The sequence below is a fragment of the Bos javanicus genome, chromosome 16, assembly GCF_032452875.1.
Source record: "Bos javanicus breed banteng chromosome 16, ARS-OSU_banteng_1.0, whole genome shotgun sequence".
In the NCBI taxonomy this organism is placed as follows: Eukaryota; Metazoa; Chordata; class Mammalia; order Artiodactyla; family Bovidae; genus Bos; species Bos javanicus.
In genome coordinates, this window is record NC_083883.1 from 76,188,649 (window position 1) to 76,259,427 (window position 70,779).

General features: G+C 49.3%; 1 protein-coding gene and 1 long non-coding RNA gene across 2 annotated transcripts; one reads left to right on the forward strand and one right to left on the reverse strand.

Annotated features, from left to right (window-relative positions):
- Nucleotides 1-11,522: 11,522 nt before the first annotated feature.
- CD34 (CD34 molecule) lies at nucleotides 11,523-34,650 on the forward strand. The gene is made up of 8 exons (XM_061383639.1): nucleotides 11,523-11,677; nucleotides 21,587-21,772; nucleotides 22,392-22,651; nucleotides 23,658-23,738; nucleotides 31,697-31,835; nucleotides 32,069-32,121; nucleotides 32,414-32,578; nucleotides 33,232-34,650. Exons 1-8 carry the CDS (start codon nucleotides 11,599-11,601, stop codon nucleotides 33,415-33,417), a joined length of 1,149 nt encoding a protein of 382 aa, XP_061239623.1. The 5' UTR covers nucleotides 11,523-11,598; the 3' UTR covers nucleotides 33,418-34,650.
- On the reverse strand, nucleotides 31,486-33,289 carry LOC133228182 (uncharacterized). The gene is made up of 4 exons (XR_009730120.1): nucleotides 33,199-33,289; nucleotides 32,370-32,553; nucleotides 31,985-32,112; nucleotides 31,486-31,860 (listed from the first exon to the last, which is right to left on the reverse strand). It is a non-coding gene; the product is annotated as an uncharacterized LOC133228182 (long non-coding RNA).
- Nucleotides 34,651-70,779: the final 36,129 nt, after the last annotated feature.

The following is a 70,779-nucleotide window of genomic DNA, read 5'->3' on the forward strand; positions in this document are numbered from 1 at the left end:
GGTCAGCCCAGCCTGAGGTTATATAGTCCGCTCTCTTTCCTCTGGGCTCCGGCGGCCTGCAGGCCGGCAGGAAGGAGCTGAGCTATTCTTAGCCAAGGTGTGGGAGCCTGGCAGGAGCTGCAGGCACTGCCCCAAGGGTCAGAGACAGGAACTGGCCACCCACTCTGGCTGCTTCCCCTCTCGCCCTTGGCTGCCCGGCACACAAGGAGACGACCCCCACACTCCCGCGTCTGGCAGTAGCTTACGGCTCAGACACCGGCCGCCCACCCCGCTTAGTCCCCTCGGCAGCAGGCATGGCTCAGCCTGCCTCTTAGAGGGAAGCCGGTGGGTGGGTACGGTTGGAGCCGGAGTCACCTTGGCAACCATCTCTCTGAGCCCTATCACACGGCAGATGCCAGGACTGGGCCCCACGGAGGGGCAAGGATTCACTCGGGTCCACCCGGATGTTCAGAGTCTGAACACCTAACCGACGTTGGGCGCTGTCATGGGTTGTAGGAACTGTGAGATGGGGCTAAGGTTTCCAAACGCAGTCAGAAGAGGTGGGCTTATCTGTGACAACATTTTTCACAGGAAACTGAAGAAATTAGGATAAGATCACCAACTGTGCCTCTGTAGAAAGGGCTTTCTTTTGAGTTTAGGCTCCACTCACCTTGAGGTTGTAAAAATGACCTTGTTTTTCTGAAACAACGATAATAGCATGTGATAATCCTATGTTTGTCCCTAGCATTAAAACGTTTTCTTTTACTGATGTCTGGGCAAGTGGAGACTCCTCAAAGGAAAATAAAGAGGTAGTGCATTCATTCACCCAGTAAATATTGAGAGGGTCTGTTACCCATCTGCACTGTTCCCAGGCACAACAGACACATGATGTCTGCTACTGTGTCGCTTACAGTCAGAAGAGAAAGACAAGGAGCCAACAAGTAAGTGTGTGGTTGTAGACTGTGATATGCAGCATGAATGCATGTTTCAAGGTGGGGTGGGCTGTGAGAGAGAAAAGTGACTGGGGGTGGGGGTGCTTATTTCCATGGGGTGGTCAGGGAGGATGGGACGATGAGCCGGGTTACAGAAAGAGGAGCAGTCAGACAAAGAAATAGCTTGGGTCAAGAGTTAAGGTGGGAAAAGACCTTGGGAGGTTTTAGGAACCCCAAACGGCCAGAATGGTGGGGAGACAGGGCAAGGAGGTGAGACCAAGAGAGGAGACTGAGAGACAAGTAAGAGTCCAGCCCAGCCAGGTCTCCAGATCACAGTGAGGAGTTTGGATCTTATTTTAGAGCAAAGGACAATCACTGAAGAGTTTTCAACAAGAGAATGAAATGCCTCCGTTTTAATTCTTCATACAGTATCTCTGCCTGATGTCTGAATAAAGAGAAGAAGAAACACCACCACCACCAACAACAACAAAAAAATGGTTATCAGGAGACCAGACTAGAAGCTACTCGTGTTCCAAGTGAGAAATGCAGGAACAGGGGAGTTACTGACAAGCTGTGTGGCAGACTCAAGACCTCCTTGGAGAAGACTATGTTCTAGTTGTGAAGCAAACACACACACAGTGAGTCAGATTAGCTGGCAAATGACTAAAGTCATATGTTTGGACACAGAGTTTTGGAGAGAAGAGCTGAGAACACTCCAGGGCCTTGCCATTCTTTCTCCAGTTCCAGTCCTCCAGCTTCACTCTGGGGTCTTCAGACGACTGCTGTGCTAGCTCTCCCAGGTTAGGACATCCTCAGAGGAATCTCCCAAGTCCCACCCCAACCAATCCTCTCAAAGCTCCCGTGTTTGGATATGGCCATTTCTGAAGACACACATCTGGGAAGCAGCTGCCTCCCCACTCTCACAAAATCTTCTCTGTCTGATCCAGTTAAAGTCAGAGCAGAGAAGAGGTGTGGGGGACTAAGGAAACGCAGAAAATCTGTCCAAGATGGGATCTAGGTAGAGTGTCAGGGGCACCACCCCAAATCTTCGGAGCCATGCCTCTGGGGTAGCCACTGGGATTCCAACTGGTCTTTGCGCCTCCCTCTGATCCCTGCAAGACCAGATGCGTCCCACAGCTGTGTGCCATCTGCCACCCCCTACCCCGAAGGAAGCTGCAGTTTGGAGGTTAAAGATGTGAGGGGGAAGAGAGTGACTCTTCGTTGGCTCTGGAGGGTTAGTTATGGGAATAGGCATCTAGACTTCCCACGTAGTAGGCAAATGGCCCAACATCCAACTGCACAGTGGCTCCCCCCAAAACTCTCCTGGCATGAGAAAAAATTTCAAAGAAAAAAGTCAATATGCTGGGGTTTCCAAACTCTTTCCCTACTAAATATTTCACAGACCCGAGCTTAGAAACTTCACCTTTCCGGTTTATTTACTCCCATTTACTCTCTGTCCCTCTCCCTTCCTCCACACCCCAAACACTTGCACCCCGAGTTCCCAACCTGGGTCATCATGAAGTCTAACAACTTCTAGTCATACTGACATGGAATCCTCCCCAAAGGAAGAGAACCGGACGCCCGTCCAGCAGATGACGTTATCGGCCCCTCCCTGAGCTCAGAAGCCTGATGCCGCCCAGACATATGGATCTTTTTAGAGACTTAGGCAATTTAGCAATCCCGTTTCACACCCTCCAAGCCCTCCTGCTCAGACACTGTTCTGCCGGGACTGCCCCAGGAGAGGGAAGGAGTGGACCCATGGAGGCTCTTTTCTTCTTCTTCATCCTTTGTCATTGCTCCTGGCAAGAGTCTGCTCAATCAGGAAGGCGATTGTTTGTCCTCGCGTCCAGTCTTGGGCCGAAAACAGGAAGGAATTGAGAGAGAGAGAAAGAAAGGAGGGAAAGAAAGAACACAGCAGCACTATTTTGGTTAGTTTTCCAAGACACAAGGCTGGAAACCCCTCAACCACCGACACACTGGGTCTTGCTCCTCCCCTTCTGCACTGCGGCCACTTCCGGAGGAGCCATTTTCATGCCGTTGTCCACAGGAACAGAGCTGCTGAGTCCCGGCCATGCTCAGCCCGAGCACAGTGTTCTGCCTCTCTACTTCCTTCACGTTATCCATCCTGAGCCTCTGTGGCTCCATTCAGCCCTGCTCTGTGTGCTCAGAAATGGAAAATGCTTCTGCTGAGGCGAAAAGAGCTCCCTGCCTCCTTGCGGGCACACCTGCCCCTATCCTCCCCCTCAGACGGCATAGAGGAGGCTGCCATGTTTTGAAGGAAAGGGAAGTTTCTTGCTGTTATGGAAGAAAGAACAACTCTGCTCAAAGGTCTGACACCAGCACAGCCGAGGAGAGTGTTCTGGCTCTCAGAGGTCTGATTCTCACAGCCTGAGACCTCTGGTGATTCCCAGCTGGGAAGTCTGCAAAATTTGTACCCTAAAGGGTAGGGCCATCTTGGATGAAGATGGTGAACTAGGAGGAGTCCGAAAAATTCATAGGAATTGAGCTGTCCTTGACCCATTCCCCCGACCCACTGCCTCTGAGGTGGTCTCTTTTAGGCGTAGCCCTAACTCAGAAGATAAGCAGTAGGAGAGGGGTGAAGGGAGAAATGTTCCCAGAGCCAGGCCCCAACCAACCACCTTATTTTATGTGATGGTTTCAAGAAAGAAAAGACCTCCATGGAAAGTGCAACAATCAATAGTTTGGGACAGATGTTTCCTTTCCAGCCACCTTTTCCTGCCCCAAGCTAAAAATAACCACCCTCTGGGCTTTGGCTTCCATCAAATGTGTGTCATTAAAGTTGTCCGTTTGGGTTTCCAGAGACAAAGACTGATGGATTCCTGGATTTCCCAGCCTGTTGGGCCATGTGCTAGATGCAGTATTGGGTGCAAGATGACTCTAGCCCCCCGAGGTGATTCTTGGGTCCCAGACATCACTTCCCTGCTCCTACCTTTAGGTAGCACCACAGAGTTTCCAAGTGAGGAAGTGCAGTTTGCCAAGTAGCTCCACTTCTGTTACTCCAAATAAATCCTTCACGTTGGCATTTCCTTGAATCCATTACACTCCAGCCCCCAGGGTAGCCTTGACCCTTCCTGTACTCTGGCTTTACTGGAAATACAAATGTTATCTGGTCGCACTCAAGAGGGATGCTGAGATAGGCCTGCCCTGGCAGGAAGATTTATTGGAAACCTAGAAGAGACACAAGGGACATAAGCAGAGCCAACAGCAGAGGTAGAGACACACTCACATTCACAGGGCACGGATTTCTGCCCCATTCTCAGAGGGCTGCTTCCCGCGGCTTAGAAATGTTTTCTCCAAGTGCCCTCATTGCTGACATATATATTCGCTCTTAAGCCAAGCTGTTTTCGGTTATCACGTGGCTGCTCCTTCAGACAACCTAGGTCCTAACAAATCTTAAGAGGACTACAGTAAAAATCAGCACATTTATTTTCCTTTTCACGATGCAAATAGCTTTATTTGTCATTTTTTGTTTGTGAAGGTAACGCATCATTATTGTAAAAAATAAAATAAAAAAGGGCCATGCTGTACACAGAAGTGAAGAAGGCAGCATTTGCCCCTAACTCTGCCAGCCAGAGATAACCATGTGACAGCTTATAGCCTTTCACACACTGACCTTTTCTCCCTTCCCACCGCAAAATATCACCACACCGCGATGTGCTTTGTTCCCACATGCGTGTCTTATCACTAGCTCTTAATAGCTATAGTTATAGCCATGCACAGAAAAGCTATGGATTACACGCAAGTCCAGATGAAACGCCACATCCTTCTCTCTTACTGAGAAACCTGTCCCTTAGGAAGCAAAACTCAGATGGCAGATCTGAGCCAATATTGAAGGGAGGGAGAAACGAAACATTGCATTTGATGCCTCTTTTCTGAACATCATTACATTTTTGGGCTTTAAGGATATCCCAAGGGGCCTATGAAAGATGCTAACATATTATCACAGGCACCTGCCCTGGATGATGGGCCCAAGCTCACTCCCTTCTAAAGAACAGACCCCTCCCTGCCCCAACTCAAGTGCAAGAGAGGGACGTCGTCCCAACATAACATATACATGCAACTTGAACACTTTTGTAACTTAAATATTTATAATAAATTAAGACACAAATTATTTACAAGCAAGTAATAATATGGGAGAAGGCAATGACACCCCATTCCAGTACTCTTGCCTGGAAAATCCCATGGATGGAGGAGCTTGGTGGGCTGCAGTCCATGGGGTCGCTAAGAGTCAGACATGACTGAGCGACTTCACTTTCACTTTTCACTTTCATGCATTGGAGAAGAATGGCAACCCACTCCAGTGTTCTTGCCTGGAGAATCCTAGGGATAGGGGAGCCTGGTAGGCTGCCATCTATGGGGTCGCACAGAGTCGGACACGACTGAAGTGACTTAGCAGCAGCAGCAGTAATAATATGGGTGAAAATGAAGATATCTTCTAGGAAAAATATAGATAAATAACATAAAAGGAATTTTACCAAAAATCATTGAAACTTTCATAAATAAATGATTTCCTAGAAAAATAACAAAATTTACTCAAGAGGAAATGTTTTAAAACTGAGAACTCATAAGCAAATGGAAAATAGTATTTTTAAATAGTCCCAAACTAAATATCAGGCCCAAGTGATTTTGTAGGAAAAAGTTCTAAAAAATCTTTAAAAAAGGGATCATCACAATCTTATGAAAACTCTTCCTGGGACTATTTAAAAAAAAAAGAAATATTCTCCAAGTTAGTTTATAAGAACTTAATAACCCCAATACCAAAATCAGACAATATAGACCCATTTCATTTATAAATATAGAAACACAAGCCATAAATAGAAGACTGCATTAGCAAATTAAATTCTACAGTATATAAAAAAGATAATAAACCATGACAAGGTTGGGTTTAATGCAAAGTCGGTTTAATGTTAGAAAGTCTATAAATGTAATTCACTATACTCCCATATTGAAAGAGAATCTCTTCAATAGATACAGATATTTTTAAAAAATCATCACACGTTCACTATTAAAGAAATCTTTTAATAAATTAAAATAGAAGGGAATTTCTTTAGCATGATATAAAAAGCACATTTTAAAAATTAAGCAAATGTCATCCTAAGTGGGGAAACATTAGAACGTTACCCTTTAAAATCTGAAATGCGTCAAGAATGTTTAAGATCACCCATCTTTCATTCTTGTTGCAGATGTTCTCCAAGTACATTAACTTTAAAAAAAGAAAAAAGAATTCAAAGGGAGGACTGGAAAGAAAAACTAAAAATATCACTATTTGCGGTCGATATGATCATTTACATAGAAAACCCAAAAGAATCTACAAATACTTAGAAATAATAGAATTTAACAAGGTAGCTCAGTGGAGGATTAATATAAAACAATGAGCAGTCATTTCATACACCAGAAACAAAAATAATTAAATAGAAGATACTATTTACAGCAGTATTAGAGGACATCTATTACCTAGGAATAAATCTAACAAAAGATGAATTAAAACCACTACAGGGAAAAACATAAACTTTAAAGAAGACCCAAGTAATAAAGAGCTATGCCAGCTTCACTGAACAGAAGATTCTATTCTCTCCAAATTAATCTACAGGGAAATTTTGATCAAAATCCAAAAGGTTATTTTGGGGAGGAATCTGATAAGTGAATTCTGATCTTATATGGGAGAGTCCCTGATAGCTCAGTTGGTAAAGAATCCCCCTGCAATGCAGGAGACCCCAGTTCGATTCCTGGGTGAGGCAGATCTGCTGGAGGAGGGATAGGCTATCCACTCCAGTATTCTTGGGCTTCCCTTGTAGCTCAGCTGGTCAAGAATCTGCTGGCAATATGGGAGACCTGGGTTGGATCCCTGGGTTGGGAAGATCTCCTGGAGAAGGGAAAGGCTACCCACTCCAATTATCTGGCCTAGAGAATTCCTGTATGGGCCATGGGGTTGCAAAGTCAGACACACTGAGCGACTTTAACCTTCACTTTTCAAAGAGCCTAGAATAGCCAGGTCACTTTTCTGAGAAAAAAATTGAGTCTTCACTTGACCTAACCATATCAGGACTTATCCAAAGCTGCATACATCGTGACCAATGGATAGCGAGCCCAGAAAGAGGCCCACATACACATGAAGTGTAGATATGTAACAGAAATGGCATTTCAGATTAACAGGGAGAGACCACACAGCAAACAGAGCTGGGCAAGGGTTTCTCTGTATAAAAAACACATGAACCTGGATTCATGCCAAGTATTCACCCTGCATCTCTCAGTCCCAACCCCACACTTCTATAATCCTCTCTATAATGCAGAGTATAATGTATGTTTGCTCTATTATGGGAGAATATTCACTTCTACTACAGAGGACAAGGAAAGCAAACAGGATAGGTGAAAATCATCAATATTAACTATAGATGATAAGTAAGCAAGCAGTTTGTGAGACATAAGTGGAATTCAGATGACTAAAAATAGGAGCAAGTTTGTAATCTGTAAGACATAAAAACATAGAATAAATGGAATGTATTATATAAAAAAGAAGGGAACAAACAAGAGTGTTACTTATGTGTAGAAAGGAATAGAAAAATCAAGTCATAAGTCAGCAGGTGTAGAGCATGCCCCCTCAGGGCTGACATCTTTAAGCTCTCTTCCTGTTGGTAGCATCTCCCTGGGCCCTGTATGCTCTGCTGCAGAAACAGTGGTGGCTGCCCAGAACGTGTGAGTTGTATCAGTAAACCTGACGCCAGACCTGCTTGCCCTTGCGTCTCCCCATAGAACAAGTGTGTGTTACTTCCAAGCATCTTCCACCTACTGACTCCTTAACCTCAATTCTAATACTTGCAACTACACTAGCGGAGCAAAACACAAGATTCAGAGAGCTCAGTCCTTTCATGCTGTTGCACCCCATCCCAAGTGGGTTGCTGTGCTGCGCTGTGCTTAGTCGCTCAGTCACGTCTGACTCTTTGCGACTCCATGGACTGTAGCCCGCCAGGCTCCTCTATTCATGGGGATTCTCCAGGAAAGAATACTGGAGTGAGTTGCCATGTCCTCCTCCAGGGGATCGTCTCACTCAGGAATTGAACCCAGATATTCTGCAAGTCTCCCGCATTGCAGGCGGATTCTTTACCATCTGAGCCACCAGGGAAGCCCAAGAATACTGGAGTGGGTAGCCTATCCCTTCTCCAGAGGATCTTCCCAATCCAGGAATCGAACTCAGGTCTCCCACATTGTGGGCAGATTTCTTTACCAGCTGAGCTACCAGGGAATCCCCCAAGTGTGTTAACCTATCTGACTCTTTCCTATTGTTTCTAACTGTATGGTTTAAATAGACAGCCTCTAAATACATAACGTTTGTGATTTGATCACCATAATTTGGTTTGAGCCTTCTTGGTCTGGGGCCTCTATAGCCTGCCTCGAGCACACTTGGAGGTTTCCACTGCATGGAACCAATCTCCCAAAAGATGCTACATGCCACATTTCCCAGACTCCCTTGTCAGCTGGTTTCTGGTTTTGTTCTGCCAAGAGGAAGTACTGGAGAGATCGGCAGGTGGGAAGAGGAAAGAATGGGCTCACATCTGACTGCAGGTGCTCATCGCCTCCTTCTAATATTAATATCTGGACACTTCCACCACCAAGGATCCCTCCTTGCCAAACTGGGCTCCAAATCTTGAAAACTTTCAAAGACCCAAGATAAGAAAGCAATGTGGGGGGGAAAAAGTCTTGGTTCCAAAATAAGAAAATGGTAAATCAAAATGAACAAATGTTTTATTAAGTGCCTCGTATTCTTGCCTGGAGAATCCCAGGGACAGGGGAGCCTGGTGGCTGCCGTCTATGGGGTCACACAGAGTCAGACACGACTGAAGCGACTTAGAAAAACAAAAAAAAGGTAAACTCAACCAACTTAGAAGCTGCAACTCACTCTTTTGATGAGATGGTTGGATGGCATCACCAACTTGATGGACATGAGTTTGAGCAAACTCGGGGAGTTGGTGATGGACAGGAAAGCCTGGCATGCTACGGTCCACGGGGTTGCAAAGAGTCGGACACAACTGAGCGAGTGAATTGAACTGATTCAATTTTAAATCACAAGAGCAAAATGAAGAATAAACCATAAGACTCAAAAATTTTTTTACTAATTTTCCTTACTTTTTTTTATACATCAAAGAAATTGCATTTAACACAGGATGGGGGTCTATTCTAAATGGATTGATATGACATGTATGTGTTTGGGGCCTGGGGTGGTGGATGTTCATTGGTAAGGGCAGCCACGCCCCAGTGGTCTATAAAGGTCCAGCAGAGCCTCTCACTCTACAGATGACCGTTACATCCTCCGCGATGTGCGGTGTCATTAACATCCTCTTTCGGCAACAGCTCACGTGACAAAGTTGGGGAGGAGAGACATGAAGGAGCAGCCAAGAAAGGCTAGAGCTTTGAAGGCACTTACTAGCTCAACTCTGTGTGGCCTGTGGCGGAACACAAGGCTGTGGTCCCAGGGTGGATGTGTATCCAGTGGCTAGAACCTGAGTTTGTGGGTGATCAGGGTAAGGCTACGTGTGCTCGGAGTATGAGTCTCAGGGACCCTGGAAAATAGGAAGAATGGTCAGTTATCCCCTGGTGGCATGGTTCCGCTGTCATCCATAGTCCTTTAAGCCAGAGAACAGCTTCCCAGAGTAAGTGATCAGTCAGCCTCCAATGCCCCCTATTCCTATTCCCCTCCCTGAAGTCTGTCATCCACTTTGTGCCTAGCCTGTCTTTGTTCTATACCAGGGCTTCCTAAACTTTAGCATGTATAAAAAAGAGTGCCTATCAAAAGCGTAGTGTCCCAGACCTTACCCTCGATTCTCTGTGCACCATGCTTTGAGAAGCTCTGCTCCACAGGATCATTCTCTCCTCTGCCCCCAAAACGAATTAAGAAACTCAGGTGCTAGGGACAAGTTCTTTCCTGTTTCCTGTGCTCCACCTAGGGCAGACAAAGGGCATTCAAAGTAACCAGAAGAATGTACTGAGGATGAAGGAAGAGCCAAGAGAGACAAATCTGTTTTCATATGGGGTTTCCAACCTCCCATTCTGCTCACCACTTCTCACTGGGGGTAAAGCAGTCCCGTTTCCTGGAGCTGAGAGAGTTGGGGTTGGGGAGGGCAGCTCTTTTTCTCTGTCCACTTGGGAGTTCCAAGGACAAAAGCCTGATTTTAAAAATGTGTCTTGTAACGCTTTCTGTCCCCATCTGCAGGCCCTTGAGATCATGGTGTGGTCAGTGTTGTCAGATGTGAATTCCCATCTGCACTTTCCATCAGTCATAGCATACCACCACGTGCGCTACCAAGTCTGCTTCAGGAGGCTTTGCCTTCGTTCTGTGATGCAGGGCTTCATTTCCTCTGTCAAGGAAAGTCAGGCAACAAGACCACAGTGGAAGTTCTGGGTTTTGCTTTTAGACCCCGGTGCACTTCCACTCTCATAATGCCAGGGGGTCTCTGCAGAGAAGGAAATCAGAGAGGAGCTGAGGGTGCTGGGCTTTCTGCCCCTGTGGGCTCGGTGCGGCAGTCATCGTGGAAGAGACTGGACTGGATGTCTGTAATCCTGCGAGCCCACTCAGGATCTCAGAGCATGGTCTCCAAGACTGTGCCTTCTCCCCACCGCTCCCGCTCCCGGTGCCATCATCTGCTCCTCCAGGCTCCTCAATCCCTCAGTCTCCACCCCCACAATCCGGTCTGTAACTAGGCTGACCTCCCAGCTCCCAACACCCAAAACAACTCCTGAGGAGCACGGCAGCTCCAGGATCAACTAGGTAAAAGGTGGTGGAGTCAGGAGAAGTATTTTTTTCTGACAGAAGATCAGGATGGAGCCCCTAGAGTCTCAGCCCCAGGACTGGAGATGGGGCAGGGTGTGTGTGGGGGTGACTGGGGAGAAAGCATCCCAGATGCTAGTGGAGTTCTTTGTCTTTATGATGCTGGTGACAGGATCAAACTATGTGAGAAAGTAGGGCTTGTCACAGGGAGAAAAATTAAAACCCTCCAAATTAAAATGAACAAATCTTGTAAGGGGAAAAAAAAGTGGACAGTTACCGTCATTTACGTGTCCTGCTCAGGCTTTCTGCATCGTTACCACACATCGCAGTCTGCATCAGGTTTAACACGGGGTACGTTTTACCTGGCTTCTCTGTTTTTACCTGATTAGCAAAAATGCTCACACTTGTAAACTCAGGTCCTTACCAGTAGATTCCTTCTGCAAGACTGTTCTCAGCTTAAAACTTAAAAACCAAGAAAAACAAAAAGGAAAGGAAATGAGGAAAAAGAAAAAGAAAAAAAAAAAATCAGAGGAAACCTGCCCTGGATACCTGTAAGGCTGACACCAAGGGGTTAAAAGTTCAGTGGAAGTGAGCTTGAAGAAGCTGGGGTCGCTCTATTAAGTTGAACAGGGCTTCTGGGGGCCCTTACAAAACCTTTTTTGGCCTCGACAGCGGCAACCCCGGCCTCCCTCCTAACGTCCTCCGCCTTTGGGACTAAGCGGGAAGCTCACGTTAGTGGCAGCCAAGGAGAGGGGCTGGCCGTGCCAGGACCGAAGAGGGAGGGGAGGGGAAAAAGCGAGTTTCGCCCACCCCACGCTCGGGCGGAGGGGCGGGGAGCCGCGCGTCCCGGCCGGGCCAGGCAGTGTCTCGCTCTCTGCGCATCTCTCTGGGGTCGCCGCGGGAACGATGCTGGGCCGCAGGGGCGCGCGCGCGGGGCGCGGGATGGTGCGGGGCTGGACCGCGCTCTGCCTGCTGAGTCTGCTGCGTGAGTACGGGCCGCGCGCCCGGCCCGCCCGGCTGGGCGGCGGGGAGGGTCGGCGCTCTCCCGGGGGCAGAGCGCGCCGGGTCGAGGCGACCACGGAACCAGGGGGACCCCCCGCCCGGGGAACCCCCCGCCCCACCCCCCCGCGCCCACGCCCACTGCCGCAGCTCCTAGCTTGGTGGGACTGAGGCCGCTCCAGCAGAACCCAGTGGGGACCGGCCCCTCATCTGGGAGTCGGTGGGGGTGGGACGCGACGGGAAGGGGACCCCCTGAGTGTAGCCCAGTTGTAAACCGGGCGGCGCGCCCCAGGCCTCCAGGAGTCAGGCCAGGAGACTCTTTGAAATAAAGCGCTCTGGAGATGCCAAAGGTGCGCGCGGAGCGCAGAGCTGGAGCCAGAACCCGGGGAGAGGGGTGGAGAGAAGAAAAGGAAAGGAAAGGAAAGGAAAGGAAAGGAAAGGAAAAGTTTGTAGCTGATGGTTGGTTCAGAAAGCAAGCGGCAGCCGGAGCCGGTTGCTGGGAAGGGAGCGCTGGCGCCCACGTACTACCACCGGGACACGGGGAGCCAGAACTGGACCTTCAAGCAATGGGAGCGAAGCCCACCTGGGACGAGGCCCGGGTCCGAGGTCCAGAGGCCAGGGAGGTAGGCTGAGTTAGGTGACATGGGGAGTTTGCAGTGAAGAAGAGTCCGTGAGAGTGAATTTAAGATGGGAAAGCTAGGTTAAGACTCCTTCTCTGGGCATCCACACCTGCTTCCCTGGAGAGAAGGGACGGGTGAATGGAATTTGTTCTGTACTCTGCCTTCTTCGCCCCACCACAACCGCTCACCCCGGCACAAATTCAAGCTCGTTGCATTTGGGGGGTTTTCTTTCCCTGCCCTGTTCTCCAAGTTCTAACTAGTGGACAGACCTGCAGATTGGGGGGCACTCCTTTGCTTATCCAGGCAGGCCTGCATACTTCTTAAGCTCTTGCTGTCATTTCTGTTGAAAAGAAAAATATTGGTAGGCACACAATCAATATTCGTAATTGCTTTCATTTGGGGATAACATTCTCCGTCTCATCTCATGGAGCTCAGACGGATTTAAATATTATAAGTTATTCTCTTGTTAGCTCCAGGTTCTGCTTCCAGGCCTCCAATTTCCCTAGTCTTAACTGCATCCTAAAAGCCACCCACCACGGCCCCTCTGAGTGACCTGGGTCAGCCAGCCAGGCCTCTTATGCTCTCTCCCTTTGGGCCCACCCAGTTGGAGAGAGACTCCAGGCCAGGGGAAGCTCTGTTAGGCTCTGGGTTGACTTGTTTGGTGGACCCAGATGTGGTGTTTGGGGCCGGGAAAAAAGCTGTCTCTAAGATGTTGAAGCCCTAGAATGGGGCACAGCCTTGGGGGCTGTCTGCACCTCACAACGGGCTGAGTTGACCGGCAGCTCGGATTCCTATCCGATGCTCCATGCTCCTTTGGCTTCACAGCTCATGATGACCTGGTCCCGGGCCGAGTGAGGCCCACCCTTTTCTTATTTCCTCAGCTGGCCAGTCTCAGTCTCGCCTTGGCCTGCAGTGGAAGGGACGCGAAAGTGATTTAACCTCTGCAGAACCCTGGGCAGACATGCAGAGAATTTCCGCGTGTCCGCTTTGGGGATGAGCAGTGGGGCCTGGGTGCCTCCGCTCAGTCTGGCCCCACTGCTCAGGCCAGTTTGTAGCTTTATGCTTTCCCCAAGAGCTTTCTGGGGTTTGTTTTTATTTAATACCAGGAGTCATTTTCTGGTATATTGTGGGGTAGATGAAATGAGTGAGTATACCTGAAATGCTAACGAAGGGACATTGCAGAAATTCTGTGGTATGGTTACCGTGAACTTTAGGGCACCCACAGAAGGGAGGCCTGGAGTTTTCTCCTCTCCCGGAGCTTTGTTCTGGGAAGGTCAGTTTTCCGTCCCTGTGAGAAGCTGTTCCGGGCTTGAACCAGAGCGGACTTTCTCCGTTGGAGACGGGGTCACTCTGTGGGGTGACCAGAGGCAGGGTGGGGTCTGACCTGAGTGTGTGTGTGACCAGAATCACACCTCCAGCTGGGAGGAGAAACCTTGCAGGTAATTAGGGAAACCCACTTGTCAGGCCCAGGGTATCTGTTTCCTCCAAGCCCTCCAGGCCTGTCTTTCCTCTTTGTCCAGCGCGTCCCACCCCTTCACATTCCTCTTCTTCCTCTGCGTCCTTCGTGCCTGCTGACCCCACACCCATATCCTGTCTGGGGCTGTGTGTAAAAGGGGGAAAAAGAAAAGGGAAAAGAATTTTATCAGATATTTTCCGGAGGGGAGAGACTCCACCCTTGACTCGCTGCCACATGGAGACCAAGACGGAACAGCCTTGGGACCTCTGACTAATTCCGTGGTCCCCAGCGCTCCCCCTCCTAGGGCCGGCCCAGCTGGCACTGCCTTTGCAAACGCAGGTTTCCCTAGGCATTCCTGTTTGACTGATAATAGGAGCCTGGGCAACTTTTTCTCATCCCTTTGGCTCCACCTCCTGGGCCTCTGTGCTCACTAGTTCTCATCTCCTTTGGAAGAGTCTTTGTCTTCCAAAGCTCAGGGCCAGAAGGACCACACTGCAGCAAATAAACTCAGGCCTAGCGTTCTTACGAAAGCAAATCAAAAGGAGCAACAATTCCACTTCTTACCACCTTGCTGCCCGATTTCCTTTAGCTCCTTGGGCAGGAGGGCGCAGGCCTGCGCTCATGGCGGGGTGGTCACCCAGCTCCACCCTGAGGGTGCCTGGGTCTCCCTCTCCCAGTGACTTTGCTGGATGTCACTAAATGGCCCCAAGTGTGGCGAACTGAAAATCTGAAGGTATGGAAAAGGAATAAAACGCCACCCTCCAAAAGAAAATGCTCAGAGTTGCCAGGGCAGAATTTCCGTATTTTTCTGGGCTTTGACTTTCCTAATGAGAACACTCTCTTCCTTCCTCAGCTAAGAAATAAAAACACGGTGTCTACACTTTTTAGTCTCAAGGGCCCTCGACTTTGCTAAGGAGAAAGGTGCATGCATCTTGGGAGAACGTGGTAGAAATGAGGAGGGATGTATACCAGGGCATGTGTCCCAGGACATACACCCTGGAGCCTGCTAGAGTGAATCACTTCCCTTTGGACATAAAGGAAAAGGCCTCTGGCTTCATTCGGAAGTCTGCTCCTGATTTAAGAGGGAAAAAACCCACAAAGAATCCACCCCTGCTACCTTCCTGGAGAGCACCATCTCTAGGTAGCCCGCTCCATTGTTTAAGAAAATGCCTTAACGAGTCTTTGGTTGAGAAAACCTGGACCCTGGCACAAACCGTTGCTGGGCAGTGGCAGACAGGAAGTTGAAGTGCTGAGCATGATAAAATAAAGTGAAACTTTGTGTTTGATGAACCCAAGAGACAAAAGGCTGAAGGACTCCGAGCCCAGGAAAGCATAGAGACAGGAGGGAAGCGCTCGGAGCAATAGGGAAACAGTAGTGAGTGGAGGGTGGGAAAGACCTGGCTGGGAAAATTCCTGATGGTGTGGCCCGGCTGTTTAGCATGGGAATGCCTGGTATTTCAAGATTAGCTGCTGTCTCTTCTGGGTTGTGCTGTAATCTTCCTGCATGATCTTAAATCTTCAGTCAGTTTACACTGGCCTTGCAGCCCTGTTAGTGCTGCTCTGGGTAGGGGGAGTAAAGGAATGGGTATTTGGCAAGCTCATGGTACAGCAGTGTGGAAGGAGAACTCCTGCAGCCTGAGCACAGAGCTATAAAACAGAGGTTCCTGGAAATGATGAAAGTGGAGGAAGAGGTGACCGGGAGAAACGTAGGCCCACTGAGAGAGCTCCCGATATTAGGGTTCCCCAGGAAGTGGATGGGGGTCCAAGATGTGCTATTTGAATATAAAAGGGGAGTCTCAGAACCCTGGGAACACTCAGGCCACAGACTCTCGGTTTATGCTCACACCTCAACTTAGCCTCTGTAACATAGGAAGGCATCAGCCTAAAACTTTGATCCAGTCGCACATGACCCAAACCCGCCAAGACCCATAGCATGGAGGCTTCCTGAAAGCTCCCAGGAACATGGGTACCTTGTTATCTCCCAGAGTCGTTTATTCTATTAAAGAAAAATCTTATGATTATTAGCTTTTTTTTTTTTTTTTTTGGTATTGCAGTGGAATTAACCTTTCTGTAACTTCTAGTCATTTATTGTAATTCTATTCCTTGAACTCTCATAGGATTAAATCTGATCTTTCTTCAGGACAATCCTTAACAACCTTTCTAGTCTGCCCCACGAGATTACAAATTCCTTGAGGACAGGGATTTATTTAAATTCTAGTGACACTAACAGGTAACAGTTGAAAGGTGTTAATTTGTGCTCCCCACAGTGCTGAGTCTGGTCCTCTACACCTCACTGGTGCTTTGGAAAATTAAGAATGAATGAATAAGTGAAATGAATCTTGAAGAAGATTGTTTATTCTCTTTCCTCAAATTCTTCCTGTCTGGATCAAAGATCAGTGAATTTTTTTTTTTCCTGTAAAGGGCCAGATAGTAAATATCTCAGGCTCTGGAGTCCATATGTGGTCTCTGACACATATTCTGCATTGTTTTTCTTTACAGCACTCTATACCTGTAGAAGCCATTCTCAGCTCACTGGCCAAACAACACACAACCCATGGATGAGACTTGGTCCACCAGCACCAAGCACCAACCATCCATCTAGATGAAACAACACTAAGCCCTCAGCCATATGACTTAGTCTCTAGAACTTTCCTAATTCTGATTATCCTCTCAAGGGCATTCCCTTAATTAAATTAATTCCCTCTTATAGCACTGAGTGAGGTGGTTCTATCAATACAGAGAAGTGGTCAGTGTGAACACGCCTGATGCAGTTGCCATTCAATGCAAACGCCTATTGTGAACTCAGAAGGGATTGTGCTCAGCTCAGTTAAAAATAAACAAGTCTAAGAGAGGGTTCCAGCACTCAGGAAATCTGCGATGTAACTGAGGTGACAAGACCTACACTCAGGAAACAGTGTATATGATCTTCTGCCAGATAAGTCGTGCAGATACATGTCTTAACGTCTCCTAGAAGCAGGAGAAAAGGGACCTGTCCTTTGCCCTAAAGATAATCACTGTCTCTGGAGCACTTAACAGATAGGCAACTGCTTTACACCCCCTATCTCCTTTATTCCTCCAAAGAGCAAGGAGGAAGGGGCTATTTTTATCTCCATTTTACAGATAAGGTATAGAAAGGGGAAGAAGCTTCCTATGGTCATGAAGCTAGAACTTGGTAGAGGAACCTTTAACACAGTCCAATCACAGAGTCTGAGCGCTCTATCCTGGGACTCTCCTGTCTGCTCATCAGCCATCAACACAGGCGGTGGGCTCCCGGCAGAGGCCAGCTTGCTCCTTCTTCCCAGCCCTGCATCTAAGATATCCCAGATCTCCAGGAAACTGCTCTCAGGCCGGGTGCTAGAACCCGAAAGGGTGGGCAGGATGGGGCTGACTGCCTAGGAGATGAGAAAACAGAACCAGCAAAAAAGAAAAAACGGCACCACTACAACTCAGAGGGCTGTGAAAAACAAGACCAAATAATGGGGAAAAAACATCTCTTAAAGTACAGGAATTTAGTAATTTAGGTAGCAGAGCTTTCTGGATCTCTGAAGATTTGTAAACACCCTTTAAAGTTTAAAAGAATTTTCAATATATTAATTGTAGATATAAATCTTTTAAAAACCTATTACATATGTTTCTGCTTTATCGGTGTATTAGGGGAAAAAAGGGCTTTAACCTTCAGTCTTAGAAGTATCAGGAAAATAATTTGGTTATGGTGCAACTCAGTGCCATTGTTAATTCTCGTTGTTCTTCAGTCGATAAGTCATGTCCGACTCTGCGACCCCATGGACTGCAGCATGCCAGGCTTGCCTGTCCTTCACTATCTCCTGGAGTTTGCTCAGATTCATGTCCATTGAGTGTGAATACTTATGAAAGTGTGTATTTTTTATTTACTCTGACCACAAATGGTTCCAGACTAGTGTGGGTTTTAATACTCATGTCTGGTTTTAATTTATTGCTGTTTATTCATTTTCAGCTGTTGCTTTGCCTCGTTGTTTGCCTCTAGTAGTCTCTAATTTTTAGCTTTGACTAGGATAGCAGATGAAGATGTTTGTTAGAATTCTGTGTCAAACAAGAGTAATTGCCTCTGAAATAAGTACCTGTAAGTTAAATGCATGACGTTTACAACATGAATTTTATGACATCTCTTTGGCTTCTTGGAATCCTCATGTCTCTAACTGCCCGATCTCTTGTCTCCTTTTATCCCGAGTTCATGGGCTGAGATCAAGTAGGGTAGGTAGGGGCAAATAGTGTGCTTCAGGAGACACAGTTAATACAGATGGAGTGAGAGGTGAACAGCAGAAGATAGGCGTTCTTTCATGTTTAACTTGTGGCATAATGCTCTGTTGGGTTGGGGGTAAGGGCCGTTCCTCCAGTTTCTAGAGTGGGACAGGGTGGAGGCTTCATTGACCATCTCTTGGATCTGGCTGAGAGGCTGCTATGAGTTCCATACGCAGTTGGAGATGAGAAGCTCAGATAAAGAAAGATCCGCCTTGGATGGTCTTACGCCAGCGGCACGTTGGGGAAGACAGGATAAATGCAGACCTGTGGTCGTCTTGATTCTTTTCATTGCGTTCCTCCAAGACCCATCTCTTCATGGGAGCACTAGAGAGGGAGCCCTAGAGGCTGTGAAAACAAGAGCGCTCCTCACTGACAGTCTCCAGGCGCAGTGCCTAGGTCAGGATAGGCCCCCAGGGCTCTGCCAAGGTGTCGCCTTGCCCTGCACCAGCTTGTACATACCCCATTGCTCAGCCTTGCCTTCCTGCCTTCCCTCTTTGTCCTGTCTCTCAAGGGTCTCATGGGCTTCCCCACTCCGCCTATGCTTGGGGATGTGAATCTGTGGTTGGGGTTCCTCCCCATTTGCAGACAGATCCTGCAACCTGTTCATCCGTTCTTAGTAGAGGGGCAGTGCGGGGGGTGGGGGGTGGTGTGGGAGGAGGCAGCCCCAGCCAGGAGCCTGACCCCGGTGGCTCAGGACCTGGCCGGGGTGCAGGGTTGCCTCACTCCTCTGGAACAGCCACCTCTGCGCTCAGAATGGGCAGCGGGTCTCTCTTCACATCTGGAAAAGTTCAAAACTGTTTGTCTGGGTGAAGGAGGCCCCGGGGGAGGGGTTCAAAAGCATGACATAACCTCAGCCAGGCCCAGATTTTGTTGGGGAGAGGAGAGGGCTGGGCCAGGCCGGGCCAGATGGGATTCCCAAGAATCGGTGTCCTGGAGGGAAGAAGAAAAACAGGGTGGGCAGGAAGGATGTCGAGGGGGAACGCCAGTGGTGCTTTGGAATGGTAACCTTGGGGGATGGTCCTTCAGTTCGGTGTCCAAATGTTCCCACCACCTTCCCCCTGCACTGAACTTAGACCTTCGGGTCAGATTGCTGAGAGGCACTTGTTCAGTTGCTCAGTCGTGGCCGACTCTTTGCGACCCCATGGACTGCAGCACGCCAAGCTTCCCTGTCCTTCACCGTCTCCCGGAGCTTGCTCAAACTCATGTCCATTGAGTTGGGGATGGCATCCAACTGTCCCCTCCTCTATGGTCCCCTGGGAAAGATAGAAAGCAGCAGCAGAAGGGGATGACAGAGGACGAGAGGGACTGATTTAAGAACAAAACCACTAGGTCTGCTTCCCCATCTATTTTATTTTGAGAGATTCATTCCTCCCACCCCCAGTGCCAGCCAGCCAGAAGCCCAGATTTTTCTCCCCGAAGTGTGGAAGATGCATCCTGATCCTTAGCAGTTTGGACCCCCTGACCCTCTTGCTGCTTCTACTCAAGGGTCAGCTAAACCTCGGACGTCCCATGGCTCCTTGCCCTGCATTAATGACAGCGTTCCCCCTTGGCTGAAACCTCGGTGATCCAGGTTCTTATCTCTGAAATGGAAATAGTAATACCACGTGTTCTCCTCCTCTTTTGCCCCATCATTTTCAGATAGGTGCTTTGTACTCAGCAGGAGTACCAGCCTGCCTGCAGCAGGCTGGGAAGAGAGGTGGATGACGGAGAGTGAGACTTGACACCACCTTTGGGGGAAAATTCATTGCCTTGAAACCATTACCTCACTGCTGCCTTGAGGCTGTGGAAAAGAAGAGGTGTTCTTCTGCGCTGCATTTACCTGGAAACCTCTGAAAAGCACAGACTCAGATCTCAATCAGAAAAGTTAGAGACAAGCTTTAGGGTGCCCTGGGACCCCGGGGGGCCTTTCCTTGAGGATAGTATTGCTGGGTGTGAGCTCTGGATGCCAAGTCTACCTCTAATTGTTTCTAGGGCTCAAGCCAAGAATATAGTAGAGGCCCATATCCCATATATTATATGTCTGAATACTTCAAGTTATAAATCAGGCCAACTAACTGGTAAATAAAATATCTCCTGTCTTAAAAATGTACCTTCATGGCCACCTGGAAGGCCAGATTTGAATTTAAGACTCTCAGAGCCTTGGGGTTCAGTGTCACAGGGGGGCTTAGCAGGAAGAGATGGTCCTCGGCCTTTGCCCACCCTCTTCTCTTCCTCTTACCCAAGGCTCTGGTCCACACTGTAAGGGACCCTGCGTGCAGGCAAGGGACACCCCACCCACACGCTTGAGCTCTCACCTTTTCCCTGCACACTGGCCACCCTTGAGCTTGGAGAATATTCCCTGGAGCTGCAGTTCACCCTTGGAAGGATGGAGAAGAGACCCATGCAGATCCTCCAGTAAGCAAAGAGCCATTTGGGCAAGAAGTTCTAGGACTTCTGGTCCCAACACATGATCCAGAAGAGAGTGTAGCCCTCTGTTGGCCCCATGGACTCCTCACATTTTGGGAACAGGGAGGGCAGGAGAAGGAACAGTGTGTAGGCTCTTAAGCACAGGGTCCATACAGGTAGCTTTTCCTTCCTGGACCTAAGGATGGCACTGCTGGGCACCACAGGGAATGTGGGAGGGTTAAGAACCTGCAGGAAAAGTTTCAGAGAATAACTACTTTTAGAAACATTATACTATAGCATTTGTTATCTTGTTGATTTCCCCAACAATCCAAATAATAAAAGACCCTCATTTAAAAATTAATACACACACACATTAAATGATCAAATTCTTGGCAGAACCAGAACCCAGCTATCTGTCCCCACGGCATTTGATGAGAAACCAAGTCATATGCTCTCTAGTCCATCAGCTAGATTCCTAGGTCAGAGCTTCCCAAAAGGAATCTTGGGCTTGTGAGCCACAGTTCCTCAATATAAAAAAAAAAAAAAATAGGTTTTAAGGCCCTGAGGGAGAGAATGAAAGGATTTGGGTAATGGGGCAATCTACAAAGGAAAAAAGATTTTTTTAAAGGATTGCATAGAGTTGGTGTGAATCTAGTGGGTATTCCAAGTTAATAAATTGAATGGAGAGACGGATACATTCAAAAGGAAATAGAAGCGCATCTTTTCCCACATTTTAGATCTTGGCAATACTTATTCAGGTGTAATTTGAAATTTTTATATTTTACCTAGCCTATTATGAGCATTGCCTCATATTCTCATGCTGCTATAATTGTGGCATATTTTTGTTTGTAGTGATTATGGTATGCTGAGTGCATATAACATTTACCCTATTGTAATTCATTTAGTTGCTTGCAACTTTTCCCTCCTATAAATAATACTACAGATGTTTGGGCATGCAAACTTTTCTTTCTCTGTTTCCTTGGGAAAAAAATCTAGTGGGAAATTAGTCAACTGTCCAGGAGGGTGTCGTTGTTCTGCTCTGTTACCAGGGGACGTTCTAGGTGGATTCTCCCTAATGTCAAGAAACTGAATCAGGTGATGCCATGAGGCTTCAGGATGATCTGCGCTCTGATATTTCTTCTTTGTTTCCCTATAGCTTCTATGGAATTCACACAGACACCCATGGCAGCTACTACTGCCACAGTGTCAGCCAGCCCAGAAATATCTTCACCTGTCCCTACAACTACGTCCGACTGGAGAAGCATGAACTCAAGTACTTTTAGAAGCACCAGCCTCTACAGTGTCTCTCAGGACAGCAATGGGACCACAGCAGTCACCTTAGGTAAAGATTTCTCATCTCACCCCAGAAGGATGCTGCTGGCACTTGGGTAAAGCATTAGGATATTTGCAAACCACCTCTGTCCTCCATGTTCCCCCACAGATGGAAACATACAAGCTCCTTTTAATAATGGCTTGAGTATCATGCTTAGGGAACCCTGAAGTATGTTCTAGACAATTCTTCCTGTAGTGACAGCTTTCTCCAGTCAATGTCTGGGCTGCTCGTTCTGATCAGTAACTCTCCTTGTACTCCTGAGTCCAGCTTAGTGAGAAAAGAAGAATCTATGATCTTTTCTAAGTAAAGCAAACCATGTACAAATTGGGGGTCTTTGGTGTCTCTAAGGTACCAGTTTCAGCGTTCAGTTTCAGCGTCTTGGAGGGCATTTCTAACACATTCTAGATTATAGCTCTGGTTTCAACAGCTGGCTGGAAATGAGTTGCCAAGGGTTAGGACATGAAGTAACTTTTAACTCCCCAGATTCCCTTTTCTGGGTTGAAGTCCGAGCCTATGTGAATGAACTGAGATGTGTGTGTGTGTGTGTGTGTGTGTGTCTGTGTGTGTCTGTGTGTGTGTCTGTGTGTTTATGCCATTGTGCACGTGTTCACACTTGTGTATTGGTCAGTTCCAGCGTCTACAGACAGTTTCACGTCTACCTCTGAGACCCTCCCAGCCTCTGGGGCCGTGAACTCTTCTGTCCAGTCACAGACCTCTTTAGCCACCACGGTGTCTTCTACCCTCATCAGCTTTGCGACTTCAGAGGCGACTCTGCAGCCCAGCACTTTTCCTGGAAATATTTCAGATTCCCTGTACAATAGTACCAGCCCTGTGACTTCTTCCATTATTACCTCTCCATCATTTTCTCCTACCCAAAGTATCCTCAAGGTGGGTGAATTGGGCTAAAAATGACAGATTACCCCCTTACTTCATATGTATGCAAGCTCTCTCCCTTCCCCTTAACCTCTGCTTATCCAAACCAATGAATTTTGATCATATAGGAGTTCACATGAGAATTATGCAGCTTAAATATTGCTGAAAGGGGAGGAAAAGGGTAGGGTTTGGTGGCAAGACCGATCTGTCCCATGGTTATAATGTTTCTAGAGAGTAGAGAGTGAAGAGGATTCTCAGAAATCCATCCAATCCTTGGTGGTTCTTTCTTATACCCCTTGGTCTAGTCATGGACCAAGGTACCACTCGCCTTTGGGCATATTTGGAAACTATCTTGCACTTAATGGTGCTGCTTTCCCCAAAATGTTTAGGGTGAATCCTATTTCCTTTCTGCGAGAGGGTTTGGTGGTATGCCAGGTGTAGAGAGGCAGTGAGGAGCTAAGAAGACTAGGGGTGTTGAGCTCAATCTGCCTCGTTCAGTCTTGGGACTAGTGACTATCAACAGCTTTCAGCAGGAAGAGTAGAAAATATGAGGGCGTGGAGCCTGTCAGCAGGCATGGGAGACCTGGTTTCTGTTTTTAAGGGAGCCAGAATAGAAATCTGGAGAGTCCCAGGACCCAAGAGGAAAATGAGCATCACCAGAGTCTGCCTGGCCACCTCATTATCTGCTCCCCTGCAAGTGCGTAACTCGCTGGAGGGAAAACAGCTCCAAGGGGAAAGATCCTACCCTCTTCCATTTCAGCAGCATCCAAGCCAGTGTTTACCAAGATTGCAGATAGCTACTTGCCTGCAAGCCCAGGCTAGTAACTAAAGTTTTGACTATCCGATGTGTTAAGAAGTGAGGTGAAGGAAGAGTATGTCTTATAACTTTCTAGTCTCCTAACAACATGTTTAAATTTCCTTTTTTTAAAGCCTCTTTAAAAACTATGTCATAGAAATCAAACCAGAAAAGAGGTGGGGAAGAAATGATGCTGACTTATTTACTTTTTTTTTTTTAATACAGAGTGAAATAAAATGTTCCAGAGTCAAAGAAGTGAAATTGGCCCACAGCATCTGCCTGAAGCTAAATGAGACCTCCAGCTGTGTAAGTCAAACCCCTCTGCCCATTCCGCCCCCCTCCCTCTCCTCCCGAAATTACTTCTGAACCTCCTTAAGGTGAGTCTTGGAAGGACCGAGTTGGGTGGAGGCAGGGGCAGTTTAACATGGACAGGCTGCTTTGAATATTGAGCTTTAGATTTAGGGAGTGAGAGGCCCCATCTGGTGGACAAAGAAGGCAAAGGTGATTTTATTTAAATTTACCTTCCCCCCTCCTCTATTGTACTGTATAGGCTTCTCAGGTGACTCAGTGGTTAAGAATCTGCTTGCCCATGCAGGTGACATGGGTTCCATCCCTGAGTTGGGAAGATTCCCCTGGAGGAGGAAATGGCAGCCCACTCCAGTATTCTTGTCTGGAAAATCCCATGGACAGAGGAGCCTGGTAGGCTACAGTCCATAGGGTTGCAAATAGTTAGATATGACTGAGCACACACACATGCATATTACAATATATAGTCCGATTTAGGTTTGCTTTTATGTTAAGAAAGTCCTTCAGGAAATATAAACTAGTCACCTAAAAAATCAATTTATTATTATTTTCATATAGCTCTTTAATATAGAGAGAATTTTTTGCTGTAAATGCTTCATTCTCCGTATAACCAGTTCCCCTAGCATTATTTAGTCAATGACTCTCTCCTTTATTGACTGGAATTCTTCCTTTAGTTTGTATTCAGTTTTTATGTGCCCTGTGCTGCGCTTAGTTGCTCAGTCATGTCCGACTCTTTGCGACCCCATGGACTGTAGCCCGCCAGGCTCCTCTGTTCATGGGGATTCTCCAGGCAAGAATACTGCAGTGGGTTGCATACCCTTCTTCAGGGGATCTTCCCAACCCAGGGATCGAACCCAGGTCTCCCACATTGCAGGATTCTTTACTGCCTGAACCAGCAGGGAAGCCCAAGAATACTGGAGTAGGTAGCCTATCCCTTCTCCAGGGCATCTTCCCGACCCAGGAATTGGACCGGGGTCTCCTGCACTGGAGGTGGATTCTTTACCAGCTGAGCTACCAGGGAAGCCCTTACACTTTTATACATCAACACTTTCAATATCTAGCCAAGCGGATCTTTGCTATACAAAGACCTGTGTATAAGGCATTTTTCATCTGTTTTTAGAAAAATTTTAGAAACAACAAGTAAAAACCCACAAAACCATTAAAATTTTAATTGGAACCGCTCTAAAACCTCACCATTTTTTTCTGATTTTCCTCTGGTATTGTTCTGTGTCTTTTTATTTTTTTAATTTTTAAAATGTTTTTTCCCATAGGTTTTATGGATTTCTTAAGATTTATTATATAGATTTTCCACGATATAGTCCAGTTGATTGTTTCTTGTATATTAGAAAGTTCATTGAGTTTATCATATTTACCTTGGGTCTAGCCATTTTCTTTAACATGCTTATTAATTCCAGGAGATTTTTTTTAATGATTATTTTTCATTTTTAAGGTAAACCATCTTGTCATTTCTTATAATATGTTGGTTTTGTTTTTCTTTTTAGTAGTTATGCCTCTTTCAGTTTCATGTCTTATTCCATGGCAAACTGTACAGTATTGTATTAATGTTTAATGATGATAGCAGATCTCCTTGCTTTGTTTCAGTAAATCCAGTTTCCTGCCAGTAACAATTTCCTGGATGAAAAAAGGATGATAGGAAGAGTGATCTTTACTTACAGATAAAAAGCTGTTCTTACAAGTTGGGAATCCGTTTCAGGGAACCACATATATATGACATGTGACATGCATGTATGGGAAAGAGTCTGGGTAAATACTGTAGTTTGTAGAGGGTGTTATGTTACTTATTTTTGTCCATTTTGACTGTTGGTATCTTGTGATTGTCAGTTGGGTCATTCTAACTCACAGGTCTTCCAAAATAATACCTAAGAAAATTATTTAACTTACAATTTTAAAAAAACAACAGAAATTTGGAAGACATAGATTCACACAATGGGAATAGCTAAGTGCAACTTGTAAAACAGTTAAGCATGAATATACAGTGTGTACATGTTAAGATTCTGTGTGTTTCTGATGCTGATTTTCAACTCTACTCATTTAAAAAACATTTTTTTTTTTTTTGCCCAACAGTTTGCTAATTATAGCCAAGAAAAATGATCATCTTCTCTCTCTCTGTATTATCTTGGCTGAGCACTTATTTTCCTGTGCGTTGCGGTGGTCTGTGCCAGAATACTAATTCTTCGTACAAACGATTTAGAGCTAATCGCAGACGATTTATTCTAAATGTCTGTCCACTGCTCTTCAAAGTTCACGTTTAACGAGGGTCATCGTACCAGATAAGTGCCAGAAACTTACTGCTACTCCAGAAATAACTGCTTTTACTGTGCTGCAGTCTCTCTCTCTCTCTGAGGCCTTTACTGTCTAATCTACTTTGTGCCACAGCTGAAAAGATCTGCACTCTACTGTAATTCAGGGAGAATCTGCCAGTGGGGATGTGGAAAGACAGTAATTCCTCCAATATCCTAAAGAAGGCTTCTGCGCTGCCCGTGATGAATCAACTCATAGCAGCACCTATGCAGTGCTGTTTTGGGTTTTTTTTTTCCTTTTCCTTCCGCCTCTGTTGATCCCTGTCTTCCTGGGGGCTTCCTCTTCCCCAGCCCTCAGGCAGCATTGCCTCCTGTTTCCCTCAGTCAGCAATCCTTCTTCCAGAGTTTTGGGCCACAGCTCCTGTTCCCCAGATTCCTTTTCCATGAGTCCTACTGCATGCTTCTCTGATAATCAGCCTCTCCCCGACAGTGGTGCGGTGCCTCCTAATTTTCCTTAGGTTGCTTTCGTACCTTGGCCGTCAGAGAGCCTTATGGCCCTGGTTCTCAGCGAGGGGAAACTCAGGCCTAATGAGAAGCATGAAGGACGTGGGTCCCCCTAACATCACACCCTCGAGTACTTATGTAATGCTGTCATGCTCTTCCATCTAATATGCTCCCGTAACAGAAATAAGCATTGTTCTCAGCTCTCCAGACACTCATTTTACACTGGTAGACAGTAAGGATCCAGTCTGCTGGCTCTTGCTATGGGGATCACTGGGCCTGTCTTCTGTACATGCGTTCTGTAGACATTTCTATCCCAGCTACTCTCCTCTTGCTCCTGTGCTTCACCTCTAGATAGCGGTCACCTATGTCAGCCAGAGGACGGTAATCCCATACTCTTGTCAAGCAGCTGGTACTACATCCCAGGAGCCTCATTAGCAGAATGTGTCACCCACGCCTGATGTTCATTCTCTGTGCTGCAACCTCAGGTTAATTTACTTCTTGGTGGTTGTGATTTCCCACATGGTTTTCAGAATGTAAGCTTACTTTATTCTCTTATGCGTGTGTGAGTTGCTCAGTCCTGTCCGACTCTTTGCGGCCCCATGGACTGGGGCTTGCCAGGCTCCTCCATCCATGGGATTTTCCAGGCAAGAATACTGGAGTGGGTTGCCATTCCCCTCTTCAGGGGATCTTCCCCAGCCAGGGATCGAACCTAGGTCTCCCACATTGCACATAGACTCTTTACCGTCTTCTTTACCAGCTGAGCTGCCAGGGAAGCCCTTATTCTCTTATTTCATATCTATTGATCCAGGGGAATCTACCAAGGAGTCATTTTAATGGTGGTAAAATATACATAACGTGAAATTTACCATTTTAAGTGTGCAGTTCAGTACTGTTGCGTACATTCACCCTGTTGTATGATCAATGTTAGGAACTCATTTCATCTTCCAGAACTGAAACTCTCCACCCATTAAACAACTTCCCTCTACCCCCGCCTCCTCCTTCTCCCTGATAACCACTGTTCTTTCTATCTCTAAGAATTTTGTTATTCTAGGTACCCCGTATGAGTGGAATCATGTAGTATTTATCTTTTTGTGACTGATACATAATCACTTAGTCTAATGTCCTCAAGGCTCATCCATGATGTAGCATGTGTCAGAATTTTCTTTTTTAAGGCTGAATAATATTCCATTGTATGTTCATGTCCAATTTTACTCATTCATTCACCTATGAACACTTGGGTCGCTTCCCCCTTTTGGCTTATGGTTAATAATGCTGTTATGAACATGTTTGCTCAGATATCTCAACACTCTTATTTCTTTTGGTATATATCCAGAAATGGAATTGCTGGATCATATGGTAACTCTATTTTTAAAATTTTGAGGAATCACCATACTGTTTTCCATAATAGCTGCACCACCTTATTTCTCACCAATGGGACACAGACGTTCCAGTTTCTCCTCATCCTCACCAGCACTCATTATTTTCGGTTTTTTGATAGCAGCCATGTGATTGGATGCGAGGTACCTCTGATTGCCATTTCCTAATGATTAACGATGCTGGGCTTCCTTTCATGTGCTTACTAACCGTTTGTGTATCTTCTCTGGAGAAATCTCTATTCAAGTCCTGTGCCCTCCAATTTGTCTTTCGGAACTGCCTTTCTTCAGAACCACCTATGTTTGTAAGCAGAGGTGGTACTTGCTCAGCTAGCTCACACCCCCCTGTACTGTCCCACTTACTTCACTGGGCAGGCTGCCTCCAGGTAATGTCCCCCAGCCCGTGTCTTCCTTGCCCTCCACTCAAACACTACAGGTCAGTTTCCATGCAGAAAAAGTAAGTTGCAGATGGGGGACTGATGAAGACAGAGTGTCTTCTGGAAAGAACCTGAGATCGGGGACACCCTGACTTTTGGTCAGCTGCCCACCTGTGTGACTTGTCCTTTAATTATTCCAGTCTCTATATGAAAAGAGGGATTTTAGCTGCATTGTCAAGCTTACACCAAAGTCAATAAAATACTGAGAGAGGGGGAGGAAGGGAGAGAGAGAGGTGACTGATTCTAGAGTTTTAAGATTGAGTAATATCTTAAAGTTGAGAAAAATACCTGTCCCTCTCTCCCCCAACTCCAATATTTAATGTGCTTCTTTAACATGCTGAGAGTCTTTGCAAAGTTTGAGAATGCTGCTTTAGAAAACTTAGGTGGTTTTATTATGATGATGATAATGTTTTTATAAAATACCATGTGCTAGCTGATGGTCCACCAGTCTGATTCCCACGAGCAACATGGTGAGGCTGTGGCTTCCTCCTGCCCACTGTCCCATGATGCCTGCCTGCAGCCTCTCTTGGGGGAGGATGTTTATTTCAAGCGTCCGGAGGCGCATTGTGCTTTGTTCAGGATCCACCTGCTTCTGTCCAGGCTCAGACACAATTCACTGATGCTGCTGGATTCCAGAGTAGGAGGGAGGCTGGCCGGCCACTGTTATTCCCCTGAATCGAGTCCAAGAAACTAAGCAAGGGGCGGAGGGCCCCCGTGTGGAAGTCAAACCACTTGGGACGTTAAGATGAACAAGAGTTCACCGAGTTCTTGTTTTTCTGGTGCTATGCTTTGTGCAGTCTGGGTTCAAAATTATTTAATGTCCACCCACATCTCCCTCCCCGCCCCCAACTGAGAGGCCTTACAATCTAGTCACAGAGAAATGATAATAGCAGTAAGGCAGAATGTGATTAAACATCGACGTGCGGATTCTAGACGATATGTTCTAGGAGGTGTTGCTTCAGAACAGCTGCCGTTTATCCCGTGCCCACTTGGTTCCAAGCACCTTGTCAGACACTCTTCACAGAGCAGCTCTTCAGTCACCACCCCTACTGAGTCTTCAGCTGAGGAACCTCACACTCAGATGAGCTGTATGACTTGCAAAGAATCTAGTAAATAGCAGAGCAAGGACGGATACCCAGTCTGCTGGAAGACAGGGACTGGCTTCTTGGAGGAGGGGAGGTGGAATCGAGTCTTGAAGGATGAAATTCCAAGGGAAAGGCCATGCGCTTCATTCCTGGGGCAACGCGTTCTGTGAAGGCTGCAGGCTCATGCACGCCTGCGCTTCCTCAGGGTGGCACCTGCACTCCTGAGGCCCTTCCCCAGCTTCTCCTGCATACATTCTGTCCGTTCTGTGAGGCCTATTTCGAGATGTTTCTGATAACCCCGAAGCAGGCGTGTGCTTGCTCTCCTGTACATGCCCACGGTACCATTGTGCCTCTCTTAGGGTTCTTACCATGTGACTCTATCAACTCTGAAGTCTCTTTGTGCCTCAGTTTCTTCATCTATAAAATGGGGAGAGTAACAGTGTCCATCTCATAGAGTTGTGTGAAACCTAAGTGAGTCAATGTGCAGAAAGCACTTAGGACCAGTGCCTGAGACACAGGAAGCCGTGTCTGTCTTCATGGCCGTGTGGACATACCAACAGCTCCGACCACGTGGAATTCATTGCTAGCCCCGCTCCACATACACACACCACACACGACGCACGCACAGAGGGATTCACGCAGTCCTGATCACCATCAGAACAGCTGAGTCTGATCGAGGCGGAGCTTCTTAGGACTCAGCACACGGAGGAGGTGCCTCCTTGTTTGGCTTGTTTCGATTGTGCCCCGTCCCCCTGCCTCTCTCGGGAACGAGACACATGTCAGCCAGAGATACCTTACAAGCCCAGAGTCATCCAGGCAGGGACTTCCCTCTTCCTCCTCCAGAAGCTGCTCACGGGGCAGCAAGGCAAGTCCGAAGGGACACGAGCCCAGAGAAGAAGGAGACTGCTGACCACACCCAGTGTGGTGCCCAGACTCCCCACAGCAAATGCTATTGTGAGGAGCTCCTATCCTGGGACTTCCCTAGAGACCTGCCTCATCTGTCCTTCTCCCAAGGAAGAAGGAGCCATGGCCTGAGGACTCATCTCTCTGTAACCTTGGCTCTTGGGGCCCTTCTAAGGTTCACGCTGGATTCCTCTCTTCTGTGATCCAGAGGTTAGCTCGCCCTGCTGTCTGGCCTCCCCAAAGCCTCGAATTCCAGCTGGCAGAAGAAAGCTGGGACGTGAGGCCAATCTTGACCTTGCCTTGTGCAGGAGCAAAGGAGCCTGGGTTTTACTGCCTTGGGCCACAGCAATAGGAAAATACCCAGGCTGCTTGCCAAGCTGGGAGGGCCCTGTGGCCTTGCCCTCGGAGCAGCACCGCTCTGCAAACAGGAAGCTCTCTCCTCCACGGAGGCTCAGCTCTGATGCCCCTCACACGCCCCAGCAGTTTTCCCCTCACAGGAAAGCTGTCAGAGCTGCTCAGGCATTTCCTCCCCCGCCATCTGCCATCCGGACAGAGGAGAGTGTCTTGGTTTTGATTCTTTTTCTGGGTAGAGCAGGCCACTCCCTTCGGAGGCTGCTGGAATAAATCCTAGAAGACCGAGGAGGGGGAACAGCCACGGCTTCTAATTCATCCCTTTCCTGAGGCTATACTGTTGAAGAATTGTCAAAGTCTGTCTTCTGAGTCTGAGCGTCTGACTCTCACGGACCAGTCAGTCAGCAACCTGGAGCGACCTGTCCACCTCATGTGAAACTGGATTCCGTGTCTCTAGTGGGGACAGGGAATGGAAAACTAGACAGGAGCCCCACTTGAATTTGAGCCATGCTGTCTGTGAGACCCCTTGGAGACTAAGAGGGAAGGGATGAGGATCCCGTTGCATCTATAGTCATAAATTTCTTCTCTACTCCTCATCTCCCTTGGCTTTTCCTTCAATATCTGGGCCTCTTATAGCCTTGAAACAGAGGGTTTTATCTTCATTTGTATTGCACTGTTAATATTTTGTGTTATTGGTGATTTCTTTTGAACTTAATTTGGATAGTGTAGGTTTACATGGGCAATCCTTCAATAAGGTAATGGTTCCTAAATTTGTTCTCTGACATCATAGAGTGACAGCTAAGACCACCTTTTGATCTTGGAAAATTTTGGAGTTTTGTTTTTTTTTTCTTATTGTGTTTTTGCACATATGAAGTTTGCAAGATTTTTTTTTCACTTGGAATTTTAGGGGGGGGAAAAAGGATTCTTTTTGTTTTGAGGGTAACAGTGGGACTTTAATCTGAATCATTGCCTGAGACTCCGGATACAGTGCAGAGGATACCAGCGACCTCATGTCCTGCTCACCACTTTTCTCTGTTGTCCCAGGAGGAGTTTAAGAAGAACAATGAAGAGAAACTGACCGGATTCCTGTGTCAGAAGAAACAGGCCGAGGTGTGCTCCTTGCTCCTGGCCCAGTCTGAGGTGAGGCCTCAGTGCCTGCTGCTGGTCCTGACCAACAGGACAGGTAAGGGACAGGTCTGTGCTGAGGTCTAGAGGGGGAGACGGGCTGGGGTTAGAGGATGCTGGGTAGAAACCAGGCATCGCAGCTCAGAGGACACAGGTGCCGGGGAGCAGGGCCATGCTGAGGCTGGGAAAGACCCTCCTGAGATCTACCCTCACTGTCAGAGCCTCTTCTAGAACAGCGCAGGACGAGCTGTTCCAGCTTCTAGATGCAGCAAACTCCATTTCTCATTCTAGAAAGTTCCAGCAAGATCAAACTTCTGGAAGAGCACCGGTCTGACCTGAGAGAGGTAAGTTTGCAGAGATGAGGGGTCTCAGGGGAGAAAGTACCTACCTACCCTTCCTACCTCCCCACCCTTCTCCAACGGTCTTTGCCCTTCTATCTTTGAAACAAAATTTTACAGTTCGGCTTAATGAAGAGATACCAGTCTTAAGTCCTGTTTAGAAAATCCCCGAGGTCTATGTCTTCTTGGGTGTATTCAGTGTTGAGTCACACAGAGACGTCTAGCATGGGCTGGGCTCCTCTTCTAGAACCCACCTTCCACAAGTGGAAGGCTCACTTTTCTATGGCTTGTCTTCAAGATGGGCATCGAGGACATCTCTGAAGAAGCTGTCAGCAGCCACCAGAGCTATTCCCGGAAGACCTTGATTGCACTGGTCACCTCGGGGATCCTGCTGGCCATCTTGATCACCACGTGCTATTTCCTGATGAACCGCCGCAGCTGGAGCCCAACGGGAGAAAGGCTGGTCAGTTCTGGGCTCCAGGGCAAAGCAAATGATGAAGCTAGGTCTCCTGGGGAGGTCCATGAATGTTATGCAAGGGGAGGAGAAATACCGGAAGAGGTACTTCTGTGCGCTCACACAGGAATGTGTGTGCATGGACATTACTGTATCTGTGGACGAGTCAGAACAATATATAGTAGACTGGGGAGGGGGGCGTGAACTGGGACCCTGCCCCCACATGGTAACAGATGGTTTGTGTCATCTATTTTTTGTTTTCCCTGCGATAGTTTAGCTGGGTACAAACCAGAACAGCTAAAGCAGCCATTTCTTTGCAAGCATATTAAAGGCCCATGGGTACCCAGTGTCTCACAAGAAGGGGACATGTGGAAGGAAACTCAACTCTTGAAGTGGTCTAGAGGAGGGTTTGGCTGTTGGCCCCTGGCCTCCTCTGGGGACGGCCCAGTTCCTGGCGCGAGTTGGCTCTCGAGCTGCCGTGGCACTGTGGGCGCCTCTCCTCTGTCCTTTCTCCTCTAGGAGCTGGAACCCTGAGCGCTCTTCAGGAAGAAAGGAGTCTGCACACGCAGCTGCAGCCCCCTCCCCCTCCTCTGCCTCCCCCCTCCCCCTCATCTGGCTCCCATGCTTACGAGATAATGCTCCTTTATTTATACACCATCCAGGGCGAAGACCCTTATTACGTGGAGAACGGTGGAGGCCAGGGCTATAGCTCAGGCCCTGAGGCCTCCCCCGAGGCTCAGGGAAAGGCCATTGTGAATCGAGGGGCTCAGGAGAATGGCACCGGCCAGGCCACCTCCAGAAACGGCCATTCAGCGAGACAACGTGTGGTGGCTGATACCGAACTGTGACATGGCTGGGGAGGGGCGAGGCCGGGAGGGATCCGGGGGAGGAGCCCCTCCCTGGGTCTGAGTGCATGTGGCCTCTGCACTGGAGCGGCGCCCCCTCACCGTCCCCCCTTTCCCAGCGCACACACCCACGGAAGCCGTCCCCGGAGCCCCGCCCTGTACCAGGGCAAGGGGTCCTCCTGCCCTCAACGCATTCAGCTCCCTGCACCCACCGCTGGGCTATTCTGAGGAAAGCTGTGATGCATACAGCCAAGATGCTGAGAAGCTCCTCGGGTGGGGGGAGGGTGGGCAGATGGTCTTGCAGCTTCCACGCAGGGGCCCCTTTCCTCCCCGTCCTCTCTGCCTCATTATAGGAACTCCCAGGGGAAGGCAGGGGCTTTTCTGGACTGTGATTTCATCCCAAGAGGTGTTACCTTTTCCTGCTTCTTCCTTGTATTTTTCTTTCTCTACTTCAGGAACACCACAGCAATCCCTCTCACTTGCCCCTTTGTAATGATACAGCCAGGAAATCATGCCGTCTTAACCCATCTCCGTTATTCCCCCCTCTGAGGCCCAGAGCGTTTGCTCACCAGCTCCCCTCTTGCTCTCTAAGTTCCCCAAGCTCCACAGGTAAACCACCCCCCACCCCCACCACCACCTCTGTAGACCGAGGCCTGTACAGCTTTTCTGGCTGACCTGGAACCAGACTCCCAAGTTTTAGAACAAGGTCCAGAGTCTGTGTGTTTGGAGGATCTGGTAGGGATACATGTGGACACACGGGTTCCCACTCAAAGGGCAGAGGGGTGCAGACACACAGCTTGGTCCTGGTCTCTGCAGGGCCACAGAGAGCCTCTGCTGGGGCTGCTGTCTCTGCCAGTGGGTCAGAGTGGACAGGACCATGGGACCAGATCTCTGAGCCAGGCCTCTTGACCCGTGAGCTTCGAAGGAAGCTTTTTGCCCTGAGGCTAGGTTCTGGCCTTCACCTCTGTCTCGAGGGCCTCCTCCCGCCTCTCCCTGACTCCTGGGTTGAGCTGTGGCCTCAGTCTCCCAGCAGACTCTTTTCTGCAGGTGACCCAGGTCCTTGGGTTTTTTTTTTTTTTTTTCTTTTTCCAGAAGGGTGAAAAGGGATCCTGATTTCAATGACGGTTGGAAATAGAACTTTCCAGAGATAGGAAGATGGGGTGGATTTTTTGTTTTGTTTTTCTGAATAAAACATGCTGTGTGTAAATAATGTAATTAAAGTGATACTGAAACACATCTGTTCTGTGTTCTGTGCCGGCTGGGTGTGTCTGAAGACCAGAGCAGAGGTCTCCCCACGAGACCTAAGGGGACCATGTGGGGACGTGGAGGGTGGGGCTGGCCATCTCAGGGTACCAAGCAGGATGCTGCCTTTCATCTGGGCCTACTGACTGCTCCCCTCTCTGGGGGAAGACAGGAATGGTCTCAGGGAAGCTGATGCTCCTAGTTGCAGAAAGAAAAGCAGAGAATGCCTACAACTTGGAAGCCACACCCTTCGTGAACACCTTCTGAGAAGAGGTACATATGCAAAAGATGCCAGACTACGGGAGGGAAGGAACCAGGGCCTGTGAACCCTCAGCTGTCACACCATCCCTGCCGCCAGCTGCGGGCACAACAGTGAGGGACAGTGTGGGAACGTCTCTCTAAGAGATCTGGCTGCCAGCCCCTGGAGGGGGTGGCTTCCACCTCTGCATTAAGACAGCAGCCTAACTGCAAAACTGTCTGTAAGCACCCCCCCACCCGCAGAGCCCAGACACCCCCACTCCACCCAAGCCCATAGGAAGTGGGGGAAGGGGAGCTGTCGGACAATCAGGACCTTCAGGAAAGGTTCCCAAGTGTGTCAACAATGGCAGTGGCGGTTGGGGTCAAACAAAGGATCCTTCCAGGCTTATCTGGCCCAGGCCAGACCTTTCCCCTCAGCAGCAATCCCCCCCACCCCACTTCCCCCTTGCTTTTCTCCCACTGCTCTAACCAGACGTTTCTCCCCAGGACTCGGGGAGGCAAAGGGAGGAAGTCTTGAGGTTTCCCTAGAAGGTGACGGCTGGGGGTTGGAGAAAGGGAAGATGTTAATTTAAAAAAGTCAGGCTGGCCTCTGTCCGGTCACACATCCTGCCCTGAGACTGACTGGAGGAGAGTCTGGCCAAGTAAAACTGGTGGTACAGGGTACAGACTCCCGGGAAACCAGGAGGAGAAAAGGCAGCTGGGTTTTTGAAACTCCTTCAGCCTCAGGCTCAGTTCAGCTCAATCACTGTCGTCGTGTCCAACTTTGCGACCCCACGGACTGCAGCACGCCAGTCTTCCCTGTCCATCACCAACTCCCAGAGTTTATTCAAACTCATGTCCATTGAATCGGTGATGCCATCCAACCATCTCATCCTTTGTCGTCCCCTTCTCCTCCTGCCTTCAATCTTTCTCAGCATCAGGGTCTTTTCCCATGAGTCAGTGCTTCACATCAGGTGGCCAAAGTATTGGAGTTTCAGCTTCAACATCCTTCTAATGAATATTCAGGACTGATTTCCTTTAGGATGGACTTGTTGGATCTCCTTGCAGTCCAAGGGACTCTCAAGAGTCTTCTCAAACACCACAGTTCAAAAGCATCAATTCTTCAGTGCTCAGCTTTCTTTATAGTCCAACTCTCAAGTCCATACATGACCACTGGAAAAACCACAGCCTTGACTAGATGGACTTTGTTGGCAAAGTCATGTCTCTACTTTTCAATATGCTGTCAGCCTCAGGCTCAGCAACCTGTAACAGTACATTACCCTGAGTTTGTCAGAATGTGTAGGCTTTGGGAGCAAGCCGTGTGTGTGTGTGTTTGTGTGTGTGTGTTTTTAGGAGACAGCGTGGGGTAGCAACTGGTTCTTCTTGTTGCTGGACAGCTTGCTCTGAGAAACTCATTGCTTTCTAGAGAAATCAGAACTTCCCCCGCCTTTGGTTTGAGCATCTTGGTGTGGCAATGGCTCCACCTGCTGGCCATGCAGAGCTCCTACCGCTCAGTTTGGTTCAATTGCCTCCATGTTGGGTTTCTCTCCCCTGCAGCCCCGGCCCTTCAAACAGCCTAGTCCAGAGGATTCCACACCTGAAGCTCATTTAATTATAGACGGTGACGATTGGAGGGCACTTTAAAGATATTTTCAAGTCAAAAAACCTATGGCATAGTTACAAACTGAGGCCCTGAGAGGGGAGGTAGCTTGCCCGAGTCACCTGGAATTCAGAAGTCCTGAATCCAAAGCTTTCCCCATTCTTGTGCTGGGACCTCAGGGTTCCTGCAATGTCCTGAAGCTGGTGAGGGCAGAGTCAGGACAGGTCTGGGACTTCGTGTCTGGGGCATTTCCTCAGGGGGAGCTTTCCCCAGGTCTGGGCAGCCAAGCAAGTCCCCGGACCTTGGTTCCCTCTACTCTGCCTGCAGTCAGCCCTGGAGAATTAACCCTGGACTGTTAGATAGTTCACTGTGGAAAAATGTACCTAGATGTATCTTCTGCTAGATTTTCATTTCATGGAAAAAAAGAGGACTGTATCCAAAGTCTGGATATATGTGTTGGTGGCAGAGTGGCCCCCTGGTTTTTCCCTTGAAAACGCTTTATAATAATGCAGAACACTTATATATAGAAATAAACTGCCCAATAAAGGAAACGTGCTTGAAGCATCCCCAAACCATTCCTCTTCCTCAGCCTGTGGAAAAACTGTCTTCCGAAAAACCGGAAAGGTTGGGGCCCATTGGACTGCAGAGATGGGATCAAGAGTGGTCACAGCTGGGAGCAGGGCAATAATAGAGGCGGTAGGGAGACGAAGTGGAATTCAAAAGGACGTTCTGAAGGTAGAGGAGGTAGGACTTGCTCCATCATTTATTCCTTCAAATGATAATAACAATAATCATGGCTCACATTTATTGAATACCGACTGTATCAAAATTGAGATGCTGTATCAAAATTTAAATAGTGTATTTTTGGTTCAGTAACCACAGAACCCCTATGACGTAGGTACCATGATCTCAGAAAAAGAAATGGAAACTCCCTGAGAGTAACAAGGGACTATGCTAGGGACTCGGTGGCAGAGGCAAAGATGAACAAGACGTGAGTTTGAACTCACGGATCTTTCTTGGCCGTGCGGTGCCGCCTACTGGTGGGATCTTAGTCCCCCACCCGGGATCAATCCCACGCCCCCGCCTGCTGTGGAAGCATGGAGTCTTAACAGCTGGACTGCCAGGGAGTCCCAAACCCACAGAGTTGTAAATCTTGGGTGAATACAAGTGCATTCAAACAAGCACATAAAAACAAAGCAGAACTTCCCTGGCAGTCCGGTGATTGAGAATCCGCCTGCCAGTGCCGGGGGACATGGCTTCAATCCCTGACCCAGGAAGATTCCTCATGCCACAGGGCAACTAAGCCCAGGCGCCCAAACTACTAAGCCGGGCTCTAGAGTCCGTGAGCCTTAGCTGCTGAGCCCACAGGCCCCAACTACTGAAGCCCTGGGCTTGGAAACTAGAGAAGCCACCGCAACGACAAGCCCTGGCACCATAACAAGGAGTGGGCCCTGCCCGCTGCCCCTCGACGAAGTCCGCTTGTAGCAATGAAGACCCAGCGAAGCCAATATAAACGTACGGCAGAGAGGGAGAAGTAAGTGAGAAAAGATTCAATGAAGTGCCGTGTACCCAGAGGCGGGCGGGACCCCTTCCAGCAGGGGAGAGTAGGGGCTGGCTGGCCACGGCCAGGCATGTCTGAGTGGGGCTGTAAAAATGGCTGGGAATGTCTGAGGCTGCTAGAAACGCATACGTATGTGTATGTGGCGATGGGGATATAGGGAGGTAAAAGGTCCTTTCAGAACACTGTCCTCTGGGCCTTCCCTGGCGATCCAGGGGTTAAGACTCTGCTTGACCACTGCAGAGTCTGCGGAGTCTACCCCTGGGTGGGGGACTAGTATCTCACCAGCCCCATGGTGCTGCCAAAAAAGGAAAAACAAAACAAAATACTGTGTTTTCAATCTTACGGTTACCAGAGGGGAAAGAAGCGGGGAGGGATAAATTGGGAGACTGGGATTGACATATACACACTGCTGCTGCTAAGTCCCTTCAGTAGTGTCCGACTTTGTGCGGCTCCATAGACCGCAGCCCACCAGGCTCCCCCGTCCCTGGATTCTCCAGGCAAGAACACTGGAGTGGGTTGCCATTTCCTTCTCCAATGCATGAAAGTGAAAAGTGAAAGTGAAGTCGCTCAGCTGTGTCCGACTCTTAGGGACCCCATGGACTGCAGCCCACCAGGCTCCTCCGTCCATGAGATTTTCCAGGCAAGAGTACTAGAGTGGGGGGCTAGTGCCACCTGTATGAAATAGATGACTAGCAAGTTCGTGTACAATGAAGTGAAAGTGTTAGTCACTCAGCCGTGTACGACTCTCTGCAACCCCATGGACTGTGTAGCCCGACAGGCTCCTCTGCCCATGGAATTTTCCAGGCAAGAATACTGGAGTGGGTAACCATTCCTTCTCCAGGGGATCTTCCCAAACCAAGGATCGAATCTGAGTCTTCCATACTGCAGGCAGATTCTTTACCATCTGAACCACCAGGGAAGCCCACCAGGTCCTCACTAGGGACCTGTTCAATAGGGAACGCTACTCAACACTCTGTAATGACCTATGTGGGAAAAGAATCTTTTAAAAAAGAGTGGATATATATATATATGTATAACTGATTCATCTGGCTGTATATCTGAAACAACATTGTAAATCAACTTTACTCCAATAAAAAAAAATTTTTTTAAGAAAGAAATTAACCATTGTATGTGACAAATAATAAGTATTTTGAAGTTCCAGGAAAACAAAACAAAGCACTGTTTTCCAGTGTGGCAGAGGAGTAGGAGCTATGAAGGGAAGCCAAATACCAAAAAGTTGTGTATCACAGTTTGTGTGCGGCATTTAATGCCTGACCACAGGCATTAATTAGATGTATTCAATAAAAGAGAGAGTCACGGCAGAGTTTCCATTTATTCACAGATTTATTCATTTATTCAACAGTTTTCTGAGTGCTTAAGCCAGGTGCTATACCAGGCACCTGGGATAAGACACAGTCTCTCTGGCAAGTTTTTACACTGGGTAGGTGTGGAGGGAGAGAGGATAGAATAATTGGAGTTGAGTGTGAGTGCTATGGTGTGGGGAGCTTTCAGGAGGAAGGGGCATGGAAGTCAAAGAAGGCTTCGCAGAGGAGGTGACATCTCAGCTGACCCCCGGGACAAGCAGGATTTAAAAAGGAGAGATGGGTGTTCTAAGAAGAGGCAGATGCCTTGGCCCAGGCACGAGGTGAGGGTGGTCATCCCGGAAACACGAGTGGTGCTTTTAAGGCCCAAGTAAAGGATATGAGCCTTCTTTCCACCTTTTATTTCTGCTCTGAGACTTGCTATTCGTTCCTTTAAGTTATTGAGCAATGTTACCATTGCTCAGTGAAGCATGTTGATGATGGTTGTTTTTAAATCCTTGTCAGATAATTCCAACATCTCTGTCATCTCCGTGTTGGCATCTGCTAATTATCTCTTCTCATTCAAGTTGAAATTTTCCTGGTTCTTGGCATCATGAGTGATTTTAAATTGCATCTTGGACACTTCAGGTATTGTGTTCTGAGACTGATCTGTTTCAGCAGGGCCCCTTTCCTACTGCTCTGCCAGGCAGGGTGGGGCGGGGTGGAGGGTGACCTCCTGGTTACCGCCAGGTGGGGGTAAAAGTCCAGGGTCTCCATGCAGCCGTCGACACTTGAGGGGTGGCAGGCTTCTCGTTATTGCTGGACCAGAGCAGAAGTTCAGCAACCCATCTCGGTCTCTGTTGATACCACCTCGGTGCCATGTCACTCCTTGAGTCCTGAGGTCCCTAGCCTTTGCTTTGCCTTTCAGATGTTTGTTGTATCTGTGATGTTCGGGATTTTAGGAAGCACTTAACCAGAGGAAGAGGGAGAAAGTGGATCTGCTTCATCTTGTCTGGAGCTGGATGTTCATGTGAAAAGTATGAGAGAGGAGAGGAAATCACTAGCGATGAAGCTGGAGAGCCAGGCTGCTGGAGGCCAGCTCTTCTCAAAGCCCTCTGACACCATAGAGAAGTGAGAGTTCTCGCCATCGATAATTACTGTATCAGAAAGTAAAACCGAGAACATTTCAATCTTTTCATTAATTCATTTAAAAATAATCATCTCATTGAGTATATAAATATACACATTTTAATGGAAAATAATTATACTTTCCAAGACAAAAGCAAGTCAGGAGAGAAGAAGTCTTGTTTCGCAATTTGGTAAATTTCTTCACTATCTGCTTAATACAAACTGCTGATTCTCTTAAATGTTTCTATGTTCAATCTGTGGTCACATTACATGTTATGTGGCCTCTGGAACACTCCGCTGTGCTATACTGATGGGAGAAAAAAAAGTGAAAGAAGGCAAATAGCATTTAATTGTCATGAAAATAATTTTGACCTTAGTGAGCCCTTTGGAAAGGTCTTGAGGACCCCCAGGGAGACCCTGGATCACACTTTGAGAACTGCTGCTCAGGAATTCCCTTTTTCAGGATCCACTAGCCCCTGTGGCTACTAAACACCTGAGATGTGGCCAGTGTGAAGGAAGAACAGAGCTTCCCATTTTATTTAATTTTAATTAAGTCAGCTGGAACAACATAAATTTTTTTGTTAAATATAATCTTGTTATTTTGGTAAGAATTCATTTTTCATTTACCCTTGGAAAGTGAGCATCTGGATTGAGATATGCTGTACATATGAAATAAAGGTCAGATTTTGAAGACAGGAGAAAAAGTAAGACATCTCATTAATAGTTCTTATGTTGGGCTTATGCTGCTATGATAAGATTTTGAACATATCGGATTATATAAAACATATTTTTAAAATTCATTTCACCTGTTTTTTAAGAACTTTTAAAAATGTGGCTACATTTAAAATGTAAAGTTACCAGACTTCTCTTCTGGTCCAGCGGTGAAGAACCCACCTGCCAATGCCGGGGACACAGGTGTGATCCCTGGTCAGGGAAGATTCCACATGCCCCAGGGTGACTAAGCCCAGCACCGTGACTGCTGAGCCCGAGCTCTGGGGCCCGAGAGCCGCTACTACTGAAGCCTCCACACAGCTGTGAAGACCTGGCAGAGCCAAAAATAAGCAAATTTTCTGTGAATAGTTACTTATGTAGCTCATGTTACATTTCTAGTGCTGGGCGAGATGGCTGTAAATGAATCTACATGATGAAAGCTTATATGCCTTGTGAAGTCTGCCTTTATTTTGAAAGTAATATAGAGCTACTGACAGGTCCCGAGAAGGGAAGTGACATAATCAGATGTGTATTTTGGAAAGCTCACCCTGGCAGAAGCCTGGGGCATGGATGATCAGAGGAGGACCTAGTTAGGAGATGGCTGTGCTGGCGATGATAAGGAAAGCGCACGGCCTGAAGGAGGCAGAGCGGGGAAGGTGGTCTCAGGAATGATAATGGCATTGTGGTTACATAGGGGAAGAGCATCATGGTTCTTAGGAGCTGTTTTGTTGTTTACTCACTTGGTCATGTCCGACTCCCTTGTATCCCCTGGTGGACTGTAGCCCACCAGGCTCCTCTGTCCATTGGATTTTCCAGGCAAGAATACCAGAGTGGCTTGCCATTTCCCACTTCAGGGTTCAACCCAGGGATCAAACCTGCATCTCATATATTACAGGTGGATTCCTTACCACTGAGCCTCTGGGAAGGCTAAACATTTTAGGAAACAGATGCAGAACTCTTTAGGGATGAAGTGTCATAATATCTGAAACTTTCTTTCTTTATCATCTATCAATAAATTTTATTTATTTTTAATGTTTATTTTGGAGTCTAGTTGATTTACAATGTTGTGTTAGTTTCAGGTATGCAACGAAGAATATACCCACATACACCCACTCTTTTTCAGATTCTTTCCCTGTAACTTACTTTCAAATCCACTGTATTTACATAGAAACTTCAAACACACACACACATACACACACTGTATATCTGTGAGAGAATGGCAAATAGCATCTGAATATTACTACGAAAAGACATAAACCTAAGGGAAGAGAAGCAGGGAGAGAAAGCAAATGCGACACGAAATATCAGCAACTGTGAACCTAGAAGTAATCCAGTCAATAGGGGATCGTTCTACTGGTCTTTTAACTCTTGCTATATTTTGACATTTTTCAAAACAAAAGATGGGAAAAACAATGAGAAAACAAATAGCCTTAACATGGTGGTTGGATATGAGAGAAAGGGGAAAAGGCAGCGACAAATGGTTTTCTGTTTCTTGTAGGACAATGGAATGGACACTGTCATTCTTGAGACGGAAACACAGGAGGAGAAACGAGCTCGTGGGCTGAGGATGAGTTCAGCCCAGATCTGTGGACTCTGAGGTGCCTTTGGCTCCAACAGAGAGTGTAAGAGGGGCTTACAGAGAGTGTAAGAGGGGCTTCGTCAGTGACTCAGCGGGTTAAGAGTCAGCCTGCAATGCAGGAGACGCAGGAGACGCGGGTGTGATCCCTGGGTCAGGAAGATGCCCTGGAGAAGGGAATGGCAGCCCACTCCGGTATCCTTGCCTAGAGAATCCCATGGACAGAGGAGCCTGGCGGGTTATCGTCCATGGGGTCGCAGAGTCAGACAAGACTGAGCATGCACACAGGCAGAGAGTGTACAAGCTGAAGGTTCTGAGAGGGAACTTGGCTAGAGACGCAGACTTGGATGACGTTAAAATTTAGATGTAACTGAAGGGGAGTTCCATGCTGTCAAGGGTGTGTGTGGAGATTGAGAGGAGGCGGGTGTCGGAATGGAACTCTGGGGAGCACTGACTTTTCAGGGTCAGCCAAGAAGGCTGCCATGGTAGCCAGTATCCAGGCTGGCCCCCAGTGCTGTCTCTGATCTTCATACTGGTGTGTGGTCCTCCCTGACGTTGTACCAGGGTCGGGCAGTGTGACAAGGGCGGAAGTGATGGGACGGCACCCCTGAGATCTCCTGGGGAAGCCGCCTCCCCGTCACCAGCAGTCCTGTGCAGAGGCCCACATGTGCAGAACTGAGGCCTCCTGCCCAGAGCCATGCAAGGGGGCTTGAAGAGCTGAAGAGAATCTTCATGAATGAATAATGAGTGAGACTGCATATCAAGAGAAAGCCCAAGTCAAAACAGCTCAGTTAAACTGCTCCCAAATTCCTAACCCTCAGAAACGATGCTGTTCTAAGCTGCTAAATTTGGGGGTAATTTATTATGCAGCAACAAATAATAAGGATGCCTCAAATGGAGACTTAAAAGGATGGTCAAGCAGACATGCAAATGTCAAGCCTGACACTGCCCACTCTAGCTGGTAACCCTTTGCATAAATTATTTTATGACAGGAGGCCCTGGGGTCATAAGGAACCAGGGAAGAGATTATTTCATGGAGAAAGTTCTGTTATTCAGTGTCAAATGCCACTAAGCAATGGAGAAGTGGAATTTTCAACAAAGGGGTGATCGGTAACCTCAGTGAAAGCAATCAGTGGGGTGTGGGAGGGCAGAAACCAGATTAGAGTAGACTGAAGAGTAAGTAAGGATAAAAGCTAGAATTTTTCCATTATCACACTTAATTGAGGGGAAAAAACCCTTATGATAAGTAACAAACCCCCATTTTAGGGATGAGAAATCCAGGGTCACATTGCTACTATGTGGTAAAATCTGGACACCTCTGCCCCAGAAGCTTGTTAAAGAATTCTAACTGCATTCGTGACTCTTTCTGGGAAAAGAGCAGATAAAGTCTGTAGCCTCATCCCATTTCCAGTGATGTTCTTGAATCAGAACAATTTTGGTGCTCCTGCCAGCTGCCCAGCTGGGATGGATGCTCCTTTGTCTGTTTCTGCCTAACTCCTGCCTTGGGAAGAGAACTGACAAATTAAAGAGAGTGAAGAGCCTTTCTTTCATTCATTCCATAGCTATTTATTGAGCTCTTTATAAGAGCCGCAGCTACCGGCCAGCCTTCACAGATGAGAAGGGGCTCCCAAAGTGATGTTTTACATATGAAGCCAGAACTCCATAAGCAGAAGAAAACCTTCTTTATCTTCCTGGAGAAGAGGCCCTACCCAAGGTTGAATAAAGCACAGCAGATTCAGCAACTGCAGCATCAACAAAATTGAAGCAATCAGAGTAATCATTCAGCAGTGATTAATAGCAACAACTCTTGGGTCTCATACATGAAGCTATAGATATGTAGCTATTTCTAGCTCTAAATCTGTTTTAATGGCTTGGGTCTTCAGTCAATCAATTCACCTTCCTATGACCCACATTGCCTTCCTCACAGAAAGATTTCCTGAGAAAGTTTTACCATAGAAGTAGAACCACCTCAGACCAGCTTGAGCTGCATTAAGTGACCACACAGTGTCGTGATCTGCCTCCCTGGCTTTGGAATCAGACAGGCCCGCCCTGGGAGTCCAGCTCTGAATGAGCTGTGTGACTTTGAGTGGGTCACTTTTTTTTTTTAACATCTTTCACTTCCAGATTCCTCATCTGGAAAAAAATGGAGATAATATTATCTACCTCCTACCATGATTGTTAGGGGAAACACTGACACCACCCACTCTGGCCCGTAACCATTTATTTGCATGAGTTATTTTGACAGCAGGTCCCGGAAAGGAACATGGTATTACCTAACAAGCCACCACCAACCGGAAGAATTTGGGAAAGGTCAAAAGGAGACAACAGTCCATATGTCCTACCAGTCTCCCAGAATCCTCTTTGCTGGAGTCCATCTTGGCTGAGCCATGTACACACCACTAGGAAGGACCGAGTCAGAATGATTAGCCAGAGGCAACCTGGAAACTAACCCCACAACCATAAAACCCAAGACTGTGAGCCACGTGGCAGAGAGGTCCTCCTGGGTCCCTTACCTCCTAAAACCCAAGACTGTGAGCCACGTGGCGGAGCGGTCCTCCTGGGTCCCTCACCTCCCACTCTCCGCCCCGGCTCCCCTTCCCAGTAGAGTCTCTTGCTTTGTCAGCATGTGTCTCGGACAGTCTGTTTCTGAGTGTTAGAAGCCCACTCTCGGGTCCTAGAAGGGGTTCCCCTTCCTGCAACATGACCACAAGTATAACAGGAAGAAAAAAAATATGCAAAAATAGGACTGCCATATTTCTTCATTCTAAGTGGGGCAGGAGTCATCTCAGAGGCCATCTCAGGCCATCTCATCTCAGTGGCTCATTTGTTGAGGAGGACACTCTGGTAAACTTTCGTGGCTGAAACAAGCAGCTGAGCCGCTCTATACCCCGCCATCTCCTTAGCTCCTCTGACCCAGGACTGAGAACAGCCTGGACTGGAGACCTTTGTTCAAAGAGCTAAATGTATTTGTGTGATTAAGTAACAGGAAGCTGATGTTTTCAGGGCAAGGTGGAGAACAGTAGAAACATGGAGGAGAAGGCTCTTAGGAAGGAAAAATGGCTGCAGCAGGGCTCTGGGTAGCAAAACAGCCAAGGGAGAAGGCACAGGGGCGAGGGAGGTGGGGAGCTTTACTGTGGTGAATTGCAGCTTCTGCTTGCTCTAGGTGGTGCTATAACTTCCTGTCTTGCCTCTTGACCTTCAGTAAAAGTCTTCCACTCAAAATGGCCCTGTGCTCTGGGGGCTTTCCGGACGGAAGGAAGGGAAGAGTTCGACTTGCTCTGAGACTAAGAGGATACAGGGAAATAACCTTGAATTCAGCTTGAGCAGGAATTAATAAGAAACCAGGATCATGAAAATGTCAGCCCATCCCCTAAGAATCCTTGGAAATCTTGGGGAGGACATGGACAGCCCACAAAATTTGGTCCGGGGGCTGGGGCTGTTTAAGGAAAACATGTTCTAAGAAGGCTGGCAAAAATCACATTACATCAGGATTAAATGAGAGAATGTACAGAAACCAATTAGCTCAGAGCCCAACCCGTGATCAGCACTCACTACAGGTAGCTTCTTATTATGATTTAATGGGCAGTTTCCTCTTTTCTTCACCCTTTTGACCTTCAAGGACTCACAATCTACTTGAAAATTATGATGTAGTCATTCATTTATTCTACAAACATTTATCAACTCCCTTCTATGTAGCAGTCAATTTAAATAACTTCAGACAGTAGTGATGGTCATAGCTCATCTGCTTGGGCTTAGTATGTGCTAAGTGCTTTACCTGGCTTGTTTCACTTAATTCTCATGACAATCCTAGGGAAAGTTGGAAGTGTTAGTCGCTCAGTCGTGTCTGACTCTTTTTGACCCCATGAACAGTAACCTGCCAGGCTCCTCTGTCCATGGAATTTTCCAGGCAAGAATACTAGAGTGGATAGCCATTTCCTTCTCCAGATAATCTTCCCGACCCAGGGATCAAACCCAGGTATCCTGCAATTGTAGGTGGATACTTTACCATCTGAGCCACTAAAGATGCCCAATCCTAGGGAGGAACCTAGGATTATATTCTTACTTTATAAACGAGCAGGCTGAGGCACAGTGAGGTTAAGGGACTTGCCCAGACCACATAGCTAGCCAGTGGGAGGGGCAAGGTTTGAACTCAGGCAGTTGGATTTCAGTGCATTCTTTAAAACTCCACACTGTGCTGGTTTTGAACGCCCCCCGACGCGTGTGAGTGATGGCCTATGACGGGGAGGGATCATGAGTGAAGGGTCTTGGGGAGATAAGCTTACAATTATGGCTAGGATTTTCTTGCCATCTTTTCCCTCCTACCTCCCCTCCCCCTTCTAACTGTCGCTGTCAAGACGCGGGTAGCACCAGCACTCTGACCCTTGCTTCTGCTCATCCCCTGGTTTAAGGTTTCCCATCCTGCCTGTGCCCACCGTTAGCAAACGGACACATGAAGAGGGAGAGAAGGAAAAGACCCACGGAACCAACCAAAAGATAATGAGAAGCTGACTATTTTGCCATAATGCAGCACAAGAACAATAAATAAATCAATCACTTGGGGAGGGGGTGGGGAACGACTTTCCTATAATCAGCTATTAAAGGCTTGTACCACTTAATTAGTCTATTAATTAAAACTGTTCTCCTCCTTCCACATGTTATCAGCCTGCCAAGGCAGAGAAAACTCAAACCCCGGGGGCAGAAGATAAGAGAAGTAAGAAAGACTGGAGTGCGCAGCAGATTCAAACAGCTGGGCCTGCGTGTGTGTTAAAAGCACAGCGCTTAGTGCCCAGGGCAAATCCACCTGCTAGCATGAAGGGAACGTTTATCAAAAACCAAAAGGCTGTTGTCTTTGTTGAACAGAAAGGGGAAAAAAAAATGATTTCATCTTGAAAGAGAAAAACCACCATCACCACACACAGGGATCTGTTAAGGGCAGATCCACTGGGTGTTCCCTGGGGCACCGGACACAGTGAGAAACAAACATGCTTAGGGCAAAGGCAGACAGCGTTATCAGAAGGCTCCGGAGCAGGGGCTCTGCCCTGACGCTGACGCGTGAGCTTCTTAGGGAACTCACACACGCCGAGTTCCTACTACGCGCCAGGCACCACCTCTGTTCTCTATGTCTGTAACCATGTTTCGATGACTTCGGCGGCATTCTTAGAGTGCCCTAGAGTTGCTTTTGTGTAGTCAGCTGCTCAGTCATGTCCGACTCTTTGTGACCCTCTGTCCATGGGGCTTCTCCAGACAAAAATACTGGAGGGGCTTGCCATTCCCTCTTCCAGGGGATCTTCCCCACCCAGGGATTGAACCCACATCTCTTGTGTCTCCTGCATCGGCAGGCGGATTCTTTACCGCTGCGCCACGAGGGGAGCCCAGCGGATTTCTGGAAGTCCCCAGAAAGGCGCCTCCTATAAGCCCTTACAGCTGTGGGCACCACAGCAGCCACTCAGCGCTTCCCCTTCTGTTCTGGCTCTCAGTGGTCCATGCCCCCTGCCCACCAAGAGCTAAGAGAAGCCTCTCGTCGCTGCAGTGGCTGACCGTGTCAAGCAAACTCAAAGGGCACAAGAACTTACAAGTCATCCTTGAGCAGCTCAGATGGACTCTGAGTCCCGCAGCTCTCTCCACGCTCCTGGGAGCACGGCGGCCTTCGGACTCCTTTCCTGTCCTTTCCAGCCCCTCCGCTGCCCTCTGCCCTCCCCTGGTTACCGAACACACGCGCCCATGCACTGGAATGGAGGTGAGCAGACACAGAGAGGGGGCTGGAGGCAGGGGTCTCCATCAGCAACAGCCCACCAGCAGGGGTGAGGACACCGTCTTATTGTAACCCTCAAATCAGGCATGTGACAGACCATTGGTACCGCTAAATCACTTCAGTCGTGTCCAACTCTGTGCGACCCCATAGACGGCAGCCCACCAGGCTCCCCAGTCCCTGGGATTCTCCAGGAAGAACACTGGAGTGGGTTGCCATTTCCTTCTCCAATGCATGAGAGTAAAAAGTGAAAGTGAAGTCACTCAGTCGTGTATGACCCTCAGCGACCCCATGGACTGCAGCCTACCAGGCTCCTCCATCCATGGGATTTTCCAGGCAAGAGTACTGGAGTGGGGTGCCATTGCCTTCTCCTGACAGACGATTAGCCATCCTATTTTGAAAAATGGGGAAACTGTCGCTTGGAGAGGGTTAGTCGTTTGTCCAGGACTCCACAGGCAGTGACAAAGCACTCAGATGAGCTCAGTAAATAGTTGCTAACATACAAAATTGAAAATATGGAGGCAGGAGAAGCTCACCAGCTTCTGGGAACTTTAGGTCCTGCAGGGGGGCCCAACTATGTAATAAAAGGGAATGGTCAGTTGAGGCTACCCCTCGAGGGCGGGAGAAAAGGCAGAGATAGGGAGTCTAGGGTCAGCTCCAAGGTCAACTCCTCCTGAACCCAATTCTGCTGGATACCTGTAGTTATATAATCCACGTTCGGCCAACAACTCATCACACCTCCCCCCCAACCTGGGCCCCACCCCCCAAAAAACCCCTTCTGGAAACGGTTAAGTGGCCATACGTTAGCTGTAGGACACTCAGAATGTCAGCATGTTAGAAGGGAGGGGCAGTGGTAAGGTGGTGGAGACAGCCTGGACTTGGAACCCAGGGACAGGTTTCTGTTCCTGGTAACCAGCTGGTGCCCTCAGGCAAGTTATTTCCATTGTCCACCGTCAGCTTCCTCATATGCAAAATGGGAAATGGCAGTCGCCTCTGTCAAAATGGTACTGAGAGGATTAAGCAAAGTAATCCAGTATTACTATTACATAGAGAACTTTAAAATTACAAAGGGCTTCTACATAGATACCTGGCAACCCTCAGAGCAACCCAGAGCATTATTATCTCCATTTTTCAATTGAGAAAAAAATCCAAGACTCAAAAAGATTGAAACTCATTGGTAAACAGTGAGTGGTGTGATTATTCAAAAGCAGCGGGCCTGGCCCCACTACGCCTGACTCTCAGGCCCTGCAGCCCCAAGGTGTCTGTCCCAGAGTCCCCCGTCTGGGCTGGGTGTCCCGTTCCCAGCTTTCATTCACCAGGTAAGCAGTAAACATCTGTGCTCCTATCTGGCACCAGGTACCGTGCCCAGCATTGAGTACTCTACTGCAGCGCTCCCGGCGTGGCAGAGAGAGTGGGTGTCGGCTAAGTGAGGAACAGTCTCTGTGACGAATGTTTCCAGGTGCGGAGGACAAGGTGACATAGGTGGAGACAGACACAGAAGGGAAACTTGGAAGAATGAGGAGGACACGCGTGCGTGCTGAAGTGCTTCACTCGTGCCCGACTCTCTGCAACCCGTGGACTGTAGCCCACCAGGCTCTTCTGTCCATGGGATTCTCCAGGCAAGAATACTGGAGTGGGTTGCCATCTCCTCCTCCAGGGAACCTTCCCCACCCAGGGACCAAACCCGCATCTCTTACACCTCCTGCATTGGCAGACAGGTTCTTTAGCACTGGCGCCGCCTGGGACGCCCTAATGAGTAGGACGTAGCCTCACAAACCAGGGGAGGGGGTTCTCACCTCAATGTGGGAAAGAGCTTGATATCTGGTACAAGTGAAGCACACAGGGGGAGAGAGAAGCAGAGAGAAAGGAGGCCAGAGGGTTAGCAAGGGCCAGAGCCTGGAGGCTGAGAGAGCTGGGTGAAGGAAGGACTTTGGACCTCGTCCTTAATAAATGCAGAGCTGCCTGAGTGCTTTCAGCAGGGAAGTAGATGATATTTTTGGAAGATCTTCTGGCTGGGATGTGGAGACTGGATCTGAACCTGGTGAGACTGGAGGCAGGTAGGCCAGCTAGGATGGAGACAGACGCAGGAACTGAAGCAAGAAATAATGGTGGTCTGAGCTTGAGACGGGGCCATGGAGATGGAGAGAAGGGCAATCTCTGAAATGGACCGCGGGCATGGTGACTGATGGGGGACGTGAATGCAGGGAGGGAAGGTAGGGGAAGGAGTCAAGCATGATGCCAGCTTGTATCTGGCCTGTGCAACTGGTGAGTGAAGATTTCCCTTATTTGACAAGGGGGCATTTGGGGCAGAATATCTGCTATTTGTCAGGTGTATCCTGCATGAGCCTGGACCCCAAATTCACCCAGGGACCTGTAAATTATGTCTGTCTTGCCCAGAGGATAAGCAGTGGATGAAAAGATCCTGCTAACTTGAGAACGCCTGAAGAACTATGGATGGAGGTTCATAACATTGTACAGGAGGCAGTGATCAAAACCATCCCCAAGAAAAAGGAATAAAAGGCACAATGGATCAATATCAATAACCTCAGATATGCAGATGACACCACCCATATGGAAGAAAGCAAAGAGGAACTAAAGAGCCTCTTGACGAAGGTGAAAGAGGAGAGTAAAAAAGCTGGCTTAAAACTCAACATTCAGAAAATGAAAATCATGGCATCCAGTCCCATCACTTCATGGCAAATAGATGATGAAACAATGGAAACAGTGACAGACTTTATTTTGGGGGCTCCAAAATCACTGTGAATGGTGACTGCTGACATGAAATTAAAAGATGCTTGCTCCTTGGAAGAAAAGCTATGACCAACCTAAACAGCATATTAAAAAGCAGAGACATTATTTCACCAACAAAGGTCCATAGTAGTGAAAACTATGGTTCCAGTTATCATGTACGGATGTGACAGTTGGACCATAGAGAAGGCTGAGCACTTAAGAACTGATGCTTTTGAACTGTGTTGCTGGAGAAGACTCCTGAGAGTCCCTTGGACTGCAAGGAAATCAAACCAGTTAATCTTAAGGAAATCAACCCTGAATATGCATTGGAAGGAATGATGCTAAAGCTGAAGCTCCAATACTTTGGCCACCAGATGCCAAGAACCAACTCATTAGAAGAGACCCTGATGCTGGGAAAGATTGAAGGCAGGAGGAGAAGGGGATGACAGAGGATGAGACGGTTGGATGGCATCACTGACTCAATGGACATAAGTTTGAGCAAGCTCTGGGAGATGGTGAAAGACAGGGAAGCCTGGCGTGCTGCAGTCCACAGGGTTTCGAAGAGTCAGACACGACTGAGTGACTGAACAACAACAAACTTGAGAATTCTACTTGCCAGCAGCCAAGGTGTGGACGTGTGTTGGTGGTGAAGCATCTGGTATGAGGGGCATCTGGTTCTTCTGGAGCAAAGGCATTGGTTTCCCTGGGTCTCCAGCAGACCTCCTGTTCCCTCAACCCCGCTTCCCTTTGATTATTGCTTCCCTGGTGGTTCAGAGGTTAAACTTGTCTGCCTGCAATGCGGGAGACCTTGGTTTGATCCCTGGGTTGGGAAGCTTCCCCTGGAGAAGGAAATGGAAACCCACTCCAGTATTCTTGCCTGGAGAATCCCATGGACAGAGGAGCCTGGTGGGCTACAGTCCACGGGGCCGCAAAGAGTCGAACATGACTGAGCGACTTTACTTTCACTTTTCACTGTCAAGGGCATACCGTATAAAGCACCTTCATAGATGCAGAGGGAGAAACCATAAGAGTTTATAACCTAGAAGATGTGAAAAGACAACTAATCACAAAAGTAACTACAGGTCCACATGAATAGGATTAATAGTCATAAACGGCATAGAGAACATGTTGCCAGGAGGCCGTGGTCGTAGACACTTCTGAATGGGAAAACCAGGGAGGAAGTGGTATTCAAGCTGGTTGTAAAGGAGAGGTGGAATGTCTACAGGCATAAATGTGGGATTGCAGTAGGCAGGTATTCCTGAGGGAAGAAAAAGCATTAGCAAAGATGGCAGCAGGCACAGGCAGTCACCAGCCCCATCTCCTGCTGTCTTAGGGTACCTTAAGCTGGGGTACAGGGAGCTCTGACAAGTCTGAGAATTCCCTGATGGTGCAAAAATTACGTTTAGGGATGAGTGTGCACTTTTCTGGAGAGAGGGTCCACAGCCCTCCTTCAATTCTCTGAAGGGTCTAGAGTAGAGAAAAGGTTTTATTTCACAGGTGGGTCTGAGGCATCTAAAGGAAATCAGTCCTGAATATTCACTGGAAGGACTGACGCTGAAGCTGAAGCTCCAATACTTTGGCCACCTAATGCGAAGAACCGACTCATTGGAAAAGATTCTGATGCTGGGAAAGATTGAGGGCAGGAGGAGAAGGGGACGACAGAGGATGAGGTGGTTGGATGGCTCGATGGACATGAGTTTGAGTAAGCTCCGAGAGTTGATGATGGACAGGGAGGCCTGGCGTGCGGCAGTGCATGGGGTCGCAAAGAGTCAGACACGACTGAGCGACTGAACTGAACTGAACCGAAGCATCTACATATGTCTGTTGTTTTCAAAAAAGAAACCTCCTTCAAGAACTGTCCAGTGCACCCTTTGGATCTCTAGACAGGCCCAAGAAGGCCCTGGAAAAAAGGTAGCTCACACGGGCTTCTCTCCCTTTGCCCACCCTTGCCCCCGGCCCCACCTCCATTCTACGAGTGGTCCCCACGCTCACCGGCCTCCACCGCCTTGAGGTCAATAAGGGAGGCAAGGTCAGAGCGCCAGACGGGAGAATCGGGGACTCACGCAGAGGCTCTGGGACCTCCTTGGGAGACGCGGTGGGCAGGAGCCGCTCTGCGCTGAAGCTGGAGCCGGAGAGGTCGGCCTGCGGGGTCCCCCAGCCCCGTGTGAACCCACAGCCGCGTTCTGGGCCGGCGGCCCGCCGGGCTGCGGCAGCCCCCTCGGGCCGCGGGGTTGTGGTGCCGGCGGCGGCCGCTGGGCGGCGCGGAGCGGCGCGCGGAGCGTGGGAAGCGCGGGCGCGCGGGCGGGCCGGGCTCGCTCACGCCCGGGCAGCGGCGGCCGCCGCCGGGCCCGAATGCGGAGCCGCTGCGCAGCTCGCGCCTGCCGCGGGGCGCACGGGGCGCGGCGAGGCGGCCGTGCAGACCCTGGCGGGGAGGGGGCGGCCGCTGGAGGTAAGAGCCGGGCCGCCGATCGGGTGGGAGCGGCGCGGCGGCCAGGCCTGCGGCCAGTCTCCAAAGCCCCGGGCAAGGCTGGGGGGCTCCCCTCCCGGCCCTGGGGGGGAGATGCTCCGGGCCTACCGCGATCGGGTCGCCCCCACCCCCGCTGCGGCGCCGGCCTCCAGCCGCAGCTGCCCTGGCCGCGTGGGTGGGAGCAGACTGGGGCCGGCTTCTGCCCTGGCCGGCACCCCCCCACCCCCGGCTCCGGGGTCCCGGGGCCAGCAGGGTGGGGGAGGCAAATGATCAGCCCCCGCACCCACCCAGGGGCCCGGCCCGGGAGCCCCTGCCCACTCCTCACCTTCCGCTTCTGGGCTCCGCAGTGGGCGTGGTGCCCCCCTCTGCTGCAGAGGGGGGGCGCCCCGGAGTTGAGGAAGGCCGTGGGGGAGGAGAGCGCAGAGACAGGTGGTTGAGGGGGCGATCGATGGTGCGGGAAGGCTTGTGATCTTAATGCGTATTTCTTTCTCGCCCCTTCTTCGCGGTGTGGGCGGGGGGCGCGGAGGTGCGTGTGGAGGAGGAGGTGGGAAGGCTTTAGGCTCGGGAGAGGCAGGCGCAGCCAGAGATGCCACTGGGCAAATGTCCCGGTTCGGTGCCCGCCGCCCCCCAAATTAATGAAGTGGGTGTGGCGGTGCAGGTAGAGGAGTTGGATGAAGACCTGGCCCAGAACTGCCCGGAACTGGCTGCGGCAGCGGCCGGGCTCCCCGCTGCATGTCTGGGAGCCGCATGCACTGAGCGCTCTGCAGCGGCTGGGGGTGGGGGTGGCGGGTGGCCATGCCCTCTCATCCTCCTGGAAGCTTCAGCCACGGGGACAGCTCCGGAGATGGGGGCTGGGAGAAGGACGTGGGGGTGGGGGTGGTGTCCGGAGGGGAACGGCAGTCTCCAGGCCTGCAGACTAAGTTCCTAGGTGGTGGATGGGCCAGGAGATGGTGGGAGGTGGGAGCTGCAGGGAAAGCAGGTAATGTCCTTAGAACCAACCCCCACCCACCCCCTTCCAGCTTTGTCTGTAGCCGTAGACCAAAATTTGGGATTCGGCATTTGCCAAATATGCTTAATTTTTTTTTCTTCTTTCCTCTTTCCCTTTCGGTTTGTTTTGTTTTTTAGAGGAACGGCAAATGACAAGGCAGAGGGAAGGCTGGCCCAGCCAATCCCGGAGCCGCTGCAGCGCCGGTTCCCCACATACATTGTGGTGCAGGGACAGAGAGGAGGGGGCGGCTGGCCCCCGCGCCTCCCCTGCCCGGGGCCCCCTGGCCGCTCCCCGGGGAGAAGGGCAGCTGGACAGAGGCTGCCTGGGGCCAGGGTGCAAGGGTGCAGCCGCACCTCCCTGCTGCCCGGCGTGGGAAGAAGAACGCGGAGCCAGGCAAGTCTCCCTCTGTGTCCTCTGGGGTGGAAGGAGCATGTAGAGACAGGGCTGCGGCGGCCAGCGCCCGGCCTTGCTCTGGCATCGGCGGCCAGAGGGCTGTGCCTCCAGCCCCTTGGGTTTGGTTCTGCTCTCGGCCCGTCCCTGGCACTTGACAGCTGCAGCGTCGCCGTGCTGATTGGTGCCACCATGTTATATAACGCTTATATAATCTCCCGGGGCGAGCGCTGCGTCTCCGCTCTCGGGTCACACAGCCGCTGTGTCCGTGTGGGAGTCCGCGTCTGTGGAAGCTCGTGGGCGGACTGACACCCTCATGCTCACCCTGGCTCCCTCTGCTCATCCCGGCTGTAGGAAGCGACCCGGGAGAGCCCATTCCAACTGTCTGGAGCTGACCCAGCGGGGTTGGCCGGATGGCCTTCCTCCCGTTCTTGTCCCTTCCATGTCCCCCTTGCCCCGTGGACCTTCTGGTGGAGTGGGTTCCATTCTTGCGCCCTGAGGCCACTTTTTTGTTCCTGGGATCCCTTGGCATGGCAGATGGGTATGGTGAGATGACCCCCCAGAATGTTGCAGTGGAAGAATATACAGTACATAGGGTTGGATAAAGAGAGCGAAAAATTGAGGTTTTGAGCAAGAGTGACTGGAAGGATGGGATGATGGTGGCCTTCTAAGAAATTTGGAGCCGGCCTTGGGGCTAGAGGATGGTCAGGGAAGGGTGTACAGGGAAGTGGATCAGACGGCAAAGATAAACATGGTGTTCTTTCACTGTACTCGCCACTGGGCTGTCCCTGGTTACCAGGGCAACAGAAGCAGTGATGAAAATCATGCCTTTCGTTCAGTGGAAAAATCTGGCTCCTCCTCCCGCCTCTTCCTTCTCTAATCGTGTGCAACCTATCGGAAGAGTGATGGCTCCAGGGATCAGAGACCCCAGTGTGTTCATATCAGGCCCCCTCCTTCCCCATTTTTGGTCATCTTTCCCTTTCCTGTGTTCCCTATCTCCCCCAGAGCTCAATAATTGGCAGTTGCGGAGGAGTTGGACTGGATGGAGGGGGAAGGGCATGGACGTCATTGCAGGGCAGGGTGAGCAGAGCGCGTGGGCAGAGATGTGGATGCAGGAATGACTGGCACACGAGGAGGGTCAGGCATTGATTAGCTGGATGGAGCTCGTGCCTGGGATGGTAGGAGCTGGGGGCAGGAGGGTGGGGGCAATGATGGAAGGCCTGGAGAGTGTGGCGGTCTGGGTGCGCAGTGGTGGTAGGAAATGGGAAGGCCCTGAGGTTTCTGGTGTGGCCGTGGCTCCCGAGGAAAGCTCGGACTCATTCATTCAGGGCTTTTTTGGGCCTCCCGTGTGAGGTAAGGTTCTGGGAACTCGGAAGACACAGGTAGGATTGGACCTTGAAGACATCATGGTAGATGAGGGTGGGATACGCATACGGGGGGGATCAGCTGGCGTGGTTACAAGCCTGGACTCTGGGGCTCCAGGCAGGAGACTGGCAATATTCCAGACTGGAAGTGATAGATTAAGGTGGAGCCTGTGAGAAAGTGGAGGAAGAGGTAGTTCGCAGAGCCCTCTTGGCTTGGGCACAGGACACGGGCAAGAGAAGATGCTGATATTTTGAGCCTTCGTGGTTGACAGAAGTAGCAAAATCAAGGTTCAGACTTGCCTGGGGGAGTCATGTTTGATTTGCCTTTGGACACACTGCCCAAGACAACAGCAGGGTGTCTGAGCAGAAATATTTATGGTCAGGCAGAGAGAATTTGCGGTGGAAATCCGTTCTGGGAAGAGAGTTGGAGGAAACCATATTATTACGGAGCTCTGAAGGCGTGAGGTTGCTGAGAAGGTGTGGAGAGAGAGATCCCAGGGCCCGGGACATGGGCCGCGGGCTGGGTGAGGCTCTGAGCCTGGCACTTGTTTCTTACTAGGGCCCGCCCAGACTGCTGGACCAGATTTCTGCTAATGAACGCCCACGTCTCCTACCAGACCACACCCTTTTTTGAAGTTCAGGTTTCTGTTTGAGTTTTCCTCTCCCTGGTAACTATGTCCAGAAGGATATGTCCTGGAAAGATAGACACGTATGCTCACCTCTCCGAGCTCTCTCCTTGACCTTTGCTCTACCATCCGCTTATAAATTCCTGAGAGGCCCTGCCCTGTGCTACAGAGATGCGCCATATGCCTTCGGCCTCCACCAGCAAGGCTGTTCTTTCTGGCTCATTTCCAGTCACCACTGCAGGAATAAGAGGGCTCGACAGAGGCCTTTGCTGGCAGCATGATCATGAGCACATCACTTCCTTTTCCAGGCTATAGGCCTAGTCTAAGGGTCTAGTTTCTTCCAGCTCTGAAGACTTCAGATAGGACGTCCAGTTTTTTCCCTGCGTTTGCCCAGGTTTCTGTTGAAGACCAGGTGTTTGAAACCAGCAGCCCAGATTTCTTTGGTGCCTTGTGGGAGGGGGCATGGGAGAAATGGAGCCTTGGTCCCTAGAGCAGGTCCCTGTCTCCAGGGGGGTAGGAGCCCTGCAAGTAGCGGGTTGCCCCTGTTCTTCTTGGGAGCGTGGAAATACTAGAAGGGTAGTTTTTCCCCAGTGACCAGGACTGGGCCAGCTGTGGCCCGTGGGCTGATGCCTGCTTTTGTAAATAAAGTTTGATTGGCACATAGGCCCACTGTCTATGTCTATGCCTGTTTCCACGCTGCGTTGGTACAGCCGAGTTGTCGCAACAGAGGCTGTGTGACCTGCAAGCCTAAGTCTTTACTGCCTTGCCCTGCAGGAAAAAAAAGTGTTCACCCCTGTCCTAGAACACCAGAAAAGTGCTTGGGTCACCACTGAGGGTGCTTACAATGGCCAGATTCCTGGGGTTCTTGAAGATTGTGCCTTGGGCCTTCCTTGGTGATCCCATGAGAGGATGAGGCAGCAGTTGATGTAGTAGGTTCTTACAGTCAGCCCCAAGATAGTGCTCCCATGTCTGGAAGCCCCTTCTGTTTGGATCCCTTTTCCTGAAGCCTTTCTTTCCCCAGCCCCCAGCATCCCCCAGCACATACACTTCTTTGAGCCCAGAGGCCTGAATTCCTTGTCAAGGATGGCTTGAGGCCCTGGCGTGACAAGCTACCTCCCCACTCATTTCTCAGGCCCTTGCAGAGGACAGTGGACCAACTGGTGTCTGGGAGGAGAAGAAGAGGCTCGTAGGTTCTGACGCGTCCCGCGGCGTATTTCTCTTGATACCTTTGCCTTGCCGCTTCTGGCCTCACTGTGCCCTTTTGGCCGGAGGCCCTGGAGATGCGTCTGCAGAGAGGGTCTGCAGCCCAGCGGGGTCTGTCTGCCGGAGCCTGGCCCCGCCGCCTGGGGTTGGTGGGGTGTGAGCCTGGGTGGCTTGAGGCTGGAATCCCAGCAGTCGGGATTCTTGCTGCCAACCGTACTGGGTCCTCTCAGGTCCCAGTTTCCACCTTTTTTTGACTCAGTCCTCAAACTGGAGTCTCAGGGGAACTCCTGGCGAGGAACAGGATGAATTTCAAATTCTTCCTTTTACAAAACAGCAGCCGCAGGGCAGTCGGGTCGCTTCTTCTCAGGGCTGAGGTAGAAGTGAGACACTTTGGTGGCGAGAGGAAACGGTGTGTGCAGAGCCGTGCAGGAGGGGGGCAGGCGGGTGGTGACTGAGGTTTATTCCCGTTGCAGCTGGAAGGGAGGAGGCTGGCCAGGGGAGGCAGGAGCCGACGACCCAGAATAGCAAAGAAGACAGAAGCTAAGCACACCCAGAGCTGCTTTTAGCCGGCAATGGTAAGCCTGGCTCTAGAAGTCTTACTTCTCACCTCCTCTACACACATTTCCCCCAGAGGCCCCAGGAACATTTTCTTCTCATTGAAGAAAAAAGAGAAAAGGTCTTTATCAAAAATTCTTTTTAAATACCTTTCAGTCCAGGGTGAACCCATACTACGCGGGTTTCCACAAATGTTCAGACAAGTGCACTGACTTGGAGGAACATTCATTTGCTACAGATTTATTAAGGATCTGTTCTGGGTTGGGCATTGTGCAAAGCTTGGTGGGGATACAGATATCTAGAGGATTCACAGAATAGTCTGGAAGGTATGTGGGCAGTTGAACCAATTTTAATAGGACCTGCCCCAGATCATTTGAAAAGACCCTGATGCTGGGAAAGATCAAAGGCGGGAGGAGAAGGGGACGACAGAGGATGAGATGGTTGGATGGCATCACTGACTCAATGGACATGAGTTTGAGTAAACTCCCGGACTTGGTGATGGGAGGCCTGGCGTGTTGCAGTCCAGGGGGTCACAAAGAGTCAGACACTACTGAGTGACTGAACTGAACTGCCCCAGATCATAAGCTTTAGGCGAGCGCATTTGTGTCTGTTGCGTTCACTGCAGTGGCCCAGTGTGGGGCACTGCGCTCGGCACTTGGCGGCCGTGCACACCCCTGAAACTGGCTGACCCATCTGCGCAGGCTCCCACGGCCCTGTAACTGACTCACCCAGCCCTGTTGGTGTCCGTCCTGGAAAGCAGGAGGGACCTGAGGAGGTAAGTGGAGCAACACAGGAGCTCACAGCAGCCCGTGTGACAAACCTGGGCAAAGATGGAGTCTTTAATGATAACCGGACAGACTGGTTGTGTGGGTGCCGTTAAGGAGAAAGGACACAGACAGGTTGACCCTGTTGGGAAGGAGGGACTTTGACCTTCGGACTGTGAGAAAGGAGGAAAATGACCTGGGACAAAGAGGTGGGTCACCATCCCCATGTGACCGGGTAAAGCCGGGGGGCTAAGGAAGAAAAAAGAACCAGCCGGTGGCAGGGAAGGTAGGATGGAGTCAGGAGAGGAGAAACCAGAATGGGAGGGAGCCTGGAGGCATCGCGGACCCAGGGCGGACACGGAGCCGAAGCAGGTAAGTCCCAGGGGAAGATACTGGCAGTGGCCATCCGATCTGACCGGCGGGCCTCCTCCCAATGATACGACCATAACCAGATATGACCCAGAATACCACGTTTCTCTGCACTGGGCAGGCACAGGGAAAGTAAGTGCAGTTTGAGGTTATAGTTACTATGGAAGTTTTCATGTATCTGCGAAGGTAAGGAGGGCATAAGTGATTTTGGTGTTCTGTCACTCCATTTTATCCTGTAATCAACACATGGCCCTGTCTGCTTCATTTGTACGTTCATCAACCTTATCCCTCACTCCCCTTTTGGAAGATTTTACAGCAGATCCAAGATACCACATTTCATCCATAAGTACTGCATGATGAATCCTTTAAAAAGTATTATTTTAAAAAACATAACTCCCGTAGTATCACTCCCAGCAAAAGCAGTCATTCTTAACGTCACCGATTATCCATTCAGTTACATTTCCCTTGCTCGTCTCAGTTTTGGTTTTTTTTTTTTAAACACAGTTGGTATTTTGTCTGAATCAAGCTGCACACAAGGTCCCCATGTTTCATGTCGTTCACGATCGATCTCAGCGTCTCTGTTAGGAAAGAGGATGCTCTTTCGGGAAAGCTCAATGCTGTGCAATTCTGCGGTTCAGATTTACTTAGCTGCCCTGCCCCATCTCCAGTCGGCTACCGTTAACAGCTCTCCTGAGTTTCGTGAACCGTTTGGTGATTTTTGAGCATCCTTCATTATTCCTCTTCTCTTTGTGGTGTAATGTAACTAGTCGTTTTTTCCTTTCTTTGGTAAGTATTTCTCGCGAGTCTGCTCGGTGCCAGACACCGTAGCCGGCACGCTGCGGTGAACAGACAGGCCGGCTTTGCTCTCGAGGAGCTTGTAGTCTGACCACGTGGGTGCTGTTGAGGGCCTGCTGGCTGTCCCCGACCCCGTCCAGCTGGCTGAACTGGGTGGCCGCAGGCGTCCCTGCTGGTCCGAGGGATCCACCGCGTCCCCGGGCTTGGTGTTGGTGCTCTCGTGTGGTCCTCACACGTGGTTGATCAGTGGTGTCCCCGGGTGTGGCGGCTGCATCAGGTCCCCGTTCCATGGCCGTGCCTGGGGATTCCGACAGTGTCACCAACTGACTCTGCATGCGTCCGCAAGACGCTGTTGGGCCTGAGCCTTTGTCGCTGAGCCAGTGAATGCGGAGCGCTGGCTTGGCTGGTGGCTTGTAGAGGGGTGAGTGGAAACATGTGGAAGGTGCTCGGAGCGGTCAGGGGGCTCAGCACACACCGTGGTGCGGGCCTGTTCCTGGAGCAGGTTGGATGTTTCTGTGCCTCTGGATTTCTGGGGACCTTGCGGCTCTGGCCCTTAACAATTAGGCCACCTGCCTAATCAGCCCTACTTTCTCGACCTCCTGTTCTCTGTCGAGCAGCCCAGCACTGGGTGGCTATGTTGTCTCAGTAGCACTGTTCAGGCCTGTCTTGCTAATAAGACCTTTCACTGATTTGCAATTCTCTGTGGACAAATAATCAGATTTTTTGGGACACTGTGACTTTTGATTTTGAGAATGGCCCATGATTCATGATTTAGGCTTCCCTGTTGGCTCAGAGGCTAAAGCGTCTGCCTGCAATGTGGGAGACCTGGATTCAATCCCTGGGTCAGGAAGACCCCCTGGAGAAGGAAATGGCAACCCACTCCTGTACTCTTGCCTGGAAAATCCCATGGACATAGAAGCCTGGTGGGCTATAGTCCATGGGATCGCAAAGAGCTGGACACGATTGAACGACTTCACTTTCACTTTCATGATTCTTGTTGCAGTTTTCAAGTTCAAATACAGGTATATTGCAGTTCCTGAATTATAGCATCTGAGCCTTTAAAAAAAAATCTTAGTTCATAAAATTAATGTATTCTCAGATACAAAGACTTTCACCTCTAGATCTTTTATTGTACACTTAAGGTAATACCGATTATATGAATATGCCAAGATATGTATTTCTGAAGGCTATCTAGTGTAGCCTTTGGTGATATGGTTTTATTTCCTTCTAGTTAATCTTTATTTTGATTGTCCTCCGGTATTGGTTAAAACTTTTAAGCAAATTTCCTTATGTGTTGTGTGTGTGTGCATGTTTATATACAGCAAGGCTGTGCTAATAATACATCATACACCTTATAAAATAAAAAGTGAAAATGATTGGGTGCCTTGTGTTCCCGCGTGAACTACTTACGGTTCTATCTGAGGGCAGCCGCTCTTCTTTGCTCTGAATTTCATCCTGAGACGTATTCAGGACGCTCTTTCAGCACCTCCGTCTCCTCCTGACATCGCTGTTTCTCCTCTCTTAACGGGATCGTTTTGATATGCTGCTATTTTTCCCATCTTAAAAAAAAAAAAAAAATGCTTCTTTGACCCCACCCATCTCTTCCAGCTACTGCCCCAAACAGTTTCAGTCCTTGCTTCCTTCTCTCCCCTTCTCTCATCTCCCCGGTCAGGCTTGTCCGAACCACTCTGGGCCACAGTGCTCTGGCCTCGGCCAGCGGCGACCTCCGTGCTACTACGTGCGGTGGTCCCTTCTCGGTCTTCATCCTGGCATCGGCAGCTCCAGCAGTGTTGGCCCAGCTGCTCGTACCCTTTTCCCTGGAGCTCTTTTTTCGCTTGGCTTCCAGGGACCGTGTTTCTGGTTTTCCACCTGTCTTATCTGCCGTCCCTTTCAGCATCTCTGCTCCTTGACCTCTCAGCGTTAGAAGGCCCGGGGCTCCTCCTCTCCCGCTTCTGATTCTCTTTGTAGCCCCCTCCCGACTTGTGGCGTTATATACCCGCTGTGTGGATGCTGCCTGGAATTCGCTCCAGAGGAATTCTGTGAGATAAACAAGACTAAGCACGAGGTGATAATGGCTGAAGGTGGCTGGTAGGTACCTGGAGATTTATCACACGATTATCTCTAGTTTTGTCTATGTTGGAATTTGCCGTAATGAAAAGAACAATCTACGTGCTGATGAGCGCCCCCGCCCAGTTCTTTGTCTCAAGCCCAGCCTCCCTCCTGAAGTTCTGTTCTGTCTGTCTGCCCACAAAACGTTTCAACTTGAATGTTAATAGACACTTCATACTTAACACGCCCAGCAGTGAGCTCCCGATTTTTCCACGTAAATGTGCTCTTCCCCGTCTCCTGTCTTGGTTTTACTCATCCGTAATGCCTGTGGTCTTGCTTCCCTTCTCTCTTTCACGTCCTTCATCCAGTCCACCAGTGAATCTCCATCACTCTGCCTGTAACATATATTCAGACGTAGGATATGACTAGTCAGAGCTGCCTCCACCGCCATCACCCCGGTCCAGGCCAGCATCATCGCTCACCTGCTTCTCCTCTGCCCCGTACAGGCTGTAGTCCTCACCGTGGTCGGGAGGATCCCTGCCGTGCTCAAAAACCTGCTGTGGCTTCTTTTGCTTTCAGTGAAACCCATGGTCCCCAGAGTGGCCTACAAGACTCCGTAACTTATGAATAGAGTCCAGTAGAAACACAGCGAGTTACACAGAAGTGCCACATTCGTAATTTAACACTTTTCTGGTAGCTAAATTTAAGAGGGAAAAGGTGGAATTAATTTTGATAATTTAACCCAGTATGTCAACACCGTTTTCATCTCTGATGTCTTTTTTGATGTTCTTTTTTTGTGCTGCATCACCCCCATGGCACACGCAGTTTGGACCAGCTACGTTTCATGCGCTCGGTGTCCTGACGTGCCTGGCGGCCGCCACACTCCACCTGCAGGCCTCCGTGGTCTTTGCTTGTGTGTTGTTCCCTCCTACCGCTCTTCTCTTCTCTCGCTTTGCTCCAGCCGCACCGGCCTCCTCGCTGTTCCTCGAATAAACCGGGCATTTCCAGTTTCAGGGCCTTTGCACCTCCTGCTCCATCTATCTGGAATGCTTTTCCCCAGATGGCCACACAGCTGGCTCTCCCTTCCTTTGGGTCTGTGCTCCTATCTGCTCTACCTTCCAGCGCCCCGCCTGCCCCCGGACCCTTGCTAGCATTCCCTGCATCTCTTCCCTACAGTGGTTTTCCTCCATCGTGCGTGCGTGCGTCCTAAGTTGCTTGTGTCATGTCCGACTCTCTGTGACCCCATGGACTGTAGCCCACCAGGCTCCTCCGTCCATGGGATTCTCCAGGCAAGAGTGCTGGAGTGGGTGGCCATTCTCTCCTCCAGGGGATCTTCCCGACCCAGGGATTGAACCTGCATCTTTTACATCTCCTGCCTTGGCAGGCTGGTTCTTTACCACTAGCACCATTGGGGAAGCCCTTTCTCCATAGCATTATTACCATTTAACATACTTCTGTTAGATTTTCTCTCTCTCCTCACTGGAATCCGAGCTGTATGAGGGCAGAGATTTTTGTCTGTATATTCGCTGCTGTATTTCAAAGGCAGGAAACAGTGCTGCACACATATAAGAAGTAGATGGATGTTGCTGAGGAATTAAATGTATTAAGAATGATTCTTTTTTTTTTTTTTTAGTAAGAACCATGGAATTGAGTAGTATTGTTTCAGACTATCTTGGTGTCATATTTTGCATGACAGTTGAACCAGACCTTCAAACAGTTTGAAGGTCTGGTTCAAGTCACAATATTTTGAAAGAGTCTTCTCCATAATGATGTTATTATGGGTTCAACTTATAATTTAACTGGATTCAAGACCCCTGAGACGCTGTATTTCATTCACTTCACTGAGAGATTTAAAAACAAGTTGGGATATTCTGTTTTATGGGTGTGCATAGGTCCTTGGTTTCAGAGACAACTTCCTTCCATCGAATTTGGTAACATCATCATGTAATGGTGGAAGAGATTTCCAAATGCTGGTTTTTGAAACAGTTTTTCTGTGACATAAGTCTCTTTCAAAAAGGAAATGCTTTCTTAGCCACTTTTAAGATATCACTGTACCTTAAAGGGACAGATTAAATGTTTGTTGGTTTGAATAATATCCGTCAATCGACATTCTCCTGACTCATTACTGAAGAGGTCAGCAAGTCCCTTGTTCTCCAGTTTAAAAAGAAGCATCACTTCTGCTTCGGGCGAGCTGCTTTTCAGGTCCTCCGCCGTGAGACAGTCATGGCAGTGCGGTCTTGGGCCTTGAGGGTCCCAGCCGCTCATTACAAAGAACTGCCATTTACCGAATTGAGGAGGATGTCTTTACATTTACTTAACCGGGCACAGGTATACTATATACTCAAGTGTGGCTCAGACAGTGAAGCATCTGCCTGCAATGCAGGAGACCCAGGTTGGATGCCTGAGTTGGGAAGATCCCCTGGAGAAGGAAATGGCTACCCATTCCTCTATTCTTGCCTGGAGAATTCCCATGGACAGAGGAGCCTGGCGGGCTACAGTCCATGGGATCACAAAGAGCAGGACCCGACTGAGAGACTAACGTTTTCACACCAATGACTGGTCTGTCCTGTCCATCCATCCTTTGATGTCTTGTGTCTCCTGCCCAGACCCAGGATGCAGGCATGGTGGCTGCTTGAGGCACCAGCATATTTTGAGTTAGGAGGTGAGCATGGCTGGGATTGCTGGAAGAGATGGCCAAGCTGGCTAGAGTAACCAGCTGCCTTCTTTTTTATTTTATTGAGGTATAATTGGTTTACCATGCTGTGTTAATTTCTATCCTACAGCACAGTGATTCAGTTATGGTGTGCATACACTCTTTTTATATTCTTTTCCATTATGGTTTATCTCGGGATATTGAATAGAGTTCCTTGTGCTCTACAGTAGGACCCTGTTTATTCATACTGTGTGTAAGAGTTTGTGTCTACTAACACCAAACTCCCAGCCCATTCCTCTCCTACCTACCCCCGCTTGACAACTACAAGTCTCTTTATGTCTGAGACTGTTTCATAGATAGGTTCATTTGCATCATATTTTAGACCCTACATCTTTCTCTTTCTGACTTACTTTAGTCTGTATGACAGCCTGTAGTTGCACCCATGTCACTGCAAATGACATTGTTTCGTTCCTTTTTCTGGTTGAGAAATAGCCCACCGCGTGTGTGCTGCCTCTTCTTTATCGTTCGTCTGTTGACGGACGTTCAGCTGTTTCGGTGCCTTCGCTGTTGTGAACAGTGCCCACTGTCTTCTTAGGGAGAGAGGTGGTATGTCTTTGCAGCACGGTGCCATATCTTCCATCCATCCGCTCACCTATTCGTGGAAAATGCTCGTGCAAGTTTGCTTTCCATCCGTTTTGACAGTGTAGGAGGTATGTCAACTGGACACGTGTGCTTGGAGCTGTTTTTCCAGCTGCTGTGACCAGAATCACAGTTGAAAAGATCCGCATCTGGACGGAGAACTGCAGCTCCAGCTGGGCACAGACGCCCTGGTTACTTTCTGCTGCGGTAGAGACCGTCTCCCACGTGCCCTGGGCCCGCATCAATGAGCAGGGCTCATCCCTAGCGGGCTAGTCTTTGGTACTTAGACCATCAGCCAACCCGTCAGCTTCTGGGTTTGACATACGTTTGTACAAGGCCTCCTGTGGGAAAGGCTCTGCGTCTCCGGATGGAGTGGGGTGGGCATGGGAAAGGAAGGAGCGTGCCAACGTGAATGCGAGCTGGGCTCCGTCCTCAGGGGGCTGCTGCTCACTGAGGGGGGCAGACACCCACGCTGAAAACAAAACAAAGCGTCAGAGTGATGTGCATGGAGTGTAAGAAAGTGTTCTGTTAATCAGAAGGGGTTGGGATTTGAAGGAGAGGTGAGGAACCGGAGCAGGGGGTCTCATCCATCTTGTTCATGGCTGAGTCCTCAGAGCCTAGCTCTGCACTGCATCCCCATCCAGTGCTCAGTAAATGTGCATTTGTTAGAGGTTGGGATGGGCTTCCCTGATGGCTCAGAGAGTAAAGAATCTGCCTGCAGTGTGGGAGACCTGGGTTTGCAGTACGGGAGACCCAGGTTTAATCCCTGGGTCAGGAAGATTCCCCTGGAGAAGGGAATGGCAACCCATTCCAGTATTCTTGCCTGGAGAATCCCATGGACAGAGGAGCCTGGTGGGCTACAGTCCACAGGGTCACACAGAGCTGGACACGACTGAAGCAACTTAGCATGCACGGGTGTTGAAGGAGTGGGCTTCACCACCAGAGACGAAGGAGGAGATGTCCTGTTGAGAGGAGGTGGCTGGTGCGGCAGGAGCAGGACTGTGTACCGGGAAGGGAGCCGTGTAGCAGGAAGGGGGGCTGTGTACCGGGAGTGGGGCCATGTGCCAGGTGAGGGGCCATGTACCAGGTGGGCCAGCCATGGGAGAGCCTGGACCAGCTTTCCAGGAATTTGGTTTTGGTGGTTCGGAGAAGGCAATAGCACCCCATTCCAGTACTCTTGCCTGGAAAATCCCATGGACGGAGGAGCCTGGTAGGCTGCGGTTCATGAGGTCGCTGGGAGTCGGACACGACTGAGCGACTTCACTTTCACTTTTCATTTTCATGCATTGGAGAAGGAAATGGCAACCCACTCCAGTGTTCTTGCCTGGAGAATCCCAGGGACAGGGGAGCCTGGTGGTCTGCCGTCTATGGGGTAGCACAGAGTCGGACACGACTGAAGCGACGCAGCAGCAGCAGCAGCAGCAGCAGCAGCAACCTCTTTATATTCCAGTTCTCATTAGGAATTGCCTGAAAACCATAGTTTCTTTCTTCAGGAGGAAAGAAGAGTCACAGCAGCACATGATTTGACATGAACCATCAGAGGACTCACAGACCCCCAGTTATAAACTCCTGCCATAGGCTGGGGAGCCATCAGTCCTTATTGAGCTCTTTAAAGGGGTAAGACCCCCTTTTTTTTTGCCCCCTGGAGTCTTTGGGAGTTGACTTGGTTGAGTATGTACCATGTAGGTGTTCTGGGTTTTGAAGGTGCTGTTAAGTGACAGGCTTAACAGTGGTCCTGATGAGCTTGAGGAAGCAATGGAGAGCTGAGGGGCGGGGGCTCTGTGTACTCACGTGGAGAGATTCAGTGTTTCCGTGTTTGCTCCATGGAGCAGGGGGCAAAAAGGTTTACCTGAGAGAAGATAGAAAAAAAAAAAAAATTAACTGTTACAACTTACTCATTCAGGGACTTCCCTGACGGACCAGTGTTAAGACTCCAGACTTCCAGTACCGGGGGTGTGGGTTTGATCTCTGGTCAGGAAACTAAGATCCCACATGCCCTATGGTGTGGCCAAAAAACAAAAAAATTTTTTAATTACTAATTCAGAATATGGAATGCTTATGCTAGTTATTTTTTTTCTGTGACATGGTTTCCAGCCCAGATACCCAGCTAAGCAGTAATTACAGACATAGAGAGGCAATGTTTTGCAATTCTTGGGTCTGTGAGTGTGGAAGGGAGTCATTAGAGTTTATCACCCAGGTATCGGGTTGAGAGAACTCCTTAGCAATCCTGACCCATCATGGAAGGCTGCCTGGAGGAAGAATGTGGCAAGAGTTCATAGGCCATCTTGGGAAAATTTGTTCCTGTTATCATAAAAGTTCTTATCTAGAGTATCTGTGTACCTTCAATTAAAAAATAAGCTAAAAAAACAAATTTCTTGTCCTCTAGAAGTTTGTAGTGGATCTGCTGTACAGATAGGCAGTCTGGAGAGTTAAAAAAAAAACCCAGTATGGGCAGCACAGCGCTAACCTTTGTGTGTCGTAGGTAAGCTCACTCATGGAGGGGCGAGGTGCAGGGGCGGTGTGGCCACGCTTTTTCTCAGGGAACAGTGTTGATTGAACATTGGCCCTGCCGCAGGCTGGGTTAGAGACTGGCCAGCGCCAGCAGGCACTGCTGGATGGAAGAGGGAGCCCTCGGTCTGCCCCTTGAGCACAGCCAGGGACAGGCGCGGGGGTCTTTCGAGAAGCTCTTGCCTGAAGCGTACGGCAGGAAAGGGGCTTAACGAAGTCGGCTCTTCCTCCTCTCTGCTCACATCCCCCACCTGTGGGATTTTGCTTGCAGGGAGGTTGGTCTGGACGGAGTTTTAAAAGTTCTTTCAAAAGGAAGAGCCCCTCCTGTTTTCCCATGAGTGGTCTTCAGACTGCAAATCCAGACACCTTAATGAGTGGTGAAATCAATTTGGTGGGTTGGGACCGATTTGAAAAAAAAAAAAAAAGAATGTAGTAGGAAGTATTAGATGGCATAGTATGTAGTAAAGATGAGTATGATTTCATGATAGGTATTTCAGTGGTGTATGTAGATGTAGATGTCTATCTATGTCTGTATCTATGGATGTGTGTATCTGTATGCACACAAGTGCGACAAGGGGGCGGCAGAGGATGAGGTGGTTGGATGGCATCGCTGACTCCATGGACATGAGTTGGAGCAAGCTCAGGGAGATAGTGAAGGACAGGGAAGCCTGGCGTGCTGCAGTCCGTGGGGTCGCAAAGCGCCGGACATGACTTAGCAGCTGAACAGCAACACACAATTGCACATACATGCGTGTGTGTGCGTGCACCAGGCCACCGTGTCAGCTTTCCTACGGCAGCTCAGGGCCACCAAGTTTGAGAAACAAGTGCGGGAAGGATTTCTTTGCTCTTAGGGGAGACAGCAGGTTCTGGCCGCTTCCCCAGAGGCCATCGCTATGGAGACAGATGTGGCGAGAGGGCTGTTTTCTTTTTTTAAGAGCCGCAGAGTCAGGCTCTCACAGCGTGATCTGAGGTCTGTCTGTGGCTGCTCACCCACTCCTGCCCCCACTTCCCAGTGCCCGGTGTTTCCTGCTGCAGCCAGCTGGGCAGAGAGGCCAGCAGAGCTCTCCAGGGGTGGGAGCAGAGGCCGCCTCCCCCTCTGTCACAGGTGTGACCCCCTGAGGAGCAGCGTCTTCAGCCCTGCGCCCTCTTCTCTGGCTTCCTGACTTGATTAGCTGTTTCCATACCAAGGTCAGGGCTGGGAGAGGAAGGCCATCCCGACCTGTTACTTTGCCCTGTGGTTCTCCTTTTCACAGGTGGACTGGGAGGGGAGTTTCGAGTTCTGGCTGTCTGGGGAGGGGATTCCTGGGAGATTGGGTTGAGCCAGCTCCCCGCCTCAGAACGACCACTTAGCTCGGTAATTCTCTGGCTCCATCTTTCCTGCAAAGGCCAGGAGCCTTTCTCGGATCTTGCTTCTCCTTCCATCAGCTGTGCTGACCGGCCTGCAGGGCGCTGACCCACTTGTGGTACCTCAAATAGAGGTTTAAATTAGGACCTTTAATCTGTAAGAGGCTTACAGCCTGTTGGCTGGCCAGCTGCTCTGGACTGCCTTGTGGGCAGAGCTGGGCTTCGCCTGGCCCTTGTTGGGTCGAGGGAACCTTGGGGATGGGAATCACGGTGGCTTCCTTGCAGGAGTGACCGGACTTGTAGCCTCATTCACGAAGGCCTGGGAGCAGCCAGAGGCCAGGGCGGCAGAGTTGCTTGCCCAGCACTCCTTCCGCCATCTGCGCTTACACACACGTCCCTGGGAGCAGGCGGGCGCCGTCTCTGGAGATGGGACAGGGTGGGGTCTGCCCTTGTAGTGACGGAGTGGCTGCTGGTGCGCCTTCTTCTGGGAGCCGAACCCGGCTCCTCCGGATCCACAGTTAGCTCTGTTTGCGTTTCCATCTCCCAGATGCCTGTTAACCAAGAGCTGGCCGTCCAGGGCGTGCTGGGCGCCGCAGGGCACAAAGGAGCATGAGACTGGGGGCCTCCCCCGAATTTCTCGTCTTTGAGGAGATCTGACCAGCACGTGTCCCTCTTCCCACGGACTCACATTTGTGTGGGTGGTAGCTGTTTACCGCAGCAAATTATAAAGTTGCAAAGTCACAGGCGTAGTGGTGGTGGTGGCGGGGGGAGGTTCTGTGGGAGGCCTGGGAAGGGAGAGGGCTCTGGGCTGGTGAG

Bases quoted from the DNA above. Each gene is read 5' to 3' on its own strand.
- CD34 (XM_061383639.1), top strand. From the start codon at position 11,599: ATGCTGGGCCGCAGGGGCGCGCGCGCGGGGCGCGGGATGGTGCGGGGC. The intron at 11,678-21,586 runs GTGAGTACGGGC...GTTTCCCTATAG, and splicing joins CTGCCTGCTGAGTCTGCTGC to CTTCTATGGAATTCACACAG. The intron at 23,739-31,696 runs GTAAGTCAAACC...CTGTTGTCCCAG, and splicing joins TAAATGAGACCTCCAGCTGT to GAGGAGTTTAAGAAGAACAA.